This window comes from Chionomys nivalis, chromosome 22, assembly GCF_950005125.1.
Source record: "Chionomys nivalis chromosome 22, mChiNiv1.1, whole genome shotgun sequence".
Lineage (NCBI taxonomy): Eukaryota > Metazoa > Chordata > Mammalia > Rodentia > Cricetidae > Chionomys > Chionomys nivalis.
Genome location: NC_080107.1, coordinates 461,902 through 531,643, shown reverse-complemented (window position 1 = coordinate 531,643; position 69,742 = coordinate 461,902). Strand labels below are relative to the sequence as shown.

Genomic DNA, 69,742 nt, shown 5'->3' with positions numbered 1-69,742 from the left:
CCCCGGCCCACCACTGGAAGAGTTTAAGTATTTAAAGATATTTTAAAAGTATTTCATAAAGTTTTTGTATATTTGTTGATATTTATAATAATCTCCATAAAGTTCTCTCCATTGTAGTATGAAACAGAAATTTTAAATTACGAGTTTCAAATATAAGTTTCAGAAGAAGTTACTGAATATACTGTATATTATAACATCAGGTGCATTAATGGTAGCAATCATTATTCAAGAACCCACTGCTTTAAATTTCATAATTATTAAATACAGTTACATGATTATTCTCACTATTTGATATAGTGATTTTTTTACTGTTGTGTATCAAATCTAAAGAACTTTTTCCTTGTCAGTTTTATAGCATCTTTGACCTCCTTGTTTCTCAAGCTATAGATCAGAGGGTTCAACATGGGAATCACAATGCCATAAAACACAGAGGCCACCTTCATATTCTCCTCAGCGTTGTCAGAATGAGGCTGTAAGTACATGTAAGCGAGGGTCCCGTAGAAAATGGTGACTGCTGTCAGATGGGAGGCACACGTGGAGAAGGTTTTCTTCCTTCCTGCTGTGGAGGACATCTTTAGAATGGCGACCATAATGTATATGTAGGAAAAGATAACGACCAACACAGTGAACATAAGGTTAAACCCAACAAAGACGACAAGAAGCCTGATGTTGGTATCAATGTTGGAGCATGAAAGGCTGATAATTGGGGGAACATCACAAAAAAAGTGATTGATGCGATTTGATTTGCAGTATGACAATGAAAATGTAAATCCCGTGTGTACCAAGGAGTTTATTGACCCGACGAGGTAGGAACCAGCTATCATCTGGATGCAGACTTTTCGGGACATAACTATGGGATAGTGAAGTGGTTTGCAGATAGCGACATAGCGGTCCACGGCCATAGCTGCCAGGAGGTAGCAGTCACAAGTAGCAAAGATGGCATAGATCAGCAATTGCACAGCACACCCTCCAAATGATATGGATCTGTCTTCTAATACAAAGTTTTGCAGCATCTTGGGAGTGATGGCAGATGTGTAGCAGATATCAACAAAAGCCAGATGTTGTAAGAAAAAGTACATGGGGGTCTGAAGTCTGGAGTCCGTGTTGATGAGGAGGATCATCCCAGTGTTTCCCACCATGGATGTCATGTAGATCAAAAGAAACACCATAAAGAGGACACACTGAGTATCACGCTGGACCCCAAATCCCAGAAGATAGAAATCCTTGACTTCAGTCTCATTTTCTTGTGTCATTGTTACTAAAAATCTAGAGAAGAACGAGAGGAGAGGACAAAGGAGAAAAATCTCAGTGATTTCCTTATATTAACAGTTTGTTCTGCTTTGATTCATTTTATTTGAGTTGACTCTTCCTGAAAAGCACTCCTAATACCTATCAGTTTCTAAGTAATTTTTTCATATCAATTCTTAAAAGCCACATTATAAATCAGTGCATTTGATCTATGATTCATTTTAAAGTGGAGAATACTTCTCAGAAAAAGCCAAGTTATCCCGATTTGCAGATGTGTTCTATACTGAAAAGACCATACAGATTCTACTAGAGAACCCTTAGATTTAGTAAACACTTTCAGTAAAGTTGTGGGATACAAAATCAATGTACAAATATTAGTAGATTTTATGTATTCAAACAATGAACTTAAAAATAACTTAGGAGAGATTCACAATAGATTAAAATGCATCCTGAAATAAGCCTAATCATGGAAATAAAATACCTCTAAAATGAAAACTAAGACAGTATAGGAAGAAATTGAAGAAGATGCTAAATAGAAATAGAAATAGAAAGACCATTCACACTCCTGGATCGTTAGAATTAATTTGTGAAAAGTCTGTTACCAAAAGCTATCTACAGACTCAATGCAGTTCCCATAAAAAATATTAGTTACAGACTCTTTTGTCTGCTCTTGGGCCCCTTTTTCCTCCTACTGGTTGCCTTGTCCAGCCTTGCTATGAGGGTTTGTGTTTAATTTTACTGCATTTTTTTTTTTTTTTTTGCTGTGTTTGGTTGATATCTCTGGGAGGCCTGTTTATTTCTGAAGGAAAATGGAAGAGCAATCTAGGAGAGAGAGGAGGTGTTGGGGAACTGAAAGGAGGGAAGGGAGGGGAGGCTTCGGTCAGGATGTGTTGTATGACAGAAGACTAAAGAAAAAGAGAAGGTTCAAACTATGAATAGAAGGAACTTCCTTAGTTTGATGAACATCTATAAATATGAATGCCTGCCTCCTTAGATAAACATGTCATCATCACTGCTATTCCTTATGCTTACAGAAATACTTGTTAGTAGCATAAAGATATAAGAGGAATAAAAATCATACATGTTAGAGAGAAAGAAATACACCTGTCTGCATTTGCAGGTGACATGAATAATACAGAAGGTCCCAAGGAATCTACAGTCATCTTGTAAAGCTCAAAGTTCACTTCATCAAAGCTGTAGAATGCAAGATGACTATCGAGAAATCAGCTCTGCATATTAAAAATGGAAGGCAGGAGCCGAAATCAAAGTCTCATTTATCGTCACTAAAGTGGAATACTTAAGTATAATTCTAATCATATCTGCACAGGGTTAGTGTGATAAAACTCAGAAAACTTTGATGAATGAAATCAAAGATCTACACAGGTAGACACAAACCACATGGGTTTAAAATCTCAGCATAACATGATGTTAATATGCCTGAAATTGACACACAATAGGGTACAATTAACAATCTTTAAGACTTTTCTCTAGATATAGACTAGGCTATTTTATAATTTGAGTGGAAGGAAAAAGTTGTTTGACTATTTAAGCAAGACTTCCCAAAGTGTAAATTGAAAACAAGCCAGTACCCTGTTGTCAGGATTTATCCTGACACTGTATGATTAAACACTGTGATGTTGGTGGATGGAGGGGGGGGGGTCACACAGATGAAGAGCAGAGGGAGCCCAGAAAACAATAGGCACAGGTCTAACCCTCTGAATTTTATAAAAATGCAAAAGTCTTTCAGTAGGATGCTAGAATGCTTGACTATTTAAGGATAAAAATGAACTCAATATAAATTTTACATCTTAAATCAAAATTAACTCAAAATATATCATATATTTAAAGCTAATATAAAAGTCATGACTTTTTAATAAAATAACAAGACAAAATTTAAAGTCATAGAGCTGAGTGGAGCTCTCTTAAGCATTATATTCAAAGGTTTCATCATGTTATATAAGATGTAACAATTGAGAAAAATTAACTAGTGTAGGCTAATAGCTGTAGAAATAAAGAAATCAAACCTTATGAAAATTTAAACTTATTTTTGCTTAAAAAATGGATAAGAGTATGAAAAGGCGTGGTTCATGGGAGAAAATATGTTCATAATACATATCTGAAAAGGAGATCATACCAAAGGCACACAAGGAACTCTCTAAAAAAAAAAAAAAAAAAAAAACATTAAAGGCAAATAGTATCCATTGGTTTGTAACGTGATTGGTGGATTTGTTCTCAAGTTCATTCATATAGTTTCCCAGACAGTACTGAGATCCCAACCCCTCAGCGTTTTATTACATCACCAGTAATGGAGAGCCCCCTTCTGGTCTTGTAAACCAGGCTAGACTCTGCTGCAGCTCCTTTGCTTTGCCAGTTTCTGCACACACTACAGAGATGTGTAAGTGCTGGTGAGCAAGAGGTTGCTTTGCTTTACTTACCCAGGAGTGGCTCCGATTCACTGCCTGCAGCTGGAGCAGGCTGATTGCCCCGCAACGCTCTTGTGTGTTTTCTCCCGCTCAGGGAGTTTATTGCTGGGGCTTAAGGGATCAGTATTGACTCTCTTGAGAATCTGAGTTTTCAGTGCCTGAGATGTCATTTGGATAAATAACATTCTATAGTGATTTGGGGCTCTGAAGTGAATTTAAATTTCTAGAGATGATAATAGCTTTAATAGTATTTGATCCTTGCTTTTTGAAACAAATTTGAAGGATTTTTTATTCACTCTTATACATTACATCTTGACTGCAGTTTTCCCTCCCTCAGTTTCTCCCAGTACCTCCCCCAACTCCCTTCTCCCCCAGATTCACTCCTCCTTCATTTCCCTTTCAAAATAGGGCAGACCTCCCAGGGACATCAACTCAACATGGCTTAACAATTACAGTAAGACTAGACCCCACCCCTCATATCATGGTTGGATGAAGCAACCCAGCAGGAGAAAGGGCCCCAAGTGCAGGCAAAAGAGTCAGAGACACCCACCCCTCCACCCACTGTAAACACAAGATCACCAAGCTAACAACCATAATATATATGCAGAGGACCTGGCTCAGGCCCATAAAGGGTCCGTGTTTGTTGCTTCAGTCTCTGTGAATCCCTATGAGCCCTGCTTAGTGGATTCTGTGGGCCTTTTTCTTGTGGTATCCTTGACTGCTCTGGGTTCTACAACCCGCAATCCCCCTCTTCTGCAAGGTTCCTCTGTTTTTGCCTAGTGTTCGGCTGTGGGTCTCTGTATCTGCTGGAGGAAGCCTCTCAATGACAGTTAGGCTACGCACTGTTCTATGAGTATAGCAGAATATCATTAGGAATCATTTCATTGACTTTTTTCCTCTTTTTTTCCCAGCTACAAAACCTTAGACGCACAATCTGTCCTGCCTGCAAGATGTGCTGCGGTAGTGGTAGTGCCAGCTTGTGGGAGTGACCAGTCAGTGACTAGTCCAGCTTGAGGCCTGCGCCTGGAGAGGGAGCCCAAACCTGACACTATCTGGATGGCCAGAAACTAGAGATAGGACAGCTCAAAGCTGAAGTTTAGTAAGGAAAAGCTTTTAGCATAGATTTAAATATGAACAATAAGGGAAAGAATGAGAGCAAGAAATTGTTCTTCAACACTGATGGCCTTTTTTCTTTATTATGCATACTTTTGTACATCTTTTCCCATCCCAAAGAGCTCATGTTCAGTTGTGTATAAAATCTATGTCAATATAATCAGTAAAAAAAGATAGTCTTTTGTAAAACAGAAAATCTGAATGTACCTGAAATCTAAAGGCATATGATATTCATATTCAGTTTGACAAACAGATAGAGTGTTACATTAATTCTATAGTACCACATTGGTCACTGTCCATTTTACACCTGATTTTTTTTCTTGCTTTTCTAATGAAATCAAATATAAAAAACATTTCTATGCAGAGTAATTTATTGTACTTGATTACTTGTATCTACTTGTACTTTATTAAATTAGAATATTTCATGTCACTTTCTGGGGAATGAGACTGTGAGTTTCATTTATCTCAAAATTTTAAACCTTTGACTTAATGGATACAGAAAATCTTGCCTGAGTGAGTTTGTGGTTCTTTGGTTCATTGGTAATAAAATGAAGAGAAAAAGGCTGCTGAATCGGCATTCAGCAGTCCTCACTGATGGCTACAATCCCAACTAGGAATCCAATTGCTCATAGAAGAGCAAACATTGACTTGAATGTAAGGATTTATTTTTCTTTGAAAACAAATGTTTGAGAGTCAAGATGTTTATGCTTCCCCTAATATTTCTTATGTGCTGGTTACCTCACAATCCAATGCATATACTGTAGCCCTGGACTTCACCTTACCCATTGTGGTTTGATAATAACTGACAAAGAGACTAGAGTGACAGCCACACCTGTGAGCTGGCCCAAGAGTCAGAAACTTCCCTTATCACTTGGTGGTCTTGTACTTAGTGCTATTGGTTAGGTCTGCATAAGACAGCAGCAAAATCTCTGTCTTGTCTTATTAGCACTTGCTTTTAGAATACTTGCTGTGGATAGTTTTGTTTATCCATCTACACATTTATATCTTGTGGAACCTCCCCTCTAGCTTTATGAGTTTCTGTCTCTTAAGATATGGAGGAGAAGTCACCACAGTTATGATATATGTGTGGAGATATTAACATCTACAAACTGCCATCCAATGGAAGAGGAGAGTTGATTGAAAATCTTGTCCACATGAGACTTAATGTAGAATTGATAGCTTTCCAGAATCCCTTGTAAAATTCATCATAACCCAAGTGAGAATTTTTTCTTTTTATGTCTTTTTGCTTACTCTGTTGGCTAGCTAGAAAAAAATCACTTTTAAAAGATTTATAAAGCTACATTTTATGAAGGAACAGTTTCCACAGAAGCCATTTTCCTTTGTACATCACCCAAAAGGTAATGGCTTCCATGGTCACACTTTAAAAAACTTTTTTATTGATTCTTTGGGAATTATGCACCCCAATCCCACTCATCTCCCCATCCCTCCATATCTGCCAACCGCCCTTGTAGCCTCCCTCCGCAAAGAAAACAAAAAATAAAAATGATAAGAAGAAACACAGACACACAAAAAATCTTACCGTTTGCCCAAACAGCTTTACTTGCAAATGTTCATTGCAACGAGTCATTGACCTGGTTTAAGGCCTCTGGCTTCTGCTACACTATCAGTACTGGATCCTCATCGGGACTCCTCTTGGATATCCTGTTACCTCCCTGTGTCATGGAGATCTTGCAGCTTTGGTTCTGAAGAACTCAGCCTCTCACATGCTGCAGCAGTTCTTAGATGGGGTAGATGTTAGGGTGGACCAACTTAAAGCCCTGAATCTGGGCCTGGGTAGTTGTTGAGTTGGTTAGCCTACCAGCTCTCCTATACCCACACCACCTGCGCCAGCTCTCGCTGCTTTGTCCAAGTGAGGGGCGGAGCCAGTTCTACTGCCTATGGTAGCTAGCGAGGGGCAGGACAAGCTCTCTGGCTCTCGAGCCATCAGGACTAGCTGTCCGGCACCCACACCGAGTTCATTTGGGATGCTCCAAAATTACTCTTACATAATAGTTCATTGGAATATCTCAGAGAACTTTAGTGTTATGGATCAAAAGTTTATGTCTTAGAAAACCCCAAAACGGAATGTGTCAGTATTAGAAAGTGAAGTTTTTGGGTATCCACAAGGTCATAAAAACTGGGGCCCTAATGAATGAGAACTGGGTCTTTGTGTTCCATAAGAAAACTCTATTCCCCTCTCTTCTCTCCCTCAGCTGTTTGAAGTTGACATTGGAAGCTGTCAGTCTGAAAGTCAAAAGTGAATTCTTCCCAGAGCCTGATCAGGTTGATGCCCTAACTCCACACTGTTACTCCCCAGATCTGTGAGGAATAAATTCCTGTTGCTTAGAAACTAACGAGGCTATAGAACTCGTTATAGCAGCCCAGACTTCCCAAGACCGAAATTTTACACAGAGAGAAGGACATCTGTTTCGAGTGTTTAAAAATAGGAAAGCAGTTCTGGGTGTAGGTAGTGAGTAGAGGCAGGAGGAATTTCGAGGTGCCGCAAAAAAAGTTAAATGATTCACACCAGGACTGATGGGGGTATGGAGAAATTTTTGTTTATTCTTGGAGTATAATTAAGAAGCCATGTATACTATATTGGTAGAAACACGATGGATATAGTATAGTGTTCATGAGGAAATCTCTCAATGCAAGTTTGAAAGGCAGTGCTGCCCCTACATATTCAGGAGCAGTATATGGGGTCAAAGGAGATTATTCCCCAACCTTAAAATATCAGAACTCACCTCCAAGAACTCAAAGCCCCGAATCTGGGCCTGGGTGTTGCATGTACAAGTGCCTGCCAAAGGACAACATTAGCTATTCTTCCTTGTTTTTGAGACAGAGTCTCTCCTTGATCTGCACATGGCTGAAGAACTTAGGTTGGCTGGCATAAAGTCCCTCTCTTGGCCTCCCTGCTGCAGGGATTACAAATGCATTCCACTATGCCCAGTTTTCTCATGTGAGTTCTGAGATTAAAAATCAGGTTCTTCTACTTGCAACACATTCAGTTTATTGCATGGCCACTCAGCTGTCCTTTCCAATGCAGAATGAAGACTTGAGGACCTACAGTAGTTGTCAGGAACTACTGAGTTTGCATCTCATAAACCATCAGCTGCCATCAAGAGTTTGTTGTAGCAGAGGTGTAGGTATTATACATTCTCTCTCAACACCATATTTAATTCATTTGTGTGCATGCTTTTTTTTTTATTCATTTAAAAATACTATATAAGGAGGCTGAGAAGAAGACTCAACAGGTTGGACCACTCGCTGCCCTTCCAGAGGCCCTCGACTTTATTCTGACAGTTCACAACCATCAACAACACCAGTGCCAGGGTGTCTGAAGCTCTCTTTTGGTACCAAACATGCAAATAATGCATAGACATACATTCAGGTAAAAATACTCATACACATAAAAATTTTAAAAACTATATTAATAAACAGCTAGTAAATTCCTGAAATTTCATAACCATGGAGGGTATAATAATGAGTATCTTGTTTTAACAAAGATCAAGTGGCTAGTTTTTGTATATGCATCTGTGATAGACATATCATACAGTCTGATCAAGGTGTACCCTGAGAAACAGTTTACCTGGAGTTACAGTCTACTGTTCTCCAATGGATCTTTCTTAGATTCCTTCAGATTGTTGATGTAAGGTACAATATGGTACTACAGCTTTCCTGCTAACTAGCTCTTTGACTAAAAGTGTTTTTTAGTTCCACTGGAATTCCTATTTCTATTGAGTTTCTGAGAAAAAAAAGAGATTCATATACATTTTTAAAATGGATATTTATCGGAAATTTTTAGGTTAATTCACTTAGAATTATCTCTGTTGGAGACAGAAATAGAATGTGCTCCCGTAGTTCCCTTTCCTAGAGGTGGAGATAATTACATTAAGAGGATGACTGATGACATAAATAAGTACTTTCAAGTACCAGGGAAGGTAGCAAATGTGTAAATATTGAGTAGAGATGACAGCTTGGGTAAAAAGATGTTTTTAAATAGGAAAATTTATTTAACATCCTGGTTATTTGCAATAATTTGAGCAGAATTAGCAATGGACCCCATTGTAGATAACTTAGACAATTGTTTAAGTGATTATAGTGACTTAATTTTGATAATTACAGTGTAAAAGTAGGGATTTTTTTAAATGTCCATTTACTTCTTAATATTTGAATGATATCCACAAATGTTTCATCAGAAGCTGAGATGCTTTCAGAAGCTGCTCTAGGCACGAAAGAGACTCTGAATATGATTTCAAAGATCAGAATTATGAATGAAACAAGCTACAGTGATGGTTTGTAGATATTCTAGAGGAATCTCAACTACAGCAACAATCTACTGTATGATATGATATATTGAGTTTTAATAACTTAAATTCAATCTAAAGAACCTTTTCCCTGTGGCTTTTATAGCGTCTTTGACCTCCTTGTTTCTCAAGCTATAGATCAGAGGGTTCAACATGGGAATCACAATGCCATAAAACACAGAGGCCACCTTCATATTCTCCTCAGAGCTGTCAGAATGAGGCTGTAAGTACATGTAAGCGAGGGTCCCGTAGAAAATAGTGACTGCTGTCAGATGGGAGGCACATGTGGAGAAGGTTTTCTTCCTTCCTGCCTTGGAGGACATCTTTAGGATGGCAGCCATGATGTAAATGTAGGAGAGGATAACGACCAGCACAGTGAATGTCAGGTTAAATCCAACAAAAATTAAAATTAGCATGAAGTTAGTGTCCTTGCTGTAACATGAAAGAGTAACAATTGGGGGAATATCACAGAAAAAGTGATTGATTTTTAAATTACAGAAGGACAGCGAAAATGTAAATCCTGTGTGCACTGAGGAGTTTATTGTTCCCATGAGATAAGAACCAGCTACCAACTGGATGCAGACTCGTTGAGACATGATTATGGGGTAGCGAAGGGGCTTACAGATCGCCACGTAACGGTCCACTGCCATAACAGCGAGGAGGTAACAGTCACTGGTTGCAAATATTGCATAAATAAATAATTGTATTAAGCATCCCTCGAAAGTTATTGTTTTATCTTCTGCTATGAAATTTTGCAGCATCTTGGGAGTGATGGCAGATGTGTAGCAGAGATCAACAAAAGCCAGATGTTGTAAGAAGAAGTACATGGGGGTCTGAAGTCTTGAGTCCGTGTTGATGAGGAGGATCATCCCAGTGTTTCCCACCATGGATGTCACATAGATGACAAGAAACACAATGAAGAAAACACACTGAATATCACGTTGGACCCCAAATCCTAGAAGATAGAAGTCAGTAACTTTGGTGTCATTTCCTTGGGTCATGGCTATCAAGAGTCTATAGGTGATAAAAAAAAAAAGGAGCTGAATAATAAAGAAAATCTTTTATTAGATTAAGAAAAGTCTCTATTTTTTACTCCATTCTATACTTTGATATCCATAATAAAGACTCAAAAATGGGTTTGTTGCTTTGCATGTGTATTTTAGTAATGTATTAATTTATAGGCAATGAATACTTCATGGAAAAATCAACTTTGAACATACAATTCTAAGAAATACAAAAATCTCATGCTTTTCCATTTTATTATACATGTATTTATATTTGCATATGACAATATACAAACATAATTTTGACCTTCTCAAAAGGCTATATAATTTTTACACATTTATCATTTTAGCCTCTTAACTGTGCTTCAAACACTTGAAACTAGTAATGAAAAAATGGAGACATTTGTAAAGTCTACACAATTTTGTTGGTTTCGTGATGTTTTTGTACCTATTTGTTCTAAAAGAATCCTCTCATTTTATATATGTAAGAGGCTGATTTGCATTTCCTATGGAGTTGGATGGTTTTCTTTTTAGCTATTACCAAGGTTAAGGGAAAGCCATGTGCTAACATTTTGATCTATATACACTGGTAGTTTATTTTAAAATCGCACGTATCTTTTTTTTTTCTGAGTTATAGAATCTCTGCGCCTGTCTGGGTGTAGAGTCAAGGTGCATCCATATGCGGTCTTTCCCACAGTGGAGAGCTTTCAGCTCCATGACTCGGTGTCTTTACAGTTATTTCCTTCCAGATTGTAAAGCATTGCTCAGGTGGAAGTGTCTATCATCACCCTCAGTGTGGTAGAAACCAGTTCCTGACACACGGATGCACCTGCCTTTTCCTCGGAGAACAGGGATGAGTTTCAGTTCTGATCCCACTTGTGCACTGAGATGATTTCAAAGCCCGTGGTCACACCACTAAACTCTGTCCAATGGGATACGGACAAAGATAACGCATGGGACATCTCAGACTCATCTAGGCTCTCAATCATGTTCCTATGGAAACTGAAATTACATAAATCTCCACTGTCTTTTTTTCTCAACATTAAATGGATCGACATTTAAGAAAGTTTTGTAAGCAATATGTTGGGTGACTGGATACCAGAAAGGATATCAGGTTAAAATTTGATTTTATCAAATAATATAATTTTCATCATAATGGGCAATGGGCCTTTAGTTTTTTTTATTTTTTACTATTATTATTATTATTATGGTTTTTTAAGACAGGGAGCCTGTCCTGGAGCTAGCTCTTGTCAGGGTGGCCTCGAACTCACAGAGAGTCACCTGCCTCTGCCTTCTGAGTGCTGTGATTAAAGGCATGAGTCACCACTGCTGCCTGGCTTTATTATTTACTCTTTATATGATACTCAAGTTCTAGTCAGTATCATGTATTTTTAGTTATGAATTCTGATATCCCACTTCTGTTGCTTATTAAAACCTACTTCAGATGTGTTACAGATATCAACAAAAGCCTTAGGATATGTAGGAGTTGGAAGTCTGGAATCTGTATGGATGAGGAGGATCGTTCCAGCATTATCTGCCATGGAATGAATTTACAGAGCAGGGATCCTCTCTTACTATGCTTTGTTTTACTCTAGCATTTGGTTATTTATAAAGAAACTTGGTAATTTATGTGTAAAAAAATAGGTGTATTTGGATCACAGTTCTGGTGGCAGATGTGTTCAAGAGGAGAGGCTCTATCAAGTTAGAGTCTCATTTGTATTGTTCCATGACAGAAAGTGGATGGTGACAATATGGGGGGACTAAATCTTGGGCATGGCAACACTATTACCTGATGATAGCTAACTCTGTCCTACAGCCATGTCGTTAACTCAATTACAGGAACAGAACCTTTACAATCTAACCACCTTCTCTTAGGAGATGACCTAACATGGTTGCCTTGTGCAATGATTTCAGAGGTGAACCCTGAGGACACATTGATTTTAAAGTAGTTCTTCGTACAGACCCTCTGGAGTTTGGGTTACACGCACTTAGGAGTCGCTTGTGAGTTTCACCATGTGAGTGCTGGAACCACATTTGTACCCTCTGGAAGAGCCCCAGGTGCTCTTAACTATGGAGCCGTCTCTCCAGTTCCTGATTGTCATATTTTAAGGGGATTGTTATTTCAATAACATAGATAATAAAGATTTTTTTAATTAAAAGGCATAAATCTATGAATTTGTAATAACCTCACATTTGTACCTCAAAAGGTGGATTCATGTTTGCTAATTACTGATTTATTAGAGTCAAGAAGAACCAATCCTAAGGACAAAGCATATAATTGTATATATGCTTATAAAAAGCATATAAAGAAAACATATACTTAACTACATTTACCTGCAAAATCCCTGGCTGGTTCAGGAATTGGTATTGACTTTTCTACTGGGAGATGACTGAAAGGAATATTAAAACAATGAGCACTGGCTCAGAGTCCTCTGGAAAGCAATTCCCTAGTTATAATGTTATCAGTACACCACAGACAACAGAGTTTCTATGACTTACAGTGTGAATACCCAACACAGGTTACCTGGTACCTGAAGCCTGGAGATAGAAATAGACGTCATTGGAGGAAGCAGAAACTGAAATGAAAAAGCGTCATCTTTGGGACTCGAAGAACTCCGTTAACCATAACACACCCTTCACAGAGAATAAGTGGAAATTTAATTACTGAAGGGGAAATGCTAGTACTAAAACACTAGGTATTGTTTCCATTCTGAAGTATGCTCAACAGAGGTGAATTATTGTTTGTATAATTATAATTCTTATAAACACACCTTTGCACCTGCAAAATAGTATATAATTAAAGAAATTCCTCATGAACAAATAATACTCCAAGTGTACACACATGGGGGGCAAACACACAAAATAAATGAGTGTAATTGAAAAATGTTGTGGAGAATTCACCAAAATTAAGGGGGAATTAAATGCTATGTGGAAAGATGATTTGTGACTTATCCTGGCTTACTTCTCTCTATTACTCACAGTGCTATATAGAGAGAGTATATAAAGAGAAAACTACTCCCCAGCATTTCATATCAGTGCAGAAGCAAGATTCTTTAAAAACAAAATATCAGCAGTTTAATTTTGACACACATGTAGAATTGCATACACAATCAAGTGGGATTTAGCACATGATTATTCTGGTCTCAGATAGGGAAGTCAGTTGGTGTTATCACATATATTCATATCAGAAAGAAGAAAAATAGTTAAATATGTTTATGGACAAAGACGTTTGGGAAAAATTCAACACTTCTTCACTATTGCAAGGAAAACCTCCTAATATTAGTTCTGAACTTGATGGAAAAAATTACAAAAATCACCATTGATGATTAGAGATGAAATAATTGCCTCCTAAGATCAAGAACAAGATGAATAAATATATCCTCACCCCTGTTACAATATTCATCATACTTCTGAAAGTTCTACCCAGGGCCTAGATATATTAAGGCAGCACATTTTAGGAACCATGGAACATCACTTCTTGCGAAAGACACTATGGTCTATATGCTGAGAAGCTGAAGCTTTCAGAATAAAAGATGACCATGTGGACATCAATAATATTTCTATATAACAATAAACTAGTGGAAATTGAGGAATAAATATATTTTTACTGGTATCTGAAAAATGAAATGTTTAAATATAAATATAATAAAATACACATAAGATTAGTAAAAAATATTGACAGAAATGAAAAATATTAGAAAAAAATGCTGTGTTCATGAGTTGTAACACTCAAAACATTGAAATATGAGTCTTGTCAAACTGATAAACAAATGTGACCATGCCTATTAATTTTCAGACATTCTTTAAAAATCTAAACCAATTGATGAAAAAAATTAAGTGCATAAATCAGGCCCCTCACCATGTCCAAGACCCCCATCATTTGGGTTGCCCAATCTCAGTGGCTGCTTTGCAAAGACTGCCAATTTGTGATTATGTAGGTAATAGGCATTAAAGTAGACTCTACTACTATTATTTTGTAGAATTGAAATGGTATTAAAGCAATTCCCAGTGACTTACCACTGTGCCCTTAGATTAACACATCTCTCAGATCTTACCAGAGAAGCTTCTTTACGCAGTAGATGGCTATGGACTTGTCAAGGTCAGAAAATGAGTCTTCAGGGTTCTCAGCCTTAAATAGCACATTCTTGCCACATCCTCTCCTCCTATGGCTTAGGGATCATCAAGGAAAAGAGGGCACAGAGTGTGTAAGGGACAGAGGCAGTGGGTGACGATACGAACACTGTTTTCAGGGTGCAATAGGACAGTTGTGCAGGTAATCTCACAGCAGTTGTGACAACCACCACAAGACCTGTGCAAGCTCAAGTCAGACGAAATCCCAGGGTGGAGAGAGGAGGTGGCATGAAGCCAGCTCTTAGTTGAAGAGCTGTTGGTAACTGATAACTGTGGAGCAAGGAGCAGTCAGTTTCCATTAAGGGTGTGGCTCCTGGTCAGTTTACAATGCTTCAGTGGGTGATCTCACATATAAAAGTATTCGGGTAGGGCAAATTGGAGTCAATGGGCTTAAAAATGTATGTAAGGGGTGTGGAGCAAGGTTGGGTTTACAAAGAAAGACGGTGTGGATTGTGGAGGAGTTGGGGGGTGAATATGTTAAAAACATATTGCATGAAATTTTCAAAGAATGAATATAAAATGGAAAAGATACATACAGCATTCTACTTGTTTTCAGGGCTTTTGTGCCGCTATGGTAATGAACACTCTAATATTGGAGGGACAAACACACAGGAGAAGCACAGTAGGGTTCCGAAGAGTAAACTGCACACAGGTGTACCCACTCGTTTTTGATGAAGATGCAAAATTATTGAAAAAGGGGAAATTAGAAAATTGGTAAAATATATGAAAAGACTATTTCACCAGAGGGATATGTGTACAAATATATGAAAACCCATCATGTTTATTAGCCATTAGGAAGATGGGAATTATCAACATGATAGGATATTGTCACATGAAGCACGATGAGCTATTCCTGCACAGCCATCATCACTGCTAACATAAAAACGGTGACAATACCAAAGCAGGCAAAGACTCAGAGCTCTGGGTCTTTTATAGATTGTTGTGGGCATAGAAAATGACATAAGCACTTTGCAAATATAATTTTGTAGTATTTAAAGAATCCAAACACACAGTCCAGCCCCTGCACTGCTAGCCAAATTTGCTTACACAAAACTTATGCTCATGTCAAAATGGGAAAATATTTCAAAAAAGCTTCACTGGCAATAATTTAAGTGTCAACAGCTAAAATGTTCTTTAGCAAACTGTTGGTTAAATACATTACATTACCACACCGTGAAATAGCAATCTGTGAGAAAGAATCCCAGGCAAATGCTGGCTCTCCATGACAACACCTAATTTGCAAAGGTTTGTGTATGATTTGGGGTATAATCTTACCAAGATGGCACAATTTTTAAGATAAAGAAGGGACTAGTGATTGACTTGAATTAGAATTAGTAGGTGGCTGGGGTGGTGTGTTTAGCGGGGCAAAGGTGAGAGAAGTTTACACGTAGTCAGATCTCTGATGGGTATTTGATATCTTAATGAATATGGCAGCTACAGGAATCTATCTAAAGAAGGGAGAAAATGCCGTCTAATCACACGGACACAACCAATAACAAATCTGTGGTCTTAATGCCTAGGGTTATTATACAAGATGAAACCATGGAGAGAGAATCATCCAAAGCTGTGGGTGGGATTTGCTACAATATCTTTAAAATTTCCCGTGAATTTGTAAGTCTTTAAAACCTGAAAACAGAGTTTGTAGAGAGGCAAAGAGTCTGCGGTGCAGTAATGCAAGTATCAAACGAGCAAATTTATGCAGACTTCTCAGCAGAGCAACCATTGAGTTGAGCTCATCCAAATGGCTGTGATAACGCATGCCAACCAATGATTAGATGACCCTTTCAATTATTTGTTCTTTACTATCTTTCCCAGGAAGCTCTCAGACATATGAAAACACCCTCATCACACTGTTACCTCACCCATGGTGGAGTGCAGCCTCTTGGCTATAGGTGACATTCTGGGACTCTATCTCTGACCTTTTTGTTCTGCGGCTTCCTGTCCACACTGCAGTGATTACAGCTGATGCTGAAAAATGACATTTACTTACACTGAGTTGCTTGCAGATTTTCTCTCTGCACTTGGTTGAGATGATTGCTGACCAAAGCCTCTGTGTTTCTTCCTCATCAGAGAGTTTATACCTAGGGCCTAAGGGATTTATATTCTCTTGACAATCTGAGGTCTCCAGGGCTGACTGGGAATTGGATAAACAATAATCATTAGTGACTTTAAAACTTAGCACATATTAATCATAATAAAGTGTTTCACTATGATAATTTTGAATGCACATATATTTTGATTATGTTTGTTTCCTATTAATCTCTCTTATTCCCTTCCACTCCCTCGGTTTATCTTTACATTTAACAGCTTGTCATTTGAAATTTATTTGCTCATGTGATTGTGTGAATGGGCACACATATGTGTGTGTGAAGGCGCAGGTACCTGGGAGTGAGTAGAGGTCAGAATGGGACATCGGATACCTAGCAGCTGGAGGTACAGGTGATGTGTGACTTCCAGCTTGTAATGAAGGAGCTTGGACCTGAACTCTCGCCCTTAAGAGCAAGTGTCGTTAACTGCTGAACCTCTCCAGTCTTCTCTTGCACCTAGCTAGTTATTTCTGACTAATCAATTTAAATGTTATGTATAAAGCTTTTTATTTAATGTTACTTTATTTCCAGAAGGGACGCTTCTTTCTCATGCTACCTAGTCTTTAACAACAATTATTATCTCTTGTTATGAATCAAGTACAGCATCTTTTCATATTGTTCAAGGGTCTATATTTATAAAGATAGTGGTGTAGAAAAAAATAGATGCCTATAGAATCAGTGAAGAGAACTCAGAATCTAACCTAAATGGAAGGGCATTTTGTCCCTATTGTGACTGTGTGGGAAAGTGCTTTGTAACATCACGTTGACTATTGGTATTTATTTTAAAAACTGTATTTCTTTATTCTTTCATTTCAACCTAAAAAATTCTGTGTTCTTTTAATTCAGCTGTAGGCAAAGACATGTTTCCACTTGCTCTTTATAAAAAATATTTCTTTCTATGATTATAATTTTCTGTTTGCTTTTCCTTCTTCAAAATCCTCCCATTTTCCTCTCACTGAGTTTCTGTAGCTCTCATTAGTGTAAGCAAACATTATTTGTGTGCCCTTTATAAATGCAGTTGATTTTAGACATCTATTTCTATAAGTATTTTATGTATAATATTAAAAAATACTTTAAGGAGTTCTTCCTTGGGCAGGAAAGAGACAGAGTAGGAATAACAAGGGTAATTACTGACAAATTGCTCTGAAGTGCTGAGAATGTCAGGCATGTGAGATGTATTGGGTAGGAAATACTACTTTAACCATAAGGTAATATTAAAGTGATATATGTATTTATGTGTAGATTTGTGCAAAAATTAGAACCAAGTTCACAGTAGACCTCATTGTAGATGGTTTAGGAACATTTTAATATTAATATTGATATATACCATTAGACAATTTTCTATTAAAATATTTGAAGGAATATTTTTAAAGTTTTATGTATGTTTCCTAAATTTTCTTTTCTTTTCTTTTTTTTTTTTTTTTTGGTTTTTCGAGACAGGGTTTCTCTGTAGCTACGGAGCCTGCCCTGGAACTAGCTCTTGTAGACCAGGCTGGCCTCGAACTCACAAAGATCTGCCTGTCTCTGCCTCCCGTTAAATTTTCTTTTCTATAAAGACTTCCTCCTGAGGAATAAAAGATGCTTTATAAATGACATTACATGAAAAATCAGTTTCAGGAGCAGGTTTTAGGACATTTCTCACAATCTAAGATATTACATATTGATATATAGTGTTGATTCATAAATAGCTGAGCATGTTTTCAGATTCAGGATGATTAAGACTGATAGATACAAGGCTATCAGACATGTTGATATCTCCAGTTTCAAGGCTTTGCATTCATTCTAAATATCCTCAGTTCTGCAGTTGAGTTTGTTGGTTCTTTCTCACTGCCCTTAGTTATTGGACTTCCTGAAGTAATTTTGGAATCCATGTTTCATGTCTTTCCTACTTTTCATCCTTTAACAATTGCTTCAGTTCATGTTTTCTTTTTTCTTTTCTTCAAGATATGGTTTCTCTGTGTAACTGCCCTTTCCTGACTGTTCTGGAACTCTGTAGACCAGGTTGGCCCCTAACTCACAGAGACCTGCCTACCTCTGCCTACCTCTACCTCTCGAGTGCTGGGATTAAATGTGTAAACCACTATGGCCAGGCTCACGTCTTTCTTATTTCTGCTTCTCAGTCAATCTCTTCCATACCAGGCTCACTTTTTACAAATATAGACTCTTAAATGTGCGGTTAGTGATGTCCCTGCTGACTCAGTTCTTTTCATCACTCCCAAGGTCTTTCAACATAAGACTAGACACTTCGGCTCTGTTCACAGGAGCTTTCACAATTTCCCCACTACTGATTGCACTGTTGCTTCTCCTGAAACCAAAGCATTTCCTGCATTGCACTCTGAAATATCCTTCCTGCTTCCCTTTCCTTCCTCACCATTCACCTTCTGAGTGACCATTACTTGTCCTTTGATTTGTCATTGTGGGGAATGCACACGCCCACTCTTCATTGTCTTTCCATTTCGTTCCCATAGAGTATGGGCATAGTTTTCCACGGTCCCTATGTGATGATTAGTAAGTGAACGATGTGTTTGCATGGGATATTATATGTACTTTAAAGGCAAGTGTGGTTTTGTATAATTGTGTGCCCCTGTGGAATTTCTTTTCCTTCCTTCCTTCCTTCCTTCCTTCCTTCCTTCCTTCCTTCCTTCCTTCCTTCCTCCCTCCCTCCCTCCCTTCCTTTCTTTTTTCTTTCCTTCCTCCATTTCTTCTTTTCTCTTCTTCTTTGTTTTTTTTTGTTCCTGTCCTGGAACTCACTTTGTAGACCAGGCTGGCCTTGAACTCACAGAGACCCACCTGCCTCTGCCTCCCAAGTACTGGGATTAAAGGAGTGTGCCACCACCACCCAGCTGCCTGTGGAGTTTTATGGTCTATAACCAGAATCTTCATCAAATAAATGAGAAAAAAATACGTGATTTGTGAAAAAGAAATACAATCTAATTTTTACTTTTTGATAATTGCTGTAAACTGAAAACTAACACCAATAGCAATAACGATAAAGTTTACTGAGAGTTTAACATTTCAGGAGCTTATAATCTAAAAGATTTATGTGTAGTGTTTTGTTCAATATATAAATAAGTAATACTGTATCTTTAGAACTGTCAGTATCTGCATTTTACAGATTAGAGATCTGAGACTCAGCCATTTGAAGGCCCGGTTATGAGGAGTGACTTCAGTGCTTTCTTTAATATGTAAATCACTCTGTGTCATAAGTGTTGTTCATATCTGCATTTTACAGATAAGGGATCTGAGACTCAGGCTTGAAGTAACTTGCCCATGTTCACACAGATAGCACCTATCAAAACTAGAATTTAGGGACTTCGCAAGCTAAGCAATAGTTAAATTTGATAACTGTAGACAAAGTACTACAAGCAACCCAGGACTGCTGGGAGAAGGAGAATTGACTTTCCCCAAGGATGAGGCTCCTTATTGGTTGTGCAATGCAGACTGGTCATCCCTGAAACCATAAACACATAAACAGCAAAACCAGACTCAGCCAGTTGTATTTATATATGTTTGTGCACATACATACACATACATATACCTGCTTTAATATATACTCCAAGAAGACAGAGTTTATACTGATGACATTCAGACTAAATTAAGGAGGTAAGGTAAACTTTGACTCCTAGATTCTTATTGTAATCATTCATGTGAGTTATAGTGTTGTTTAACTGTGATAGAAAAGACACAAAGAAAGGTTTACAATAAAATGCAGTAAAACCAGATATGATTTTACAAAGCAAGAGAGCAAGCAAGCAAACAAACAAGCAAGTAAAATCCTAACCTCAGTTCTCAGTGCAGTTAATATATAACAAAGCATGTCACAAAAGGATTTTAAAGGACTTGGTAAAAACTAAAAAATGGTAAACAACTTCTAACAGAGATCCAAGAAGACAAATGAATCTAACTGGCATTTCCTGGAATTTCCCAGTAGACATTTGCTGGGCGCATCTCTCAGCAGGACAGAGTAGGTGCTGATCTATCATGGCAGCCTGCTGCCAAGGCTAAGGTCCTATTCATTTTGTCTCCTCATTCCTTAAACTGGAGTCCACAAGGATGAGGTTATTTAAGCTATAGACAGCGGCCTGCAGACATGAGCAGGTGTCTTACATTAATTCTAATGCTCTGAGCAGCAGGGAGGCATATGTGGTCTCAAGACTATTCCGTTTCTGACAGTTTATAAACTTGTATTGTGGCAGCATAAATAAGGTGTATTGATTCTTTTCACCTCCAATGCCTACTCGTCGCCTGCTATACCATCATGTTATACAGAGAATATGAAACTGACTTGGTCTCCTGACTCCTGTACTCTTTATTCACCTTCTTTATGTTAGCTAACACTGGAATTTAGCTCTCAATTCCTAAAATATCTATTGATAGGACATTCCCTGAGCTAGTAATTGCTTCCTGAATATTTAAGCAGCCAACTGGACATTTATCTGAGATATTTTTAGTGATACAACTTTATTAGATTTTTCTATTGTCATAATTCCTGCCTGGTTAAGAGATTTTGTTACACAAAGTGGAAAGATAATTATCCATTCAATCATTCAACATCTACTTATGGAGACTTTCACTTAACCCTGGTGCTGCCCTAGATCTAACAGCTAACAGGTTGTAGGGCTGAGGGATAAAGCTCAATGGTACTGCTCTGATTCACATCCTTGGGATCTTGAGCTTGGTTCTGAGAATGACAGAAACACGCACAATGACACATAGACATAGACATACACAGAGAGAGAGAGAGACAGAGAAAGGACAGACACACAGAGAGAAAGACAGCGAGAGAGAGAGACAGAGACAGAGAGACAGATATGAAAAAAGAAATAGAGATTTGATTTGATTTGGGTTCAATGACCAGAAAGCCTAGCATATTTGGTGAGATCTAGGCCAATGAGAAGCCTTGTCCCTCAAAACAAGGTGGATGGAGACTAAGAAATTACTGACTGTTGTCCTCCTCCGTATTCACACACACACACACACACACACACACACACACACACACACACACACCTGCTCATGGATGCACGTACTACATGCACACTTAAATAGGCAACATTATAGGAACTGGGCAGGTTGCGTCTGTGTGTGTGTGTGTGTAGTGTGTATTTGTGTAAAACTGAAAAAGAGGGCACAAATTTTAAGGAGAGGAAAGGGGGTGTGTGGTACATGGCAGGGTCTAGGGGGAGGAAAGATTACTCTAGTTTGTGTCAAGTGGACAAAATCTAACCAGGAGACAAGGTCACATATGCCTATTTAATCCTTTGAACTGGAGCTTGTTTCTATCTCGGGCACTTAGCACTAGCCTCTGATGATGTCAGACTCACCTGCTGTTTTCCTCCTTAGCTACTCTCCTGATGACGGTGGAGATGATAATGATGATGATGGACTATTAGTATTGGATCTTTTGAGACAAGGTCTTCCTATGCAGCCCTTAATTTCTTGGAATTTACTATGTAGACCATGCTGGTCTCTAACTCTTAGTGACCCACCTTCTGCTCCTTTCAAGTTCTAGGATTAAAGACTTTTGCCACCAGGCCTGACCAGCATCCTGATTATGAACATCTTGGCACTGTTCTTTGTTTTCTTTATATTTGATTATTTTGATTTTCTTCCACTCACATGTTGATTAATGGTCTCCCAGAATTTGTAGAGTTTCCTGCTGCTTTCTTTTTATCCAAGTCAATACCTGACCATGCAGGTGTTCAAGAAATATTGTCCAATGAAAGAGAATAATTAAAATACATGAAAAATATATAAGCACGCACAAACTAACACACACACACACATATGTAAATCTGTGTGAAAGTTTGTTCTGCATTGAGTTAATTGGTCTTGCAGAGAAGGTAACTACATTATAATTCTTTAGAAATAAAACTGCAACACGTTTTTATACCATTTATTTTTTACTAAAAATGAGAAAATACACCATTCCATTTGAATTACCTGAAGCTTATTTTTTATAAAGTAACTCCTGGAAATTTACTTTGAAATGCATAAAATAGAATGTGTTAGTAGGTAGATTGAGGTATGGTTAGGTAGAGAGATACAGGATGGAACAAGTTTGCTAAAATATTGATCTTGAAATCATTTGATAACTACAGGAATGTTCACTGGAAAATTCATTTTTTTCTGATTCCAAGCTTTCATAAGCAATCCTGGGAAAGAAAAAAATACCCAAGCATATTCACACTTTCAACAGAATTTAAATCCAAGATTCTGTAATTTCTGCACTCCTAAAATTGAACACAGAGAGTAGCTGGTTATCAAGGAAGCATTCAACAAATTTCTTTATTATATATTAATCAGCAAACAGTATTCCTATGTTTGGTAAGATTTGTTAGAATAACAACTGGGCACTTATATTGTTAACCAGGAGTTATGTAGCTAGAACATTGATTTCTTCTATCCTTTCAAACTAAGATCTGCATTTGGGTTCCAGGGAATTGAGTACAGTCAGAAACTGTAGGTGGCTCATAATTGATACTTGTTGCAACTGGAAAATTCATGTTCTTATTTGTGACTCATAATCCTCTCATTTAAAGAAAGTATCCTCATCCTTGTAAATATGAGTCAGAGGCTTTCTATCCTGTCGGTCTGTGTACTTAGGTCCTCTTTCAATATTGGTAGTTGTACTATGGGGAAAGCCCTGATTATAATAATTGCAATATTAATCTAAGGGTGTTCCCACTAAGCAACCATTCCACTTGCCTGACTTTTGATTATTACAGTCATGTAGTAGTGTGTATAGGCACATAATATTATGCACCATACATAATTTACAGATATGGAGATTGAGGTAAGTGATCTTGATAATTTCACTGTAGAATATAAAACTAATGGTTTAGGATTAGAATGCAAATTCCTGGAGCTAATTCATTTACCTAGCAAAAAAAAAAAAAACTAGTCAAATTGCCATTGCTTAATTATGTTAAGCAAAAATAAAAAATAACGAGGAGGTAGGCTATGTGGGAAAACCATCCAAACAGCATGGATACGGTGAGCCCACAAGACTATGCAGCTGAAGCAGAACTGATGGACCAATAGACAAATCCATAGGAATGTGATCTGGTGGAGAACCCGTATTGCAGAGCTGCAGGAACGCTTGTTTTTGCACAGTCACTGTCAATTCTGTAAAAACCTTGTGAAGCCATGACTCTTCTCCTCTTCAAAATGGGATCCATTCCCCAAATATTCCAGCAGTATATAAATCATTTGTTAAAAAATTCTACCTGTATGGGCAACTGTGTACCTTTGCCACACCTTGAAGGCCTGATGTGAAAGCATTCACTCACCCAAATCTTTGCTCTCATAGTCAAATCTACATAGCACTAGCTCCTTCCTGCCAGCTATCCTATTGACAGGACTTCCACAAAGAAAGGAGCCCTAGGCAGGAGGAACCAAGTAGAGAGAGTACATCTGGATGACCCCTGAATTCTCTAGCAGCAGACTCAGGAAGGTGTAGCCTACTGGACTTTTGCTCTAAGCTAACAAGCTACTAATATTCTCTATTTATTCTTCACCTTGGTTTCAATTAACATAAGGTCATAGCCTGGGAAAGTAACTATTTATGCCTTTAGATTCCTTTTAACCCAGCCAGCTAGACACTGATGCAAATTGAGCACCTTACCTTCCTCCTAATCCAACAAATTGCTATGGTTACCAATGCTATGTCCCAATCACTAGTAAAGGAAGCAAAAGTGTTCAGAGTGCAACAGCCCTGTTGTGTTTTTCTACAATTATTAATCACAAACTTCCAGTTACACTTAAAAAATGTGGTTAGTGCACAGAAACTTCTTAGAGTTTTTACTGATTCTTAACTAATTCTCCAGGTATCTGCAAGTGAGCTTCACAGCCACACCCCCTTTGAGAGGCAAGGTGCCTCCTTGTCAGATGCACAGGTTTCTGTGATTCTGTAAAATGCATGCTTTTTAGCTGTCTGTATATAAACTGGAAACCGTGTGGGATGGGTAGAACAGCGAGAGAACACCAAGAAACATCGAGAGAGCGTTGGAAAAGGCATAGAAAGAATAATGAGACAGCAATAAAAAGGACTTAAGTGAGTTAATTTATTTCTCAGACCTAATCAGTAAGTTTTTGCCGGATATAGTAAAACTTTCTGAACCCTGAGAGGTTTAGTGGGTTTATCCCCAACATAAGCCTCCGTACGTGGGGAGTATGGATTTTAGCTGGCTTGATTCATGTTTGTTACAAATCCTTATATCAGTTTCCCATTCTGCTATTCTATATTTAATGCAGGATCCATCATTCTGAAAGGTTAAGACCCAGCTTGAGTCTCTCCATGGGAAACTACCCTCATATTTAAAAGCTGATGTGTGGAAGTCAGCCAAGATTGACCTTCTTCCTTGTGCTGTTCCTGGTACCTACTACATGCTCCTTTCATGCCTCCTGTGTAGGTCTGCATTCTGGTGAAGCGCACTGATGCAGAGGGCTAAGTGCTATTCTGTGCATGCCATCAGCTTGCAGAAAGCTGTCAGAAATATTCTAAAGATGCTCATACCTTTGAACACCTCACTGAGCTCCCCTTCATTGGGGTTTCTTGGCATGAAAATGAGTGGACATGGAGGGTAGAGTCATATATTCCTAGGTCTGAAATCTACTCCACCAATTTGTGAATTCATACAAAATGCTCATTATCTCTAGGTGTCACATTTTTCATTTTTATAAGGAATTTAACAGTAGCATCTGCCACATAGGGCTGTGGTAATAAATAGAACAATGCCCATTAAATATTATAGCTCATTACCCAATGCCTTGAACCATCAGTAAGAAGTTTGTGGAGTTTGTGAGTGTCTAAAATAATTAAATTTAGGATATCAAAAAGACACTTGTTTTCATCTTCATTGCAGAAATATTTATTATAGTTAAGATGTGCAATTAACCTGAATATTCATCAGTAGATTAATGAATTAAAATTCATATGTACAAAGAATGTTATCCAGCTTCAGGAGAGCAGAGGATCATGCAATAAACAATAGTGTGAATTAATCTCAAAGATAACACACTAAATGAAATGAGAATATAAAAGATATAGCACCATTTTATTTTTTAAATATTTATTTATTAGCTCATTCCCTTGTGTGTGCCCATGCACACATGTGTGCCAGCAATGTGTGGCATTAGGGAATAGTTTGCTGGAGTTGTCTTGACCGTGCAAGACTCAGAGACTGAATTCAGAGTGTCAGTCTTAGCGGCAAGTACCTTTGCCCATTGAGCCATCTTACTGACCCTATAAATGCTTTTTAAATTCTCAATAAAGCTTATTTCTATCTGATTGGAAAGAATTACATTAACATATTTTTGAAATCAGAAAAACCTTGCATCATGAAAAAATGTTAATGGTACTCTAGCTACGGAGTAATTTTAATTTGTCTTGTTGTTGCCAATCAATAAAATTATCATCTTTCTGAATTCCCAACCAAATAATTTTATTTCCCATGGATGATATTTGGTGTTTGTGTTGGGTGAGGTGTTGGCTATGTTTATTTTTCTCGCTTAATTGTTCCATAGAGGTAGAGAGCCGAAACATGCTGTTTTTGCAACTACTCTGGTGAATAATCACAGAATGGGAGAACTGGTTCTGTAGGTAACTTTACTTCTGCCCTTCAAACTCCAGGAATCGGATATGTGGGTCAAAAAGTAAAAGAGGCTTAACTATCCTGGCTCTGGAGTCTTTCAGTGAAATGACCTTGATAGCTATATTATAGGCGTACTTTTTAGGGGATTCCCAATGAACTTGTAATAAAGATAATCAGCTCCTCCACTCTGAACCTCTCTGGTCTTTGATCCTGCTGCTTTTTAAGTCTTCATCTTCTTTTGCCCACAGAGTCTTTTCTCTTGATCTCAATGTCTGACTTGTTCTATCCCCTCACATTTTACAGAGCTGAGCTGTCATTCATCTCCCTTCATACTGTCACATCTTTTCACAACATCCTCTATCCCTAATTTTGTTTCTATAATTCCCTAGGTTCCTTTTCTAACTACTCTTATGAATTGTGATACAGCATATGGCTCAGTGTATTTTTTGGCAATGCTCAGGAATATAGAGCATCATATTGGAACACTACAAAAGTTTCACACTGACAAGCTGTGTAACTTATAAGATTTACATAAATTCTTAGAACAACACAAATTAACAAAACTGAATCATGCAGAATAGGAAATATAAAAGATTAATAAGGAGTAAAGATATCAGAGTAGGGTGGTAACCCAAACCTTCCAAGAAGGAAAAGCCCAGGACTCGCTGACTAGATCTATTTCTTATTTATTCAATTAATTTTCATTTCTCCAATATAGTCTCTCTACATTTCCTAACATTTCTTTAAAAATTCACAGTAATACAATGTTTGCAGAATTTCAAGGGCAGCCAGGTTTTAATACTGACTAGGAATTCCTTTGAGGTAATTGGGTTTGGACAGCAAAAACTCTTTGCTTTTTCTAAGGACTCCCTTCCCCCCTCCCAAAAAATACCCAAGTAAAAGCAGTGCTTGAGAGTATCTAGGAACTGAACAAGATACACCTAGGGACACCCACCAAATTGCAATTTTACCCCACATGCATGTCTGAGTCTAGGCAGGAGAAATTACCCTTGACTCTACTAACACTGGGAAGAATCACTGAGTCAACAGAGTTCTGAATTCTTCTCATCTTCTTGCTCAAATTTCCCATTGGACATTATGACCAATTCATAATCATAACTCTCTTCTCCAGAGAGCTGATTCCTATTTTCTTACCTTTGGTATGTGTGTTTGTGAACCTGCAGAAACAGTGAGGAATCAAATGTGCTGTTCTTTGCAAGGAATTCAGTCAGTATGCAAATAAATCTGGAGTATTTTTAAGACCTTTGGGAGAGTGAATGACATGAAAGCCTACCGAAGACTTTAGACAACAGATCAGCCAGCAACACTGGTTTTCTTAGAGCTATAGAAGAAAGCCTTGTCCTGACATGTTTTCTCCCTACAAGTAATGTCAAGTTTTGTTATATCCTTTATGAATAGTTTAACAAAAGAAACCAGTGTGGTCGGAAAATGTCCACTCATTAGTGTGTGCCTTTTAGTAAACCAACAGACAGAAGATCCTAAGAGATCACTACAAACAATTATCAAAAGTGAGAAAATCTGTAAAAGGAGGGCAAGTTCCTAGAAATATGGGCTGAAACCAAGACTGGACAAAAGAATAGAAAAAGTGATCACTTGTGAAACTCACTCATGAGAGAGAATGGTTATGAATAGGCTGAATTTGCTGCTTGAGAAAATGGCTTAATATAGCCCATAGTTCTTCCCTTCACCCAAGTGATCCAGTAAGTGATTCCCATTTGGGGACTTTTATTTTGTTGGGTGGGGAGTGAGAAACCTAGTCCTGTATTCAAGAAACACTATGTTCTTTAGTCAAACAGAAACACCTTTAAACAGATATTCTTTATTAGCTGTTACTGGGATTGGGATTTGTTAATTCTTTAAGGAGACTTTAGAGAAATTCTAATTTCTTCACATAGAAACACACGCATGTGTACACTAACTACACATATGTTAGCCACAATACAGAAAATCCAAGATGAAGATGAACATACGAAGTGTTAATTATGACAAAATTTTAAAGAAGTTTACTTATTTGAAAGGAAGTAAGCAAAAATTTGTATTTCAGAAGGATTGTCTTAAATAAAAAAATTCTCTTCTAAGAACCATTACACTGATTTCCAGTGGACTTTGCCAGAGATCTTTATTAATTTTCTTCATTCCATTTATGTCCACATCATCTTATACTCCATCTGGAAACAGTCTTGCTAGGTCTATTGGAACAAAGTCCAAAATTCTACTTAAAAAGTAGAAACGGTGAACTACCATTTCCCTTTGATTAGTCTGACCAAAGTCACCTGTGTTTATTCCTCCTTTCAGTTATAGAGGAGACCTTCAAAGTTTACATGTGCCTTTGGGATTCACATTCCTGGCACACTCAGCGGTGCCAACACTGCCAGTTAATTCTCAGTTAATCAGAGAAAAGCTCTTGCATGGCCACCACCCCCTCTAGAGATACCAATAAGTGTACAACTCTCCATCATTCATAGTAAGCTTCCATCCAGAGTGCAGCAGACTTCTTTAAGGACCTAGAGGAGTAAACAAAATTGTCAGAAAATAAAACTCAATGCAAAGGAATTTCCCATGAAATTTTTTTGGGTGCTTTGCTTGTTTTAAGAAAATGTAGTTTCTAGCCACATTTGATAAGTGTCACTGTCTGTTCATCAGAGAAGGACATCAAATTCACTGAATTCCCTTCAGCAGATGAGTTTGGCTTTCTTCAGCAAAGTTTGAGTTTTGTTTTTATTTTACTATTTTTACAACTGTACTTATATATTAACTCATACCATATTCACCTACCTATCTATTTTATAATAGAAAATCTATTTCTAGGATCTTCATAGGTAATATCAAAAGAGACAGAAACAAATCCTTTTCATATACACTCTTGGCCTTAATTGAAAGATAAGCATTAAATAATTGTTTACTCAGCAAGCTTTTTAATCAAGGCTATGACAAAGACTGTGATAAGGATAGATTTATTTAGTCTTGAGACCAGTGAAGGCTGACATAAGGGGAAATTGCAATGAGCCTTAGAGAGTGGTAGGGAACTGAGAAGGTGAAATGAGAAGTAGTTTTGAAGCATGTTGCAGGCAGAAGAAACATGACAAAGGGATGAGATACTCAGGCATAGGGAGTTTTGGAGCAACTGAAGGTAGACCAGATATCTGCATGACAAAGAGGAAAAAGGATGTGGAGAAACTGACAGAGGCAGATGAGATCAGATGTGACCATGATGGCCTTTATAATATTCCTCTGGTATTTTAAAAAAGAGAACTTTATTAAACTCAGACTAGTGGTCATAAATTTGTCCAGTACCATGTCCTGCAGGGAAATGCATACATATGCACATTGATTTGCTTCTAGACTTACGAGGCATGGCTGGTTACCCAGACTGATTCATGCCATTAAATCACTCTAGGTGGTAACAATTTCTCCAGTGGATCAAAAGATTTGATGGTCATTCCTATCATGTTAAAGTCTAAAGCATGTCCAGGGATCTATATGGAATAAAAAGACAAATCCTACATAATCATGATTTCAAGAAATTTGAACTATGTAGGACACTGGGGTATTTCTACTAAGAAATACCTAGAGTCTAGTAGATAAATAGTAGATATTTATATGTCATTATTATTGTCAATACTGGTGTCTCTTCATGAATGAATGGTTGTTGGATGAAAGATTCAAAGGTTTCTGAAAAGCTTGGAAGAAAGGGAAATTAGAGCTATGAGCAAAGATAAATTATGTTATTACCTGACAATATCTCCAAATGCCTTCAATATGGGCTTATTTATATACTGCAATCCATGCTTGGCACACAGTGACTTTACCAGAGGTGCCACTTTGTGATAATTATGGCGTGGCATTGTTGGGAAGAGGCTAAGAAAACAAACAGGAGATGTGAAACTTACACCTGAAGAGAAACACAAAGAAGTTTTATTTATTTCTAAATAAACTCTCACTAATAATGCAGACCCAACCTTGACCTCGCACAAGCTTTCTAGCAAGCCAGATTGCCTACTCCCCAAGCTTTTATCTTTCAACATCTCTGTAAGTCATGTGGATGACAAGCATTTGGGAAGTGCTAAGAGAATAAATATTAGCTCCATTTAATATACTTAGTCTTGGTCAGGTCAAATGAGAATATGGATAAGCTAGCATTTTGAATTACCTGGGAGAGCAAAAGATTACATCTTTCCCATTCTTGACTCTCTTTCATTCTTCCTATGTAAAACGTATCTGTTGAACAGTCAAGTATTCACTCACTTGGGTCTAGCTGTGATATTTAAAAGTAAGTTGGTCCTGCCTCAAGCAATGTTACATACTTTGTCTCTCTTTGAGGACTGGATGGGAGTGGGGTGGAAGGAAGATGGGGAAAGTGGGAGATGGGGAGGGAGAGGGAACTGGTATTGTTATGTAAAATAAGATTGTTTTAAATCGGAAAAAAAGGAATGCAAAAAAAGTTCTCAGATTGGAATTTGTGGCAAGAAGGTATGACTTTTATCTAAGGTTTGGCCCTAATTAGACAAATAATCTTCCTGGATCTGAATGCTTTCTTTAACAAAAATGGATTGTGGTTCTTTTTTTTCTAGGGTGTTCAAGGATTGACTAAGAATGAGAAAACAGCATTAAGAACCTAAGAGTTTCTTTCTCTGACTCCTAGATGCAGCTTCACAGAAGGAATCATGAGAAGCATCTTGCTGCATATTCTGGGGAAGATGAGCTATCCAAGTATTATCACTTTCCATTTCTTTAATGCATCTCTATGTAACTGATTGGGAAAGTACCTTCAGATTCACCTGAGAATTGCAAAAGTGACTGGATTTCATTGATGATTATTTAATGATAGTTACATTATTATACTTAAATTTCAATAAAACGTGGTTACTCAGTGCTATACTTTTTCTTAGGTTTCATTAGCAAATAAAATATGCATGGGCACATGCACTCATCCATCCACATACCTCCCTCCTCCCTGACCTATAGACGTCACCAGTTCTCAATACTCGTAATATATGGAAGCAAAGTTACTAGTCCATTTCTCTTATTCCACTTCGCTTTCCACAACCTTTAGATTTCCCCTTCTTTCCTTCCCAACACAACCACTGGCACTGATGGCCAGCAGTCTTTAGAGAACCTTGGTTAAACTTCTTAATTCTCTGAGGCTCTTCACTGAACGGTTGCTGACTCTGCTATATTGGGTCAGCGCTGGCTACATAACGGATCATATGCTTCACTTACTGATGTTCAATTTGGAAGTTCAAGTGCCCAGTGAACCAATCATTGAAAAATGACTGCTCAATATTGCAGGTGGCCACAATCTGTCAAGAAAGAGCTTTCATTATCTGTAAGTGAGCGCAAGTGTTAAAAATGCTACTTATTTCATGGAATCATCTATTAACCCTGGGTTGTTATTTGTTTATTTTTAGTAACTATGAGCGATACACAACAAAGTCCTACCCTTCATGAAGCTTACCATTTAAAACACACTAAAATATTTTGCTAAGAAGAAGTACATAGGAAGGAATATATAGGATTGAAGAAGAAAATGTTACAGCCATTCCTTAGACACAGAAGAGTAAGCAGTCATGAATGAGGAGTTTGGTTGAGATGAGTTTTTTTCTTTTTTTAAAGAAATGTTGTGGAAAATATATGGTTAGGACTTGAGGTATTCTGAGTGATATAAAATAATAAATATTAATAAAGTCTACAATTAAATTACAGGATTAAGTACCAGGTAGGAACATGTTTATAACATGGGAATGTCTTAAAAGCCCTACTTTATAATATATCATCAAAAAAGTATTAATACTCACATAAATGAAAGGTCAAGTGTTCTGGGAAACAATTAATATAAACGGTATGTAAATCTAACATGAATGTGGGAAGCACCTAGTCTAACTAATGACTAAAGAAATTAGTAAAAACTAGAAGATACAGAAGTAGTTCTTTGACTGAACGCCCGAGAACCATTCTTCGACTGTAAAGGGTGAGGTTCTCTGAGTTTGCGTATGAGCCTGGAAATAAACGAGATAATGACCAAATTTTCAATTACTGTAACAGAGCCAGTGGAAAGGACCTTGAGTTAGGAGGCAGGAATGTTTTGGGTGGGCCACCACTTTGCTAAGCATTAGCTGCATGTGTGGTGAGCACACCATGCTCCCTCTCTGAAATGTGTGGTCCATATAGTAAGATTGTCATTTCTAGCCGGGCGGTGGTGGCGCACGCCTTTAATCCCAGCACTCGGGAGGCAGAGGCAGGCGGATCTCTGTGAGTTCGAGACCAGCCTGGTCTACAAGAGCTAGTTCCAGGACAGGCTCCAAAAAACCACGGAGAAACCCTGTCTCGAAAAACCAAAAAAAAAAAAAAAAAAAAAAAAAAAAAAAGATTGTCATTTCTAGGGTCCCGCCTGGTGTACAACTCATCCTAGAATTTTGAGTCTTATATTTACTTGAAAGGCTTTGTTACATGAGTGATTAGAATAGGAAGTCAGCACAATTTTCTATGAATTCCTGGGTAATTAATCTTATCTTTATATTTTTTTAAACACCCATTTCTTACCAAAATAGAATTATAGCACTTCCTTCATTTTCCTTTTACAGTCCTTCCCAAATATTCTCCCCCAACTTCTTCAATGTCCCACTCTATTTTCAAAGTTATAGCCTTTTCCTTTTCATTACTGTTGTTACATATATATGTCCATGTATGCACAAATATATGCATTATTGTTTGTGTGTATATAGTTTCAGGGCTAGTCATGTTGTATTGAATAAAGGAGTGGTTTAGAGTTTGAACACTAAATTTCTTAATTTTATCATCAGTAATTTTGTAATAGCAAGGAAGTGGCCATGGATAATATATAAATAACTGAACATGATAATGCTTCAGTCAAACTTTATATGCACAATCAGTGGGTTAGATTTGGCTGTTGGATTACAGGTGATTGACTTGTACTTTGCACACAAGATTCTATAATTAAACTGCTTAGGTTTAAAAGCTGCTGCAATCACTTATTAGTTGTGTGCCCACATATAGGTTACCAACCTTTTTTACAAGTCAGTTTTATGGTTTTGTAAGGTGAGAATCACCATTATGTCCTCCTTGTGTAGTTAAATACAAACCATCGCACAGTGCCTGTCCTCAGGAAAGTGCTTTATGAAGGCAAGTTATCATTATTATTTAAGGCAAGCATATTCTAAGACCGTCTGGCTAGAAGGATTATCCCTTGGGAATGCCATCATCACCTGAGTGCTGAGCCAGTCGTAATTCTCATCCTTGCTCATTTTCATTGGTATGTGACTCATCTGAGTAACGTAGGCAATCCAGGGACTCTCAATAAACCTTTGGAGGAATACAAAGTGGTCTTGGTGACTCCTTTGGTGTGTTTTAGTTGAAATCACTGAGCTTGCATGACCTCTGGCTGAACTGGCCAAACACTGGAGACAATGAACGAGGTTCTAAGGTTCGAACGGCAGTCCATTTCCTCTTTGAATGCCAATTCTCACTAGAGTTGACACACGAGTATTTGACAATATGCTTTCTTCTACTTCCTAACTCACAGGAGCACTGCCTGTAAGCAGTCTACTCTTGCTTTGGTGCAAGGATGAAATATACCAGTGGCTGAGTGCTTGCCTGGCATGCGTGAAGCCCAGTTCAATTCCCAGCACAAGAAAATTACCAGGTTCTCTAAGGGCATTTGTAAAGCAATTGACAGTTTGCCATCAGATAGAGTTGGGTTCAAGTTCTGTCTTGGCACCTTTCTTGGCCCTTACTTGTTCTGTTACCTTAGGCAAGTGATTTAATCTCTTCAAGCTTCAGTTCCCTGAGCGGAAAGAAAGAAAGATGATACTATCTACATCATAAGACTGTGTGGGGATTACATCAAACAAAGCGATGACTGTCAAGCCTTTAACCTGTTGTTTGATGCACAGTTGCTCTCATTATCCTTATAACTAGTAGGCGTTTAGTGTAACAATGCAGCTGAATGAGAAAGAAACAAATTAGAAGTTTGGGAAGAGCTATGCATGCAAAATAGTGGTTTGAAGCCCTTTTGGTTTGGAGAAAAATCTCTTGTCATGATAGAGGTTAAAATTTTTCTTGCTTAATGATGATTCTTGACAGAGTTTATGGTGTCAAACCACTTAAGCTACAATGCCCTCAAGAACAACTGGCATGGCTTAGTTGGGAATCTAAAGAAGAAGGGGAGATTCAACCGGGACAAATTCTTAGAGGGAGCTTGTGTTGTTCAATCCTTTAAACTACTACCTTTCATCTTGCTTTCAACTTCTCATGGCAGTGGACCATGCTGTTATCATATTTTACTAACTACAAATGTTTCTGGTAAAAATAAGGTTATGGAAATAAAAAATATTCTTACTTGACCAAATATATGAGCAACACCGTTCCAAAAATTCCATAGAAATGTCCAAATGTGATGAAATACCGAAGGTAAAAGGTGCTGACCCAAGCAATGTCCTACAGAGATAAGCATTTCGGTGAGAAGTCTTAAACATGGTTTCAGATTCCATTCTTTGGATACTTTCTCAATCAGATGTCCTGTTACTTGAGTAAGCTACACCTGGAGAACACGCAGAACTTTCAACTCATTTTCTATCTGGTCTAGGTTTCGAAGATGGGATAAGTAACTCAACTCACCACCCAGTACTTTCGAAGGTACATCACTTGCATGGACTGAAGATTGAAGTAGACAGGCATGAGGAGGGGAAGAGCAACTGAAAGAGATCCGAAAGAAATTTGATGGATAAATGAGCAATGTGAACCCTGGTGCAAGTCAGTAGGTGTTTGTCTATTCTACATGCCCTTCCTAGAGGGTTGGCTTTGAGAAGGGTTGATATCCAGAACCACATTCTGGACTCCACTGGGCTTTCACACATCAGGGACAGGGGGAATAATTTGGCCAACAATTCCAGGTGCAAGTTTCCCAAAGTAGCTAATGAAATCGTGTAGGTAAGAGTCATTCTGATAGACACTTCCCCATTCTTCTGTTGTGATCTTTCAAGGTTTTCTTAGGTTCTGGAATCTTTTAGGCTAAGTCCTCAGAGATTGATTCTGTCACAATACTTCAGTATGACAGGAATGAAGTCCGTGTACTCATTTTCTGGACAGAGAGATATCTACCTGATTTTCTCATCACATCAGTAAGGCTTACAAGAGCACAAAACAATCTCTGAGAGACTCAGACTTTGGACCAATATTTTCTCCCTGGTCAAACTTTAGCTAGCTTCCTTTGAGCTTCATTCTCCTCTAGATCCCAAGCTTGATGGATGAGGATTGCTAATTGTCAGCACAATTGATTTCACACGTACTCACTGTAGCAGCTCAAAGCCAGGACACTCAGCTTCCTTAAAGTTCCCACTTGGAAAAACCAAATGCTGCCAGAACAATTGACTTTGTCCCATCCCCACTGATAAGAGGAACCTGGAATCATTTTCCATAGAGAATTATTTAGACTATGTCTAACTGCAAATCATTTCTCTCTTCTTTGAGATTTATTTGCTGGAACTCAAGGAACAGGGGGCCTTCCTCTTGAAATATTATAAACAAAGCCTCTTTTACAATGGGAACAAAGCCCAGCACCAGTGATCACCAGTTACAGAGATGGTCTAACTGTATCACACTCCTTTCCACCGGGAGGTCAATATCTTTCAATGCATTTCTTTAGTATTTGGAAAACTTTCCCTCCTCGCCATTTGTTTCTGCAGAGTTTAGCTTAACTGGTACTGAAGCTCCTCTCTCCTTTTGTATTAGTCTGAATAAAATTTTCCTAGTCATCATTAACAAGTTCATGGCCATGTTTCTCTGTGACAACTGGAGTCTGACTTATTTATACGTAAGAGGCTCAACTGGCATTTCAAAGAGAAGCGGCACCAAGAAACCATGGAGGGTTTGTGGCATAGGCATCCTGGAGTGAGTTTATACTCTTTACTCACTGTTTATAAGCTAAGGGAATATTTAACAGTTACAGAAATGTGATGTAAAGACATAGTACTTAGCAAAGTTCAGAGAATAAATGTATTTTGTGAAACTACATATCCATTTAGGCAGGTGGCAGCTACGATTTGGAATTTGGCATAAAAAGAATGCAATGATGGGTACAGGGTAGAGACACCAAATCCCAGTGTGGAAGAGAGATGCAGCATGGGTAGCCCTACTTGACAAATAATTCATCTAATGGCCATCTTCCATAGGCATGTTACAAGTGACCACTAGTTCCCTCAGTGGGCAAAGAGGCCACTGTGAGGGTTTCTGTCTCAGAAGTATTGAATTATATGGCTGGGCAATCATTTATTATGATGGACTTTTCCTGTGCATTATAGGATTTTTGAAATTATCCCCCTTCCCTTCCATACTGAGAAGCAAGAAGTCTCTAGACCTTGTTCAAATGTCCCCTGAGAGAACATATCCTCAGTAGACAACCTGTGGTGTTCAGGTGGTGTTTGTTTCCTTCCCTGATGTTAGTGTGTTTTTAGATGTGCAAGTATGTTTTAGATTGATGGGCCCTGGAGTTACTTGAAAACTTGTTCATAAGTCACCAGTAGTTTGATTTTGTTTAATAGGAATATTAATATTGCTTTCCGAATTAGTAAACTAAATGGTTTTGCTTTTAAGCTTGGCATTATAGTGTAAGATCTCTTTCTTTCTCTGTCATCTGTCTGTCTACCTACCTTTTTACCTTCCTACCTACCTACCTACCTACCTACATCTATCTATCTATCTCTCTATCTATCTACCCACTTACCTATCATCTAAGTGTCTGATTTACATGCATATGTTATAGTTGCTTGCTGATCTCAGCAGCTACAAGGTTCCTTCCATGTAGAAACTTTCTCGATGCTCTTTATCTTGGGGGTCTACTTTTCCTGGTACCACACCGCAATTTTTTCAGTGTTGTTTTTCTACCTCTTTTTTTTCTCTACAAACAGTTTTTTTTCTTTTATTTCAGTGTTGTTAAATTTTTCTCATACAAGGGTGTTGACTCCCTATTTAGCATTCTGACCCTCTTTAAGTATATCTTTTATTTCTTGCCAAATACCTAGTATGACGAGGCACCTGTTAGAAATGCCTGTTTACTTTTCTATTTTCATTTCATACTTTCCCACCAGTGAGTCTGAAATAAGATCTGTTTATTTTCTCATGAACAAATCAGATACGGTTTGGTTTCTGTGAGACAGTTCCAATCATGCTTTCAGCGTGGCTCGCTGACAAGAAAAGTGGCTGCAGGAGACTCACCCATGTAGAAGTACAGGTGCTGCTTCTCATAGTCAATGTATTTGATTTTCTTCTTGCCATACTACAAGGGCAGAGGATTAAAAAAACGTCATTATTCTCTAGCAAGTTTGTGTGTGTGTGTGTGTGTGTGAGGGAGAGAGAGAGAGAGACAGAGAGACAGAGAGACAGAGAGAGAGACAGAGAGAGAGGAGACAGACACAGAGAGGAAGAGAGAGACAGAGATGGAGTGGGGGAAGGGACAAGAGAGGGGAGGTGTGAATTTAGGACTCACTGCCTAGCAAACTTGAGACACTAGAAGAACCAGAGCAGGCTTGGGAGTAAATAGTCACTTTAACTGAGGGTAACTCTTGCTCAGAATTTACTATCATTTTAAAATAATTCTCAACTAAATAAAAGTTTTATGTTATTTAAAAACACTTTGAAATTCATTCTCTTCTCACGCAATGTTAACTTCAAAATAAACGTTTTTGTGGAGTTTTCTTTTACACTCTCGTTAACTGTGGTGCTTAGACTTTAGCTTGAACTTCTGTCTCTGTCTCTACTGTCCCCATCTAATGGAAGCTCACTAAGGGGCTTTGTGATAAAAGGGATATACAGGATACCTACCGTTTCTCTCCTCTCTTTTCTTTTACATTCTTATCATGAGTTTCAATTTACTTACTATACTGAAACATCACAATAGTGTATATAATATTTTTATAAACATTATATGCAGTTTCTCATCATGTGCAACTATATGATTCCACTCAGAAATTAGAATCTGATTCATTTCCTGGGTTTCTTGATCAGTCTGATCCGTGCTCAGGATGCAATGGTAGCAATTACTTTGAGACATAGGATTAATGATTGTATATCTATAATATCTAGCTGACATTCATTAAGGGATTAAATGAGTGAATGTTAATTCATACACATTCATTGTTTCCCGCTGGTAAGTAAGTCACAATATTAGAGGACGTGGTGGACTCGTTTCATTTTGTTGTCCCTTGCCCTTCTATGTATAGATATTTTCCTTTATATAGATAATGCATCTAACACCTGATTTTATTACCATAAATACAAAGAAATATTATGGTAATGCAATACTAGTATCTATTTTTGGTTGCTCCCAAGTTTCCAGATACCTAAGTAGTGAGAAACACTGGAAAGGGGTGAGATGGAATATGCTTGGAACCTGATAAACCTAGATGGACTAGTTGAGTACCACCCTGAAGAAAGACATTAAGTCTTTCTGGACAAAATGGGCTAAGAAAGTCCTGTTTGAATAATGGGTTAGGTTTTGAAAGTCTTCCAGGAAGGATATATGATAGGAAAAACTCATAACTCAGACATCACTCTGTGGAAATAAACTATTGAGTTTCAGAGGTGGAATAACTGCAGTTCATGCTGTAGGCTGTAGCATCTAGACCTTGAACAAACGTTCTGTGACTGGGCCCACAGGCATCTTTCAGAATCTATAGATATGGTTTCCATATTTGTGAAGTGGCAGCATTTATGCTCAGCGCAGCTCTCTAGAAGATGATGTGGAGGGAGTCAAGTTACTTCCTTACCTGTGCTCCGGGAGGTATGTCAGAGACACAAACCCATCACCATTCTAGTGTGGAGCATGGAAGTCCACAAGCATCAGGGGAATCGAACAGTTGTCAAAAGCAATTCGTTCGTAATAGTAGGTAACATCTTTGTCACATACATAAGCAAGAACCTTTATGTTCTCCCTTATTTGGGGCAGAATATAAGTTCCTCAAAGATGCAAAAAAAAATTTCTAAAAGTTACACTGTTTTTGCATTCTGTGTTAAACAGGTTCAGGCAACAAGCAACAAAGATGAAATCAAATTTCCTAATACTCTTAAGTTCTTCTAGAAGATAGAGATCTGTGTGAAAGTATGTAGTTGTTGGGAGCAATTATTCTCCTAGATAAGGGGTAAACTTCAGTCAGGATGCTTCCTTTGTTTAAGGAACACTCTCTTTCCTATAGAACTCAGTAATTTAAATAGTCTCTTATATAACAGACTCAAGTTGAGACTTTAAAGAAGAATCAATGACTGAAAACTTCAGCATACTACTTTAACACACCAGTTTCTGTTTAAAAGTTCAAATTATGAGTTGGATCTACAGCTGTCATATAAGTCATTGAGCAATGTGGTCCATATAGATCAAACATACCAAAAATGAATATTAACTAAAATAGCATCTCTTTTAACTAGACTAGAATGAGTTGAGTCAACCAGTTGTTTAGATATTTGTTAGTCTAGTGCTAACCAAATGCACTGTTTATTTTCTCTCTGTGACCTTTCTTCATATCCTCGCTTTGAAAACTAATGATGGTCCTTGTCATCTGATTCTACTTCCTGAGAATGGTTTATGTTGCCTCATAGGTAGTGATAAGGACTAGAAGTGAACCTGTCATTGGAATTGCTCAAGCAGGGTGATACAGGTTATTATATCTTCTGCTGTGGGAGTCTGGACTGAGTGACGTTTATGGTCACAAATTTAGGACTCTTAAAATTCTTTTATACTTATAACCCTAGACTTTCCTATTCAGGACCTTAAAAGGGAGAGAAGCTCTTAGATTCTCTGTGAAGTTAGAACAATCGAAATTGACCTTTCCATAAGAAGGATCACTTCCAGGAACATTTTTCTAAGACTGATGGTAGCTAAATGCACCTTGACAGGCTGAATATCTCCAAGCAGGAAAAGTGGACCCACATCAATGTCTGGATCCTTGGGGTAGATGTTTGGTTTCACATGATGCTGGAAGTGTCGATAATTCCACCAGTCAGCGGAGAGACCCTGAGGAGAACAGAGAATTAATTAACTAATAGAATTTTCTCCCCAGGCACCCATCATTGTTGGAGTGTTTTGAATCTAAAGTGAAAATAAGAGATTTGGTTTCTCTAGCTGACCCCGATGCTGGGCCACAGGATGATTAGACAAAGGTGCTCAGAGCTAGGAAGAAATACTTTTCTAATTCAAGAACATGACTGCAGGCTAAGAAGATCTCCTGAGAAGGGAAACATAATGTACTCATATGAAATGGTTTTCTAGCCTTCTTTTATAGGAGCCAAATCTAAAAAATGATTCTGAAGGTAGATGTAGCAGAGAGTTGTATTCCTATTTTACGTATAAAGGAGCCCCACAGTTAAGATTTCTGATGAGCTTTGGGGGAAAAAGTGACCCTAGGAATCTGACTTCAATGAATATTTCAAAGAGTCAAGAATCTGTGTTCTCTCTCCTTGGAGGCTTCTGCTCAGATCATTGTAAGTCCCAGCTTACTGCTCTTCTATGAAAACAAACGAGAATAAAAACTTTCTAGCTGGTGCCAAGGTAGAATCATCTTTGATTATTCTTCTCATGATTTTCTTTCTCACTCTAAGTTTGAGAGTTTTGAAAAAGCAAAAGATTTGATGTCTCTCAATCTTCTTTTATATACTAGTTGTTTAAAAGCTGATGTGTAGGTTTTGGCAAATCATTCATCTTCTTTGAAACTCAATTAATTCCATCTCAGCGTGGTGACATTTAGTTCCATGGGTGGCTCAGAGAGATGTGAGATGCTGTAGCGACAGTGCTGGTTTTTTGAGAGACCCAGTGGCTTCTTATTTGTGCTGTTTACAGAAGAATGAACAGCAGTAATATTTTTATTACCACATATTCCATCTCTTAATAATCCATGTTTACATATTATATATCATCGCTGTCCAATATAGAAGCTACTATTTGTGGCTAGATAAACTAAGTCTCAAGATTCATTTTGCAGAATCAGTACACAAAATAGATGCAAAATATTTCACTAATTTTTAGGTTGATCACAGATTTAAGTCATAATATTTTGGATATTATATTATAGTTATAAATAAGCAGTTTAAATATGGCTATATAAAATTGAAGAAGGATGTCCTTTGGAAAGTTTTTCATTTTGAGAATTCATACAATACTGTGTCTATCTACATCATTCTCACTCCTCCGACTACTTTTGTGTACCCTACACTCCCTCCCAAGGTCATGACCTCTTCTTTAATTGCTATTGTTATATATGCATATGTACATATATGTACCCATATACATTTAAACACACATATGCCTACATATACTGCCATTGAGTCCATTTAGTATTATTCATATGTACATGTGTCGAGTGCTGACTTCTTGGGAGTAGACAGTCTATGAAGTCTATGAAGAGTTAGTCTCTGGAGGAGATTCTCCCTCTCTCAATAGCTGCTGATCACCTCTAGCTCTTGGTCTATGGGTAGGACTTTGTAGTATTGCCCATGTCCATGTTGGTGTGTCTGTTGCTGTTGTCATTATGCTAGCTTTGTTTAAGGAATCTTATTGTTGAGAGTCTGTGAATGCATTTTCATCTTTATGCCCAGGGGACATGATCTATCAGCAGGCACCTTGGTCTTACGATGTCATTTTAATATAGCTTATATACTATTCCTACTGGAGAAAGGTGATGTATAAACTACACACCTCAAAGGTGATGAGTATGCTTTGAAAGCCCGTGAGCATTAGCCCTGCCTTTCCATCTTCTTTCTGGAAGTTCTACTTTGAGACACTGTAATTATCTACCTACTTACAAACAAAAAGAATGGATGTGTGTTCCCTTTACCCCCCAACACTTCCTAACACTTTTACAGTGGAATTTCAGATTCCACTTCACATCTGTTTCCTGACTGTCTGGGGAGTCACTTCCCAGATACCTTATGGTTGCTTATACTTTTGTCCCAAGTTGTATTTATCACTTGCCTGTGGGGTCTCATTACACTCAGTCCTATTCCTGTCAAGCTACACAGTCATTCCCCTTTTCACTCATTGGTTAATCATCTTGAAGTATATCAGATTCTGAGCTAGGCAGGCACTTATGATACTAAGAAAGGTGTGAAATAAGAGGTTCCCACACTAGCAATATACAATCTAATGGGAACTGTTGACAGCAAAATGCTGCATGATAAGAAATGATTCTCTTTTTAAATTATCTCTTCCCACAGTTGATATTTTGGCTACTTCCACTGGCTCACTGCCTTTGAGGCAATGACTACCTGTGGTAACTGGTAACATGGGAGACAGGTTTTGATGCACAGTAGATCTGGGAACAGATCTTAATAGCAAAAAGCCCTAGAGGTTAGAACAGTGGCCAACATAATGTTGGGTGTGAACTAAACAACCAGTTCTACCTGAACCCCATGTCTGGAAAACATTCTTACCAGAGACAAAGGGGAGTTCTTCATGGGCAGGAGAGGACTTTCAGCCATGTGCCTGGCTACCCGAGACAGTTCTATGTGAGTCTTACTTAGGTCATTCCTTATTCCTAAATTATGTCCTTAATTTGGTGCCGGAGAAGGAATCTAGGCTTTAGACTGACGTCAAATGGAATTTAAATTCTTGTTTGGACATCTACTAGGTGTGTGACTTAGGAAATATCCTTAACCAGGAAAGGAATGCAGCTCTTCCTCTTCCTTTCCACCATATCTTTAGAATATAGTTACAGATGTCAGGTCAGGTCTTAAACCTTGAATAGTCAGCTCCATTATCTCTATAATGATACAGGATTCTTACTATTTGTAAAATGTTCATATAGGGAGATCTTGAAAAAAAACGTTACCTGATGTCTATCTCAGGGGTCAATAATATCTTTAATTTCATTTAAAAAAAAGACCCTTTGGGATATTTGTACATATACAGTGTGAGATATGGAGATGAGAATTAAATCTAAATCTAAAACTAATTTGTTTCCCATATACCTTGTCCTGGAGATAAATTTATTTAGCATTTTAAAGAATTTTTTGGCATGAATCAAAGTTCCATGATATGGAATTTTCCATTCCTGCTATCATTTTGATGTTAAAAATATTTAGATTTAGAAACATTTCACATTTAAATTTTTAATTAAGAATGTTGGATCTGTAATACACAAAATACACAATGTATATAGACATTTCACATTTCATGGTTCATTTTCAGAAAGGATATTTGACTATCTGTGTACTATAAACATCACGCACTCACACACACACACACACACACACTGGAAAGATGCTGAATAATAACTCAATGCTACCCATGATTTTCTGAGTTATAGGGGAAAAAGATATTAGGCCTAGTGTTGAAATTTAAAGTTGTAATCATTATAAGAGGTGGGGATGTTGCTGCATATAATTTTCTTTGTCATCTCCTTCCCGCCCACTTCAGCTCCCTACAAGCAATTTTCTCTTCCGTACATGTTGAAGCCTATGTTTATTTTGTTCATGAATCACTGGCTTTGCCTGCTAAAGGCAAAGTATGCTGGCTCTGCTTTTAGAGCCACTTCCCATTTTCTCATTCAAGTCAGGAGTCGTCAAAAATACATACATTTCAAACTATGAAAACTGCTTTTTAGAGATATAGCATGGAAAGACCTATGTGTAAATAGGGATTAGTGGGAAAATACTGGCTCTAGAAAGAGCCAATAAGGGTAGAACTCACCGGAAAGTTCCACAAAATTGGTACCAAACAAACTTCTAATTACCTTGAGGGCAAGTGACTTTTAATTCCTCTGTCTCTTCAGCTTAGGGGAGGGAATACATGCAGCTTTACTACCTGGATCTCATAGTGACAGAAAAAACAAAGCCTATGTTTTTATTTTGTGATATTTCAGAGTGAATTCAGAAAATGTATCTACTTAGCAAAGGTGGATACAGGTGCAGAAGAACATGACTCTAGGAATTTTCTGATTAAAAAATCTTGTCATATAATGTGGCAATTCCTTTTTGAGAAACAGACATGTCTCTAATGGGTATGCAAGTTCAACTCTGTTGCTTAGTCTAACCATGGCTCCATCAGCTGAATAAGAAAGACAGTGGCTAAGAACAGATGATTTCTGTAACCCAATGGCAGTCGGACGTATAGCCTACTTCTTAGTACTATCATGATCAAACATTTTTCTTATTGATTCTAGATCCTTATTCTGGTTGCAAACATATTGTTCCTTATATTATCAATAGCTTCCATGATTATTTCTAAACACTGTTACACCTGGTAGTAAATATCACATATAACCAGCAATAATCTCACAGGTTGAAGCTTTTATCCATCTGTTTTCATTTTCTTTTCAACGAAGAAACTGAAGTTCAAGAACATTAAATAACTTGTTCAAAGTGACCCAGTTCTATTGTTGGAGTAGTAGTTCTCAGTGCTGGCTCTAGGTCAGAATTATTCACAAAGCTTCTTAAGAGCTACAGTCGTGCTGACACCCAGGCCTCACTGAAAATAAATTAAATCAGACCATCTTTAGTAGTGTAGGCATACCTACGTTTACCAAGATCTTCAGTTTCCTCCAAATATTAGTTCAATTTGTGGAGCTCCACTCTAGCCTGTATTATTTAATAGTCTTGTATTAATTTCTCTAAATAGCCAGCTTGCAGACATTGGCTTAGATAGTCAACCCCCTTAAAGCTTCATCTTATCTGAAAAATAGGGGTGCTGTACTATCAATCTTGTGAGTCTTATGTGTAAGACTCAAAAATGAGACTCGAGAGAGGCAGCTCCACACTTGGCTTTATCTCTTTCGAGGTCAACCATTCCTTATCATTTGTTATTCATGGCTGCATGCGACTCACTGCTCTCCAGGATTTTGGCTCCAGCATCCTCTTCAGTTCTCTTCGCTCTGTTAATTAGTTGCCTATTTCCAGGCTGGGAAACCAGGTGAATATCCTTGAGAAGTATTAGTTGCCTGTTTCCAGGCTGGAAAACCAAGTGAATGTCTTTGAGAAGTAATATAAAGAGACTGCGCTAAAGAAGAAAAAGCAAGCTCGCTCAGTGCCTGAGGACTTTCCCTAGGAGGCTCTATCTTGAAGGGATTGAAGGAAAGGATTTGTTTGAGATGGTTTTTGTTTGTTTGTTTGTTTGTTTGGAGAGGGGAGTACATATTTCTGAGTCAGAATACTTGATTTAAAATGTAGACATTTAGAGAAAAGCTGAGATTCAACTTACCTCCTGATGTTACAAAAGGTCAGAGACACACATGGTGGTCCTGGGATGGCATACTGAGCACTGCCAGAGACAAAGCCCTTAACAGTGCAGTTCTGTCATCTCCGTTCATCTGTGCTTTCACTCATTCACACAGAAGCTTAGTGAAGACCTATGTAAACTCACTATTGCTGTGTAGGATAGCACATTTCATTCTCAGAGAATAATGTCCATGTTTATTATCAACTCGAGCAGAAGTCTTACAATCCTCCTCTTCATAGAATCACCTAGCCTTCCTAAACTATTCTTCATCTTAGTTTTTGTATGTCTTCTGGGATAGCATTTTTCCTGTATGTACTCAGCCTCAACTTTTCAGGATTGATTAGATCTGTTGAATTCCCCTAAGGAAAATCTTTACGTCCCTTCTAAGAAGATCTTCATTCACGATTTTCCAGAACATATCAAGATTTTAAGGATACAAACATTCTTCTGTGAATATTCCTGAGGACAATGTGAATTGAGCCAAATAGTTTATCAGAGTCATAAGAAAATAAACACTAAACACATTCTTCTTAAAACTTAAACTTGGTCTTGCTGTGTATTTTGCAATGTTATATTAAGTATAATGATTATAAAACCTACATTATAAAGATATTTTTACTTAATGATTTTTGCTGCTTCAAGTACACATACAGGACAGAACAACCCCTGCCTTAAGGGTTACATTCCCAATCTCCATCACACTCCCTCACATCCTGTACCTTGAGGTGACACATTACAAATTTGTGCATCAGGCGGTTCCACTTGGACTTCTTAAACATGGAATTGTGTCCTATGTCATGTTGTAAAAATGAACTTTGAGCCTATGAAAGAGAAGGAGGTTAGAGAAGTTGCAAAGTCTCTTGTGCATATGGGCAGTGCTAACTGTACTCAGTGGGATAAAAATATCATTTAAAAAGATGGGCATGATGTTGGAAGGGAGATACAATGAGTGGTGTCCTGAGTGGGATAGGAGGGGGTAGTGAGCACTGAATATGATCAAAATATGTTGAGTTCATATATGATGTTTTCAAATGAAAAACAAAAGGATGAAAACACCCCAAGCTTCTGTTTGAGGCTGCTGCCCAAGCTTAGGACACCTGCTTACCTGAGAAACTGTAAGGAGAAAAGAAATGAGTATTGTAACAGTCCAGCCACTGCCGAAATGACGTAGTATTAGCCATGCTAAGACTTCCAAAACCAAGATCTGGGCAAGGTGGAGAAAGAAGAACCCCAGGTTGGCACTGAACATATTCATGGTCTCTAATGTTTTGCGCAGTTGCCGAAAATCTTCCACCAACTGTGGCTGTGAAACAAATATTCAAGGTTGGGATTAGTTCCTTCAGGGGCCTGGGAAGATAAATGGATGCAACATGTTAACATTTACAGTTGTTTATGGAAAATTCAAAGTAACTCATTTTGAAGCAGAGTTAAAATGAGAAGAAATGATGCTTGGCTAACATTTTATACATATCTTAAATCTTCATTTTCAGGGACAACTTTCCAATAATAGAGTTCTACTTCTTAGAAGTTAGGGGTTTAGGATGTGGAATTTTATGAGTGAGATTGTGCCCCTAATTTTTCTTACGAAGGTTCAGAGTTGGCCCGAGTTTCTTTATGTGCTCAAGAGTTCTGACCTGCATGACCATCTCTGACTGAAGTGTAAAAATCAATACATTCATCTCTAGGGAAGGCGCTGTCATGTCACACAGGTTCGCATTAAAAACTCTTTCTCCCTTATAGCAAGAGAAAGAGGAAGACTGGAAGGTGCGGAGGGACAGAGGAGAGGCAAACAGGAGGAAGAAGGAAGGAGTTTTTGAAGAACTCTGGAATGTGTAAAACCCTGCACAGTAGATTCCTTTACCCACAGAGAAAACACATCAAAATTATCAGTGTATGTTTGAAACTGAAGAGAGTCCCACCTCATAACCAGGATGACTAAAAAGATAAATGGGTAGGTGATTACACACTTTGACTATACTGCATAAAGAGATAATTCATATCTTAGAAAGAACAAAGGAGGATGGTAAAAATTTTGTCATACCACTCAGAATAATTGAAGATGAATGCATAGGCTTTTTCTAGAATTTTGTATGGGATGTTATGGAACTTTGGTTGCTCACTGAAACTATTGAAAGTGAACCTCAGCTAAAAGAGACTGACTGTGTGTTTTTTTCAGCAACATACACTATGTATCCATTTTACTGGTGAGAGTATTTCATCTAGATATCTAGAAGCCTCTTCTGGGAGATGGATAGATGAATAAGAAGTATCACAGAACCTAGGTCCTGGGTTACATAATCATCAAACTGTGAAATTACAGAAGCAGCTTATGGTGCTTTATTTAGGCCATATTAGTTTAAACATATCCCCTAACTGTTTGTGGATATCACATTCTTTTATGCATGTGGGTGTATTTGTGATTGATCAAACTTTTAAGGGTCCCATTGTCAGCCCAAAATGCCCATAAGCTTATGTCCAACAACCATCAAATTGGAATTCTGCTGGCCATATGCAGTTCTAATTAGCTTCTGATATTAATTTGTCTCTAGGGTTTCTCCTGGCCTTTTCTTTTCCAGTAAAATTATACAGAATAGAAGGTTACTGAAATTTGGAAGAGCAATTGCCTCAAAATAATTATCAAGCCAACGTCAGATGTTGGACTTAAGCCCAAACCTTCTAACACTCAGTTTTGCTGGTTTTCTACACTTGTAGCTCCAGTAGCTACACAGAATTCAAACAGAAAATTCAATCAACCTGAGTTCTCAGAGAAGAACAATAGTTTAAAATATGACCATCTCTCAGAGGCTAGCTGAATTTGTTTTGCCTTTTGCAAACTCTTTAGGAGTAGCAATTAACCTTTGCTATTACTTTTAAACACAGGGTCATCACCTGCTACAAGCCATGGGGACATGTATGGAGGTTTGTAACTTCTGGTACCACCACTGTGTTCATGATAATGATAATATCTTTATTATGGAGAATTTGCTGTGTTTTTTTTTTTTTTGCTTTTTTTTGCTATGTTTTAAATACAATTTTATTATCTTAGATGTTTTCTTTTGAATTACAGTCCCAATAATTCAAAAAGATAGTGGTAGTGTCACTATTTTACATTTAAAAAATAGGACACAGAGAAGTTTGAGAGTTTGAAATGAGCAGGTTAGGGTGAGCCTCAGAGTCCAGTCTTCTAGACAGAACTGTTCTGTTGGGTGCTTTTACTGTCAACTTCATAGTACTGTATGGGTCAATTCTCTGTATAGATGTCTACATACTGCTCACATTTAAGTATCTACAGAGATAAATTTCAAGCAAGCTAATTGTTTGTTATTAAGTAAAATCATTTTATGTTTTAGTCAAAATCATCCCAACAATGTTCTAGTCATGTAGAAGCATTAGAAGACACTATTTAAAACACTCAAACTAGTAAAGAAAGAACAACAATCATTTTGGGGATCAGTTAGGAAACTGGGCCAGAGAGAAGTGGTTTTGAGGCCCAGTTCTTTGATAAAGTAGCTGTGTTCAGAAAGCAATTTTTTCTTTCTGAATGATAATTTCCCTAAGCATAAAAAGGGGCCATGGTTAACATTTATTTACATCTTTCATTCAACAGCTAATTGTAGAGGTCTCGCTGCATGTCTGATCCTATGTAGGCAGTTTGGAGGTCACAAAAATAAATGAGATGATAGTCTCTGTTCCCATGCAACAGAGGTTAGTTAGGCTCCAAATACATAATTAAAAACGACCTCAGAAATAAAGTCATGTCTAAGTTGCCTGGCATGAATTAACACTTAGACACAGAGAGATTGTATAGGATGAAGTACTATAAATTCCATTGCTTTGCTATGATAATAAAGTATAATCATATTTCATTATATACACGTTTGAAATTATAAAAATAAAAATAAAAACTTCCAAGGAAAAATATGATACTTGAAATATGAAGAGTCTACTTATTTAGAGATCAATTAAACAAGTGGTAGCTCATGCTGGAGGAGATGTGGTGTAAGGGGAACACTCACTCCTCCATTGCTGGTGGGAGCGAAAACTTGGACATCCACTATGGAATTCAGGGTGGTGGTTCTTCAGGAACATAGGGGTCATCTGTTTCAAGATCCAGCTATACCATTCTTGAAGGCATATACCCAAAGGATGCTTCATTCCTACCACAGAGACATGTTGTCAACCATGTTCAATGTTGCTCTACTGATAATATCCAGACATTGGAAACATCCTAGATGTCTCTCAAAAGAAGAATGGATAAAGAAAATGTGGTGCATTTACACAATGGAGTATTACTTAGCAACTTAAAAAATAACATTATGAAATTTGCAAGCAAATGGATAGAACTAGAAAAAATTATCTTGAGGGAGTTAATCCAGAACAAGGAAGATTAAAAATGGTACATACTCACTTAGATATGGATATCAGTCAATGATAAGAAAGCTACAATAGCCGGGCGGTGGTGGCGCACGCCTTTAATCCCAGCACTTGGGAGGCAGAGGCAGGCGGATCTCTGTGAGTTCGAGACCAGCCTGGTCTACAAGAGCTAGTTCCAGGACAGGCTCCAAAACCACAGAGAAACCCTGTCTCGCAAAACCAAAAAAAAAAAAAAAAAGAAAGCTACAATATATTAGAGGGAACATATAGCTCTTGTTAGAAAAGGGAACTACAGTAGATAATTATGAATGAATGGGTGAGGGTCTGGAGTAGAAGGATCAAGAGATGAGGGGAAATGGGGTTGTGGGAGGGAAGATGGGGAAAGACATCTAGAACTGAGTGACATTTGAGGGGTAGTATAGAAAACTAATACAATAGAAATTTCCTAAAAGATTACCATATATGAAGATTATCTAAAAGAAATTGTCAAATAATGGGGAAGAAGGAGCCCCAAATGACCATCTCCTGTCATCAAATGAAGTTTCCAGTATCAGGATTAGGTTACATATAATTGAGTTTTTGACCAACAAGGTCCAATGGGAATCCCCAGATAACTCAGGCTCTTGCCAAGACAATAGAAAACACTTATTGGACATGGAAAAGCTGAGCTGGTGCCTTCACTTCTACACTCCAGTATCTTTAGTACAGAAAGTACTCTGCATGCTATCCAAAGAGAAATGTAAACAACCAGCCAACCACAAACCCTTTGATCTACAGTGTTGTTTGCCTGCAAGATATGCTAAGAAAGGATGTCACAAAGTTTGTGGAAAGTAACCCAATCAATGTCTGATTTGAATTAAGGCTAAATCCATGAGATGTAACTCAACTCAACAAGGGTTGGTTGACCAAGAACCAGAGACTAGACAGCCCAGAGACCTAGGGTGAAACCAAATAATACTGATATAAAACAATAGCAAAACCATGAAACATAGTGTTAAAATGATTACTGTTAATATTCTGCTATACTCTGATTCAGACATCATTAGAAAAGCTTCTGCCTTCATATGGGAACAAATGTAGAAACTTACAGCCGGACATTACACAGAAAGTGAGGGAGACCCTGGAACATTCAGTCCTAAATGGGATTTTTCTATCATATTTCTTCCCTCAGAGCTCAGGGAACCCTACAGAAGAGAAGACAGAAGGTGTGTAAGAGCCAGAGGAGAAGGAGGACACCAAGCAAACAAGGCCCTCTAAATCAATCTGAGCAAAGCTCTTTTGAACTCACAGAGACTAAAGCATTCACAAATCTTGTGCAGAGCTGCCCCAGGTACTCTGCATACACATTATGTCTTCCAGTTTCATGCTTTTCTGGGGCTTTCAAGTGTGTAAATGCATGGGTCTCTGATTTATGTGCCTTCCCTTGGGTTCTTTTCCTTCTGTTAGTTTGTCTTGAACAAACTTGTGGTCCTTGTGGCGGTTTTAATTTTATCTCATATTTTAGTTATTATATTTTATCATTATCTTTTAGAAACCTGCTCGTTTCTAATGAGAGACAGAAAGGGAGCATTTTCTGATGGAAAGGTAAGGACAAGCAGAACCAGGAGGAGTAGAGAGATGGGAAAACTATAACTAGGTAATATCATATGAGAAATGAATCTATCTTCAATACAAGAGGAAAAGTGCCCTCTTTCCTGTGGGTTCATTTACTTTTAGTTATCCTTGGTCAAAATATATTAAAAAGAAAATTCCAGAGTTTGCAAGTTATGCCTTGTTTTGAGCATAATGATGGAATATCCTGCCATCTGCTCCACTCTATCTTTAACCTCAATTACCCCTTTGTCCACAGCATCATGAACCCACCACCTTCTGTCCACTTACTTAACAGACATCTTGGTAGTCATAACTACTCTCCTAGCTTCATACTGCTTGAAGATGCTGCTCATATCATCCATTATTTCAGGGAAAGTCTTAGGCTGTACACCCTGAAAATAATAGGGAACTATCATACTTAACTACGGATTCATACTCTCACAGAAAATAATAACTAGACCTTGAAATCTACCTTATCCACAGTCGTTATATGCCCGTAGATCCTGCAGCTGTACTTACATTTTTGTTTTTCTCCTGGCTGGGTTCTTCAGGAGAAAGTTCTCCAATGAGCAGTGGCTGGAGGTACAGCCGCACAGTGCTGAGACTGAGGTGCATGGCCCGGAATGCATCCTGTAAAGCAGAGATGTGTGTTAGAAGCTTCCAGAAGAAGTGTTTATCCTCAGATCTGCTCCTTCCTTGCCCAACCTCGGGCCCAAACTGGCAACAGCACAGACTGGACTACAGAGCATTTGCTTCTAATCCCACGTGGATGCTTCACGGTGATTCATCAACTTTATTCTTGAGACCCTTCTAGAAGAGGATGAGGCTGGTGACCCACCCAGGGCAGGCTCTGTTTGTCTAGGGACAGGCAATTCCTAGAACATTGATTGCATCACTGCTTCTTTTTCTAAGCACTGGAAGGAAGAGTTGCTTAAGTTAATTAGCCAGGGTGAGTCTTCAAAGTCCAGTACTAAGATTTATGTGAAAGTTTCTTAAGCTGTCCAAGGCATGCAGTAAACAAGCTCTCTACGCAATACATTTTCTATCGAGGGCTCCCTCTTGGATCTTGACTAAGGTTCAGAAGAATGAGGCCTCTTCAATTATTTATTCCGGACAACGGCAGACTAGATTTGATAGCAACACCTTAGAACGAAGACACAAACGATTGGGGGAGCACAGTCCTTGAGCCCTGGGCTGTCTAAAGTGATATCCTCCCAGCTGTATTCTGCATTGAAGGACTCATCACTCCGTAGAAACAGTGTTGCTAAGTAGTAATTCCACATCACTGCGGGAAGCAGAGGAGTAACTATATCCTATGTATGTTTGGAAGTAAAAGAGTCCTTCCAAGTATTTTTATAGTTTTTATCCAGGGGAGGGGGATAAAGAAATTTTATGATACAGATGATTAGTTTCTTGCTATTATGACATTGTGTTTACAACTGAAGAAATATAACCAAAGTTGTACCTTGAGTATATGAATGGGATACAAACACTCTGAAACAGTGACTATTGCACAGTATAGGTGGCAAAAAGCAGACCCTGGAGCCAACCTTCCTACTCCTCAGTTCGGGTTTTGCTGTTTACAGGCTGTGAAACTTGGGCCTTATGCATTTTTGCCTTATATATATTTTATAGTTTCTTCCCTAAATGGTAGTAACAGTTGCCACTCAATTCCTAAGTTATTATGAAGCTTGAATGAATTAATTAGGATGTTGACTGGCATATATTAACTCTATGGCACCTTTTCTGGGTAACCCTGGCTGTCCTGGAACCAGATTGGCATCAAACTCACACAGATTCACCTGTCTGCCTTTTGAGTGTCTGGCTTAAGACATGTGCCTCCACCCACTTGACTTAAATAGTAATTTTAAAAGAAGATTTATCTCATTATCAGTTATGTATATGCATATGTCTGGGTATGTGCATATGGGTGTTGCCTGGGTCCAGTGCTAGCCCGTACCATAAATTATTTCTCTTGACCAGACCCCGACATAAACTATCTCTCTCTGGACTGGCATAGAGGCACAGGAATAAAGACAACTCACATGGTTTTATCGGGAGGGAGATTCTTAGTGATCCCTCATGAAGTCCTGAGCTCACATCCCGGAGAATTCCTCCTGCTTTATTCTCCAAACAGCCTTACATATCAAAGAAGAGGAGTGGGGATAGGGAAAGGGGAGTGGGGGGAGGGGCAACATTTGGGAGGAGGGGGAGGGAAATGGAGAACGGGGACAGGTGGAAATTTTAATTAAAAAGGAATAAAAATAATTTAAAAAAAACCATAAACTGAGGGGTAGAATCATTAGTGCTCTGTTTCCTAGGTAACCAGGTGAAGGGCTTTTAGTCACATCCACATCTACCTATCTGCTCTGTATGCTAGCTGTCTGGTAGGCTTGATTAGCATCTCTATCAGGCATCCTCCAAATTACAAAGAAAGGAGCAAAACCACATCCTGACCTTTTGTTAGGTTAGTGACCGCCTGTCTGGAAGGTTAGGTGACCATTTCAGATACTGACTATGGCTTTAGAGCCTGACTGCCATACCATATAGAAATATGGGCCTACAGGGTGTGAGTGACTGGATTCAGCTCTGCAGGGGCTGGAGTTAGAGGTTATTGTAAGCTGCTGGATATGGATGCTAGGAACTGACTTCTACAAAAGCAACATTTACTCTTAACCAAAGACCGTTTTTCCAGGCAGGTCTCACTTTACAGTACTTGTTAACCATCTTTATTATATGTTCCACTAGTAGGGGGAACTCACTACCTACCTTCTCTTTAATGTAGAAATTCAGGCTTTTATGATATACTCTAACAATCACTGTGGAGTCAACTCTGATTCTACAAGTGAATATATTGAATCCTACATCTCCAATGTCATAGGACTTTGCATAAGCCTGCATCTGAGAACGTGTTATATGCTGAATATGGTACCAGAAGCGCTACAATATCAACTTTGTAGATTGACTTCACCAACAGGTCCATAGATAGAATGCTAGAATCCTTTCGGACTTTATTCTACTGTACACACTTCTCACAGAACCTTTGGACAACAATGGGCTGCACTGTTTCAAAGATGCTTTAATTTGTTTTTCCTGGAACTAGGTCGTATAGACCAGGCTGGCCGCAAACTCACTGAGATCCACATGTCTCTGTCTCCCGAGTGTTAGGATTAAAGGTGTGCGCCACCACCGCCTGACTGATGTTTTAAATTTTTCACCTTCTGTGAAAATACTAAAACTTAGGTTTATTAACTAGTCAAAGAATTAGTCAGTGGATAAGGGAGTGAATTTTGTATCTTATGGTTATTTATACTGATTAAATCATCTGCTGTTTCTGAATAGGTTAGAATGGGAAAACATATTGGTGGGTCAGTCTTCAGAGTACAGAAGAAAATAATATAATTTCAGAATATGTGGCACATATTATAAAGATGCAACCCAGCACAGTTTCGAACTGTGTTGATAATCGATTTTTCTGAGTACTGTGTTCCTTTTGAACCGAAGGGATAATCAGAAGCCTGTGCGCTGGGCACAGGTACTGAGGAGCCACAGAGTTTTGTAGAACAGTGGCCATGCTGGTTTGCAGAGCCCTTCCCATTGGATTACTGAGGAAGTACAACAAAGGAGTTTGTTTAATCTTAAAACATTCAGAGCTTTTCTAACAGAATCCATATACTAAGTTGTGAAATCGTTACATGGAAGCCCACAAAAACAGGTTCTGTTCCCCACATTCTTGGGCAAGTATGTTCTTGCTGAAGGACGTGGAACGATGAAAGGAAAAGGGGAAGGGCCAGGATTTTCAGAATGCATCCTGTGTACAAGGAGCATGCCAGTCCGTAGTTATGGACTTACTCCTGTGAGGTTTATTGTTTCTTGTACAGGGAGACATCAGATTTTTTAGGAATATGGGATAGACACTTTCCTCCACATACCACATTGAGCAGCAGAGCTAGTGTTTGAATTTGGGGCTAAAAAGAGCAGTAACACTCTAAAGATCCACCCAGGACTTCAGCATCTATAATCCTTTTCCTGAGAGACATGCTGCTAGATGACCTTGTGATGGTACTAAAATCAGTCTGCATCTTCTGGAAAGACAGCGACAGAATCTCTTAGTGTTAGTCTCATGAAGTACTTTGCCTCTGGTTCTATCCAGGCTCTTCAGGCTTCATAGATCATATTCTCTACTGGAGCCTTGCATCAAATAAGATTCTGTTCCCTTTTAGAGCTCTGAATGTTTAGATTTTATACCCTTCCCTTCACTTCCTTCTTCCATTTTTCTCCACACAAAGATTTTTCTTACAATTTTATCCCAATATTAGATATGGTCACCCTTTGCATATTCAGGCAACTTGTTCATAAGTACCCCTGAAAGCTCATCACAGTTGGCTCATTTGTAAATAAAATACATATTTATCTATTTATTCATTGTGTGTGGGCACACACATGGATGTTAGAGGACAACTTGAGGGAATCAGTTCTCTCCTTGTAACATGTGGTTCATCACAGGGATCAAACTCATGAGATCAGAGTTGGCAGCAGGAGCTTTACGTATGAAGTTGTCTCACTGACTACACAGCTTTTCGTTACGTTGTAAAGAAACTGTATACTTGCTGTTTCTTTAGAGAGTTTTTGAAACTGATGCAGTCCTAACATCTACCACTGCACCTAGAATAAAACACTCCGTGAATACACCCTGATGAGTAAGGGAAAGATGCAGGTAGGCAGAACGGTTCTGCGTGAGGAGTCGGGATGATTGAGGCATGAATAATAGGCTGCTCCCATTTTCCCTATACTACCTTTTACTCCCTTTTCAATCATCACTCTGCTCTTCAAGTTCACCATAAATTGCATAATATTGCAGCTCATCTTGGAACTGATTATTTCCAAAAATCATATCAACAAGTCGTGAATATTGAACATGACTTTATGTTTCAAGTACTCTGAAGATGCAGATCTATGGCTACTCTTTCCTGAGGGCTGACTGCTTACTGCTTTATTAGAAAAGCAACAAAATTCCCCACGGGAATAGAACAGTAAAATCAGAAAGCCTCAGACAAAATTCTGATTTTTTTTTTTAGTTTAAATACTGATGTATAGATTGTGACCTGCACAAAGCCACAAGGTGAAATGGGAAGGTGGCTTGAAATATACTAAGGACTCCATTTGCTAAATCTGTTGTCCAGGAAACTGCAACCACTCAGAAACAGCCTGCTTCCTAAAACCCCTAACATGAAGGGGAGCAGAGGAGTGGGCTTCTTCACGTTCGGCACTTAGTTTTAACTAATGTTTTTGTCATTAATATTGTTGTTGTTGTTGTTGGTGTTGGTGGTGGTGGTGTGTGTGTGTGTGTGTAAAAGCTACAGCACAACTTTTGCAAGTCAATGCTTTCTCCCTGCAGGATCAGACTTGGTGGCAAGTGCCTTTGCTGACCTGGCTCTTCCTACTCAAGCCTCAGTCTTCATGTAAATACACACAAATAACCTACTCCTCCCCATGTGCTCATTATTTCGTTGTTTAGTCAGGTGTTATGCAATCTACACAGGACCTAACCTAGTGTCTCTGAGCTTATTCTTTGCAATCAGATTCGATAAATTACTTTTATTATTATTAGTTATATAGTTAGTGTCAGATCTCAAACTTGGAACAAATGGCCAAGACCTGTTTGATAAGGTCTGAAATTTCCCAAAAGCTGTGGATTAAGAGACAAATATAAACTCATAAAACACCAGCAGAGAGAGTTTCAATGTCGCAAAACAAGGCACTCTGGAAGTGAAGGCAAAAACTTACTGTTGGCTACCTAGTGAGTTTCAGACAGCCTGGGATACACAGGATCCTTAAAAAAGAAAACAAATCTCAAGCTTACATTCCCTTGGGCAATTCCTTCCCTTCTTCTGCTTCCTTTTCAGAACCTATGTCCTTCAAGGCTGTGGTTACACAAGAGTCCTGGTATACGAGAGAATGAGATGGAAACAGACTGAGTTTGGGGGAGAATGCATCTTTGCCTTGGGAAAGAGCTAAAACCTGGAAGGCTGAGGTGGATCTGCCTCCACAGGTGTTCCACCAGGAAGTCTTCCTTTATACTCTGCTTTCTGCTGAACTCCAGTCTTTTCTCTCTGTCTCCCTTGCCCTTCTCCTCCCTTCCTTGCTCTCCTTCCATCCTTTCATTCTTCATCAACCTATGCATTCTTCTGATGTTCTCACTCCATAATGGGCAGCCAGGTGCCTGAGTGAGGTACCCAAATCAATTTAGACTTGCATCCTCCTTGCTTATTTGGTTACCCTTCAATTATTGAATTATCTCTCCTCAGTGTTCCTCCTCCTCATCTTCTCTTTCCAGTCTTGTTGTCCATGTTCTTTTTGGACTTTCAGCTTATTCCTTGGACTCCATCTTGTTCTCCTTCCTTTTAACTATATTTTCTTAGTTCTTTACTTGATTGCCAGGCTGAACTTTCAGAGTGACAACATTTACCTTTATATGGTCCATTCTCTTTCTTCATGTTTTTGTGATTATGATTTTACTAGCAGATGTTAATTATGCATACTAATTGGTTTAATTAGGCATTTTCATGTACAATTTTATTGCATTCATCCCTTGTTCTTCTCCCACTCCTGATGGCCCCCCTTCTGTCCTCTCTCTCTCTCTCTCTCTCTCTCTCTCTCTCTCTCTCTCTCTCATATCTCTTTCATTTGATGACCTAATGAATTTTATTAGGGTTGCTTTCAGGATCCTGAGTGAGGGATTATTTACAGCAGCATGGATTCCTTAAATTCCTTATCCATGACTGCACAACCTAAGAAAATATCCCGGTCTACCCCTGGGACCATTAACTGCCTACAGATACTCAGGAAGCGTGAGACCTCATGTACCCCTTCCTCTTAGCTGTCATGGTACATTTTCATCTCCTAGAACCTGGACTCTCTTCCATCTGTCTTTCTCAGACATCAATCATGTGTGCACTTTTGGCCGGCCTTATGCTAAACAGAGGAAGTGGATGTCTATGCTACTTGGATAACTTACTCATGACTAGTCACATGTATGCAACCTGTCTGCTCATGCCTTTTTTCCCTTCGCCCAAGCTTTGCCTCTGTCAGCTCAGCTCATCCCAAACCACATGGATTCTTCCTTTTGTAGTTGTACGTAATTCCTTTCCTCTTTAAGAGCCCTCCAAATAGTGGAAGAGCGCTCTACCATATTTTCTGTAAGCTTCTGTCATCTCTCCATTATATGAGAAATGACTTGACTGTATGTAGTGTGTGTGTGTGTGTGTGTAACTGTCCTGAGTGTGTATGCAAGTGTGTATGAAGGCTGGAGACTGAGGTCAGGTTACTTCTTCTTCAGTTACTCTCCACCTTATCCTTGGAGATGGCGCCTCTCCCTGAATGGCACCTCTCCCTGGATGGTGCCTCTCCCTGGATAGTGCCTCTCCCTGGCCTGGAGCTCATTTACTCAGAAATCTGCTCGTTTCTCTCTCTCCAGTTCTGGGACTACAAGACGCCTGTTTCAGTGCACAGCGTTTTAAGTGAGTGCTGGCGATCCAAACTGAAGCCTTCGTGTTTGGATGGCAAGAGGCATCTCTCCAGCTCTGATGTTGCCTCTTCTAAGGTGTGATGTTGAGAGATGAACAGATCGACCTGTGCTTGCTTTCTTTATTTCAAATGTTGCAACCTCTGTATATCTACCATCACGATTTCACTTCATTCCCTTGGAACTTATCAGCGTCTAGTATAAAATATGCGGACAAATATTTATTCATACATATATCTTGTCATCAAAACACTTAGCAATCTTTGTTCTAGAGACTGCAAAATAACCTATCATGGTGAAATTAAATGAGAATCTGTATAATCAGTTCTTCCTGCTGATATTACTGTCACTGACTTTTCCTCAGTAAACTCACATAGATGAAACCCCTCGAGCCGCAAACTCTGCTAACTTATAAGGTTAAAATTATAGAGCTTGTAAACAACCAGATAACTCACGCATGCAATAGTAGAGGCTTATGTGCCGATTTTGTTTTATAGGTTTATTTAACTGTCGTGGAGAGCATTAAAATCCATCTCGGAAGAAAGAAGTGATGATAAAAGCCATTACTTATTGAATATGTAATCTCTGCTGAGCACCATAAGGGGCATTTTTGTGACTCCATTAGTTTTTATAATAAAACCAAGATTAAGGTATTATTACCTCCTTGTGTAAGAAACCAAGACTTGGAGAACTTAAACACTCTCCCCAGGAACTCCCTAACTAGTGTAGATTCCCAATGCCTACTGAGCCTATTCCATTCTGAAACCTATAGTTCTAAAGATTAGGCCACATTCCTACCAAGGCTTTGGAATAAATGAACGAGTGGTGGTTTAATGACCCCACGGTACTGTACCCACTACTTAGGTTCTTTTAATTCACCTTTTAGGAGGCCTAGAAAGGAGTTTCTATGTAAATGAGAGAAGGTTGTTCTGTCTGTGCGAGTGCGGCCAGGAGTCTAGAACCTATAATGCAGAGATTATGCTGTGGTCCCCAGCTGCAGGTCAGGAAATATTGCATCAATACCTCCTAAGCTGTAAAGTGAGCATTTGGCTTTGGGCCCTTGGGCTCCGTGTTACATTTCCAATTAAAAGTCACAAAATATAACCACAATTTCTATGCTGATAATAAACTAACTGAAAGCAACAATCACACTTGTGAGAATATGGATGCTAAAATTTGTTGAACGTTAATGTCTTCAATTATACAAGATAGTCTGAATGTATTCATTCCATTTACCAGAGACCAAACAGGTGGGCAATGCTATTCCTGTTTTTTAGGTCATGGAGATGAAACTCTGGCATTTCAGTAGTCTCCATAAGTTCATACAGCTGACCCAGTGTATGCGTTTATCTTCCTAGTAGCCAGGGATGACTCGAATTGCCCTGCTTCTCTTGTCTCTCCTACCATTTTTGAGCGACATTTCTTTGGAGAACCATTTATTTTAATACTTTTGGATCTATTTCCCTAAAGTATGTGGGTGATCAAGCATATCATTTTCTCTCTTGATATGTCCCAATACTAAGGTGGTCTGGGCATGGCTCGTGGTTTCTATTGTATAGTCTTTCCTTCTTACTGGCTAGGGCTAGAAGCAAAAGCAATCATTAAAAGTCATCAGCAGACTCCAGATCTATCACTTAGACTACTTAAAACTCAGTGAGATTGTTAGCAGTTTTCAACATAGGTGAAACTCCAAGTCCTTGCCAACACATCTTTGAGTCAGTTCTGTGAGCTAACTTAAAAAACCCTGATCTAGGTCAAGTGTGATGATGTATGCCTATAATTTCAGCATTTGGGAGGTGGAGATCAAGAGTTCAAGGCCAGCTTGAGACATACAATGTCCTGTTTCAAACAAACCAGGTTGTCTACTTTCTCTAAGCTGTAGGAATGAAGGGATGGACTAGCTAAGGAACTATGGCTGTTTTATTTTTATTTATTCTTATTTTCTTATCATTTGAAATCGTTAATTGTCTTTCTCTGATTCTCATTCATACTGCCCTGCTTTGCTTCTCCTCCCCTCCCGTCTCTAGAACTCTGCCTGAGTGTGTTTTTCTGACACCAACATGCCCCTCTCCTTTGCTTCCAAGGAGAGATGGAACATGGTTTAAAAACCATATGAGAACTGAATTAGCGTAGATGTGGTGGGGCTTGATTGGACATCCATTCATCTGGCTGAACATGAAGCCATAAGATGACAGAAGAAAAAATGCTAGACAGTAAAGATGAATGGAAACTCAAGAAAACTGAGACTTACGGGGAAAGATGTTGATGGCATCACAATCTGACTTCACAAATCCATCGGGTAGCTACTAAGTCCTGTTTCTAGAGCATCCCATCTGCATACAGGTGTGTCCAGTCCTATGTCTAGAAACCAGTCAGAGATCTTCTTTGCTTGTGCATGAAATGAATGAATGCAAAAATATCAAGTCTCAGCTTAAATTCCTGTTCTGCCTTATACTGATTGCCTGACCTTGAGCTTATTAAGGCCTCAAACTCTGTGTTTATGTGTACTGTGATAGAAATTAACACTTCCAGAGTGAAGAAAAGTGCATATCATGCACAGAATATATAAGAAGGGATTTTTAAAAATAGGATCTTATATAACTTTAGCTGGCCTGGCCCTCTTTGTTTAGGCCTCATTGACCTTGAACTCATAGAGAGATATGCCTGCTTCTGCCTCTTGACTGTGTGTACTACCACATCCAGATTAAAAAGATCATTGAATAAACTGAGAGAATCTAGCAGACTTCTTTATCACACACTGAATGAAATTTAAAATATTTTATTAGTATTGCTTATGTATTATGTGTGTGCGTGTGTGTGTGTATGTGTGTGTGTGTGTATAAACTCATGATGTGGAGGTCAGAAAACAACTCGCAGGACTTGTTTTTTACCTTCTACCAGGTAGTTCCTTAAGGCTGAACTCAGTGTCAGACTTGATGGCAAGTGTCTTTACCTGTTGAGCTATTTGCTTGGTCTAATTTTTATTTTTGTTTTTTTTTTTAAAGGAACAAGATGTACAGGGCTTTTGAGGCAAAACAAAACAACTTGAAGCTTAGCATTGTCGCTATCAGTACCTGCTGTATAAACGGCTTTACCTCTGTGTATCAAGCACACCATCTGTGACACGGAATAACATGCACGTCCCTGGCAAGAGTACATAAGGTGGCTCATTTGAATGCATCTGTCAGTGGGAATTGCATCACTCTTGTCAAACTGCTTGAGCTACGCTATGCAAAAGAGAACTGTAAACTCTCCAAGTCCAGGCAGTTCTTGGTTTTCACTTTTATTAAAAATGTTTGATGCCCATGAAATTAATTGCTTTCTGTCAACTCCCATTTAAGACAACATCATTCTCTCCCACCCCAGTTTTTACTCACCTATTTATAACTTGCTTTTTATAAGACAGTTATTCTACTTCAAGAAGAAGACGCAAAAGAACACACACACACACACGGAGAGAGAGAGAGAGAGAGAGAGAGAGAGAGAGAGAGAGAGAGAGAGGACAAAATTCAGAATGCAAAAACACAATAATTTCCACCATTGACATATGAATGTATACTATATTGAGCAACAGTTAGACTCTGAAGTCCCATTTTGCTTCTAGATTCTTGTTAGATAGGTAGGAATCCTGAAAAAGTGGTTTGGGAGGAGATAGTGACTGTGGAGCCCAGGCACGTACTTCAGTGTTTTGGGGATGAGAGCCAAGATCAGCTATTGAGCGGCAGGGAGAGGGAAAGAGAGAGAAAAGAAGAGAGAGAGAGAGAGAGAGAGAGAGAGAGAGAGAGAGAGAGAGAGTCATGAGGGCGTCCTTACCGTAGCATCTTCTCCAGCATAGTGGTTGAGGACCCGATGCCCACCTGGATGCTTGCCTGCCCAGTCAGTCACATTGTAAACCTTGCGATCAATCACCAGCCACTGGTCGGTCTCCTTATTGTGTCTCTGGATCTCCTCCCAGGTGTACAGGTTGAGACGTTTCCCCTTGCCATTTGCGTCCTGCTTTTCATAGACCTCCACTTTCCCATTTGCTCTCGGTTTCCCATTTGCCCGATGCGTGTCATTTAGACATGGCTGACAACTTCTAACAGGGCTCTCGGTGTGCTCAAGTTTCTCCTCCAACTTCATCGTCCCTGAATCCCTGAGAGTTTCCTAGTTCTATAATTGGGCCATAAAATGACTCCTTGCCTCCCCTTTTATTCCTCTGCGGTCCTGATGGCTACACAGAAAGCCTTCTGGCTAAATTGTCTCTTCAGAGTCTGACAGCAAGCACCTGCCCTGCCTGGTCCTGTTTCTGTCTGTAGTTAATCTTTGCTGCATGAGGACAGCTAGATCACATTCCCCTAGTCACCTCTCTCCTGCTGGCTGTAAGGGCATCCTCCTTCATCATTAAATATCCCAGAGTACAGAGCCCGAGCCAATCGCAGTCTGGATGGTTAGAGGCCACACCCAGTGGGAGGAGGGGCTCAGATCTGGTCTTTGATTTTCTAGTGACATCATCATGGGTTGGGTTTACTTGTTCTCTGGAATACCTCCAACTAACGACCTTTAGTAATTCAACATGTGAACAAAAGCTTTCAGAATTTCCTGGATGGCTAGAATAGCTGTTGCTTGGATTAGAGGAATTTTCTTTGGACAGCTGTCATCTCACCCAAGGGCTTTCAAATACGTTTAAATCCCACCCACTCCCTTTTTTTAAGTGTCATTTTCAAAAGGGGGGAAAACCTAAGTGAACAATGTAAATGACTCCCCCACTTGATTTCACTTCTTTAACTTTTTTTCTGAATCTGCAAACACCTCTCAAGGTAGCATGAGTGACACATGGTGATTTGGAGTCCATGTCACCTGTTCCATCCCTTAATCCTCTCATCGGTGCTTGTCCGGCGAGGCCTGTTAGTGCCCCATCTTCCAACTTAGAAAACAAAGGGCAGACAGTCCAGGTAACCTGTCATCATGTCATAACCAACCCATGAGATGTCACCTGTCTCTTCCTCTTCTGCCCACATAGGAATTTCAGATTTGCAGCAGCAAAAGGAGATGGTTTGGAAACAAAGCAGAAGAGGAGATTCCCACGTCATGGTGGGAAGCTTCTGAATCTTGAGAGAAAACAGGCTTCACAGAAGCACAGCAAAGGCACACACTCGAGAAACTGAACTGAATCTTCAACGCAATTCAAAATTGCTACAAAAGGAGTTTATTGTACTGATATTTGCAGCTGCTAGAAGTGGTCTCAATGCTCAGCTCGAAGGAAGAAGTATGCATCTGCTTTACACGTTGAATAAGATGTTAATATTTTAAAATAAAACTTCACAGAATTTTTTGTTGGTAGGCACTCCTGACCGCAGTATTATTAATACAGAAGGAAAGGTATTCAACAAATTGTACTTTAAAGAAGTTTTCTACAGAAAAAAGACACTAAGTAAGTTGTATTTACTGGATAATTTCTGATGGGAAGGAGGTAGATCAAAGCGTTGGCCATTATCTTTGGGTTGTACAGTCATGTGCTATTATGCTTTACAATTTTATGGTACTTTCCAAATTTTGACAAATTAACAGATGGCTTTTTTATAACTTTAAAATTAAAAAAATTTAACAGAACTAAAAAATAATGTATAGGCTTGGACACTAAATAGAATCATGTTTCATCTCAAACATTGACTAGTTATGGGACATTCCTTATATTACGTCTTTGCATTTTCCACATATAAATGAAAGGAAAAGGATATTTCTCATGACTTCATTTAAATAACACCATAAATTCTCATAGTTTCCATGATCTCTGAGTGGAGGTTTCCTAAATACAGCAAATGTACCTGTGCGGACGTTCGTAGATCATATGTATAAATCCAGGAAAACTCAAGAAGGTTAGTATTAGAGAAGTGTGGAACAACAGTCAGCTTAGGGCATAGGTTGAGGCAGGTCAGCTCTGTAGGGGAGTAGTTTGGCGCATTCCATGAGCTGGACAAAGCATTGTTTTTATCATATCATGCCATGCAGACATACCACAAAGTACAGTACCTAAATCCATCCACAACCCTCATATCCACCCTTCAACTGTCATATCCACCTTCTCAACTGTCTGGAAGTTTCAGAAGGCACTGATATTGAGGTTTTTGCAAGAAAGAGTCCTCAGAACAATTGTCCGCAAAGAAATGTTCTTTTTAAGAGTGGATGTAAGTCTGTCAGTATATGGCGATCTTTGTACTGCTTGAATCCTTCTGAAACTTGGAGGGGCTTTACCCAGAGGGGTGAAGAGCTGGCCCCTTTTCAGTTAATGCTCTTGATTTTCTTACAATATTCTGACTCTTCCTTAGGGGGACAGTTAAGTATAACCTTCATCTTAAAGCTAATCCTCAGGTTGATTATGATTACAAAAAGATGGGTATAAACCAAAGTTTCTTGCAAGGATAAGATCATAAGATATTAACCTTACAAAGAGCTTTTTGAAAGCTGCCATCTGTTGTCAGGGAAGGGTGAGTCAATGTTTTATTTACAAATCCATTCATCAAGCCTATATTGAGCAGCTTCTGTGGGGTGGCATTGTGCTAATCTTGAAAATCAGCTGACCCTGACATCATCATTCAACATGACAAGACTGAGCAATGCCAGGTACTGAAAGGACTCAGGCAGTATCTCTGAGCCACTTGGGTTCAACCGTCAGAACACCAGTGCCCCTCCCAGCTCAGGAGTCATTTTTCACTTTTATTTACATTTTTTTGTTTGTTTATTTGGAGACAGGGTCTCATGCATCTCAGGCTGGCTTCAGACTCCCTGGATAGTCAAGGATGATCTTTAATTTGTGATCAAAGTGCTTCTACCTCCTGAGAGCTATAGTTACAGGACTATATATGCACTAGCCTCCTAGTACAAGTGATGGGTATTGAGCCCAAGGCCTTAGTGTTTTACATAATCACTCTACTAAATGAGACACATTCTCTTTCCTGAGCTCAGAATGCTTTAGAGACATCAGAAAAAGTTCCTGAAAACACTATCCTGAGTGAGGTAAGCCAGACCCAAAAAGAGGAACATGGGATGTACTCACTCATATTTGGTTTCTAGCCATAAATAAAGGACATTGAGCCTATAATTCATGATCCTAGAGAAGCTAAATAAGAAGGTGAACCCAAAGAAAAACATATAGACATCCTCCTGGATATTAACCTTCATCAGGCGATGAAAGGAGACAGAGACAGAGTCCCACATTGGAGCACCAGACTACAACCCCAAGGTCCAAACCAAGAGCAGAACGAGAGAGAGCATGAGCAAGGAACTCAGGGCCATGAGGGGTGCACCCACATACTGAGACAATGGGGATGTTCTTTCGGGAACTCACCAAGGCCAGCTGGACTGGGTCTGAAAAAGCATGAGATAATACCGGACCCACTGAACATAGCGGACAATGAGGACTGCTGAGAAGTCAAGAACAATGGCACTGGGTTTTGATTCTACTGCACATACTGACTTTGTGGGAGCCTAGGCTGTTTGGATGTTCACCTTAATAGACCTGGAAGGAGGTGGGAGGTCCTTGGACTCCCCACAGGGCAGGGAACCCTGACTGCTCTTAGGGCTGATGAGAGAGGGGGAGTTGATTGGGGGACGGGGAGGGATATGGGAAGCAGTGGTGGGGAAGAGACAGAAATCTTTAATAAATAAATAAATTAATAAAAAATAAAAAAATGGAAAAAAAGAGAGAAGATGAAAAAAAAGAAAAAAATGAAATAAAATTTTATTTCCTGTACTTCAACTTTTTTTATAGAGATAGGTAACCCAGGATCAAAATCAAAAACTTCTAATGAAATAAATCTGAAAAATTCTTTAACTTCACCATGCTTCATTTTAATTAGTCAATTAATGAATTAATTTTGAGATGGGCTCTGAAGCTGTACCACAAGATGGTGTAGAAGTCATTATGAAGCCTAGGCTGGTCATAATCTCAACATTTTAATGCATCAGACTTCAAAGTGGTAGAATGACAGGAGTCTCACCACATCCAGTTTAATTTTCTCAGAGGATGAGACACAGAGGGTGGGGCTGCAGACGTTGCTCAGTGCTTAAGAGCATCCTATTCTGGCAGAGGACCCCAATCTGAGCTCTTAGCACCCAGGTTTGTTGGTTCAAGATTCAGGAGATCCAATGCCTATAACTTCCCTAAGCAACAGTACTCATGCATGCACACATACATAATTCAAGAGAAAAAGGTTTTAGAAAAGAAACCAAGATAAGACTACTAATAATAAAGTTTCAGAGCTTTTTCTTTGTGACAGTTAAACACATGAATTCACGTTCAGTGGTTAAGACAAGGCTAGAAATGTTGGTTTTTGCATATGTATGTGGACATGTACCTGTTAATGAGTGTGAAGGTGCATATATGTGCAGGTATGTGAGTGCATGTGCATGCATGTCGTGTGTGTGTGTGTGTTTGTCTTGTCTGTCTGTCTGTGCATGGGGAGGCCAAAGACTGGTTCTGGGCATCTTTCTCAGTTGCTTCCACTTTATGTAGGGAAACAGGTCTCTTGCTGAACTCAGGTCTCACCCATTTGACTAGTGTAGGCTCATATTTCTACATGGTGTGACAGCCAGGCTCTCAAGCCATAGACCACATCTGAGGTGGTCATGTAACCTTCCAGACAGGCTATTGCTACCGTAACAAAAGGTCAGGATGTTGTTTTGCTCTTTCTCTGTAATTTGGAGGATGCCTGAATAGAGATGCTATTCAACCTACGTGATAGATTTAACATACAGACCAGGAAGACGTGACAGAGGAGACACAGCTAGATGTGGATGTGACTAAAAGTCATTCACCTGGTTACCTAGGAAACAGAATGCTAATGAATTTCCTCCTTAGTTTACATTTTGATACATAAGGCTGTTTGGAAAATAAACGAGAGGAATTCTTCAGGATGTGAACTCAGGTGTTTTATGAGGGATTATGGAAAATCTCCCTCCCAATAAAACCATGTGAGTTGTGTCTTTATTCTCACACCTCCATGCTGGTTCAGAGAGAGATAGTTTATGTTGGGGTCTGTTTCAGAGAGCTAATTTATGGCGCCCAACATGGGGTTGATCTGCGAACCCCAAAAAACTTGGAAAACATGGAGAAGAACATGAGGAACCTGCAAGAAAAAATTTCACCACAGGTGGATACATGAGTAATTAGTGCTCAGAAATACAGAACAAGTTTTTAAAAAAATGTAGAGAAGTGGGACAAAATTTAAATTGGGAATAAAAATTTGTAAATATAAGTTATATGTGTGTATACACACACACACACACATATATATGATAAAGAAAGTGAGTGGAGCAGAAACATTGGCAGAGATATTTAAAATCTATAAGTGTAATAGTCATGGAATTACAATTTTTTTCGCTTGCTAAACGGGCAAAAATATATAGCATTTGGCCCAAAAATCACCTAGGTTACCACAGAGTTTGAGGCACCACATGCACACAGTAGCCAGCTAAATCTAACCCACCTGCAGGGAAAGGCAAGCAGGAGACAGAGTAAGTTTAGAGAACAAATTTAACCCCACACAGTCAGCCCAAATTTAGCCAGTAAAATAAAGGAGAGTATCCAGGAATTCTCTTAATTTTATGATTACAAGTTAAAATAAAAAAGAAAGTTAAAAATCGGTGCAGCTATGCCCACCAAAGCTTGTGAAGGCAGGCTGGCAGACAGAGAGCCTGTGTCCTACCCCCTGCCATGCAGCACAGCTTCAGTATAGAAGCTGAAATGCAGGTTTGCAGAAAGGTGGCCTCAGGAAACTGCAGCTTCAGGACAATTAAGAATAAATAAGCAGGTTAAATACGCTTTTTTTCCATTTCATAAATTTTGCTTCTTTGTCAAAAATCTTAGTTTGTAGGTGTGTGGATTGATATTAGTTCTGTTGATAACTATACCATTTTTATTCCGGTTGCAGTACTAAGGCTGAGTAATGAAGTTTTAAAGTCAGAGATTGTAATAGATTAAAAAGTTCCTTGATTGTACAGGATCTGAAGATTGTTTAGGCTATTCTGGGTTTTCATGTTTTCTTATAAAGTTGAGGATTGTTCTTTCGAGGTCTGTAAAGAATTTTGTTATAATTTTAATGGGCATTTGCATTGAATATGTAGGTTGATTTCAGTAAGATTATCTTTTTTGCTATGTTGGTTCTACTTTCCCAAGCGAATAAGAGATCTTTTCCTTTTCTTATGTCTTAAATTTCTTTCCTCAAAGATTTAAAGTTCTTATGCAGGTTTTTCCATTTGTGTAGCTAGTTATTCCAAGATATTTTATGGTATTTATGGCTATCATAAAGGACGATGTCTCTCATTTATCATAAGTGTAGGAGAGGCGCATTTTGGGTTGTTTTCAGATTCTCTCTATGACAAAGTAATTCTGCTGTGAACACAGATGAGCACATGTCCTTATGGTATGGTTGAGCATCTTTTGTATATAGGTCCAAAAGAGGTATTGCTGAGTTATAAAATAGTTTGTTGCCTAATTTTCTGAAAAATTGCCATACTAGGATCCAAAGTGGCTGTGCCAGTTTGCACTTCCACCAGCAGTGGAGGAGTTTTTTTCTTTACCCTGCATTCTCTGAAGCATAAATTGTTAACAGTATTTTTAATCTTGGTCATTCTTACAGGGATAAGATGGAATCTCAGATTCATTTTGATTTTCAATTCTCTATGGTTATGATGTTATGCTTAAACATTTTCTAAAGTGTCTTTCAGTCATTTTAAGTTCATCTGTTGAGAGTTTTCAGTTTTGGTGGATTAATTGTTCTTTTGATGACTAATTTCCTGAGTTCTTTGTATGTTTTTGGAGTGGATTAGTGGTTGTAAAGATATTTTTCCATTCTATAGGCTGATATTATGTCTTATTGACTATGTCCTTTGCTATACAGAAGCTTCTCAGTTCAGGAGATCTGATTTATTTTTGTTTCTTTCAATGTCTGGTCCACTGAGTCTGTGTTTGAGATGTACCAATGCATTCAAATGTACTTCTAACTTTTTCTTCTATGAGGTTCAATGTTGCTAGTTTTATGTTGAGGTCCTTGATTCATTTAAACTTGAGTTTTGTGCACAGAGATGAATATGGATCTCTTTTCATTCTTCTGCATGTTAGTATCTA

The 69,742-nt window shown here is 38.6% G+C and overlaps 3 protein-coding genes across 3 annotated transcripts; all 3 read right to left on the bottom strand.

The window, feature by feature from the left end:
- Positions 1-305: 305 nt before the first annotated feature.
- Positions 306-1,253, bottom strand: LOC130864882 (putative olfactory receptor 5AK3). Its single transcript, XM_057755716.1, has one exon. The coding sequence runs from the start codon at positions 1,251-1,253 to the stop codon at positions 306-308; it is 948 nt and encodes a 315-aa protein (XP_057611699.1).
- A 7,894-nt stretch (positions 1,254-9,147) lies between these two features.
- LOC130864881 (putative olfactory receptor 5AK3) lies at positions 9,148-10,092 on the bottom strand. Its single transcript, XM_057755714.1, has one exon. The coding sequence runs from the start codon at positions 10,090-10,092 to the stop codon at positions 9,148-9,150; it is 945 nt and encodes a 314-aa protein (XP_057611697.1).
- An 18,293-nt stretch (positions 10,093-28,385) lies between these two features.
- Positions 28,386-62,757, bottom strand: LOC130864864 (fatty acid desaturase 2-like protein FADS2B). Its single transcript, XM_057755688.1, has 12 exons — positions 62,449-62,757; positions 51,630-51,740; positions 46,249-46,446; positions 45,863-45,964; positions 39,825-39,950; positions 37,160-37,220; positions 34,565-34,641; positions 34,287-34,384; positions 33,154-33,250; positions 31,151-31,230; positions 29,663-29,788; positions 28,386-28,434 (listed from the first exon to the last, which is right to left on the bottom strand). Exons 1-12 carry the CDS (start codon positions 62,755-62,757, stop codon positions 28,386-28,388), a joined length of 1,434 nt encoding a protein of 477 aa, XP_057611671.1.
- Positions 62,758-69,742: the final 6,985 nt, after the last annotated feature.

Excerpts from the sequence above, each read along its gene's own strand:
- LOC130864882 (XM_057755716.1), bottom strand. The coding sequence starts at position 1,253 with ATGACACAAGAAAATGAGACTGAAGTCAAGGATTTCTATCTTCTGGGA.
- LOC130864881 (XM_057755714.1), bottom strand. The coding sequence starts at position 10,092 with ATGACCCAAGGAAATGACACCAAAGTTACTGACTTCTATCTTCTAGGA.
- LOC130864864 (XM_057755688.1), bottom strand. The coding sequence starts at position 62,757 with ATGAAGTTGGAGGAGAAACTTGAGCACACCGAGAGCCCTGTTAGAAGT. Across the intron at positions 46,447-51,629 it reads GCCAGGAGAAAAACAAAAAT|CCACAGTTGGTGGAAGATTT; the intron begins GTAAGTACAGCT and ends TTTGTTTCACAG. Across the intron at positions 31,231-33,153 it reads ACGACTGGCTCAGCACTCAG|ATTGTGGCCACCTGCAATAT; the intron begins GTGATGATGGCA and ends CTTTCTTGACAG.